The sequence below is a fragment of the Cyclopterus lumpus genome, chromosome 10, assembly GCF_009769545.1.
Source record: "Cyclopterus lumpus isolate fCycLum1 chromosome 10, fCycLum1.pri, whole genome shotgun sequence".
Lineage (NCBI taxonomy): Eukaryota > Metazoa > Chordata > Actinopteri > Perciformes > Cyclopteridae > Cyclopterus > Cyclopterus lumpus.
The window spans coordinates 12,498,378-12,570,466 of record NC_046975.1 but is presented as its reverse complement, the minus strand read 5'-3'; the positions used below and the strand labels follow the sequence as shown (position 1 = coordinate 12,570,466).

The 72,089-nt window shown below is 40.5% G+C and overlaps 3 protein-coding genes across 7 annotated transcripts in view; 1 reads left to right on the top strand and 2 right to left on the bottom strand.

Annotated features, from left to right (window-relative positions):
* fgf18a (fibroblast growth factor 18a) overlaps positions 1-4,977 on the top strand; it is a 6,147-nt gene extending 1,170 nt beyond the window's left edge. The window contains exons 2-5 of the mRNA XM_034543566.1: positions 2,345-2,384; positions 2,556-2,736; positions 4,444-4,550; positions 4,705-4,977. Of these exons, the coding sequence (XP_034399457.1) occupies positions 2,345-2,384; positions 2,556-2,736; positions 4,444-4,550; positions 4,705-4,977 (601 nt within the window). The remainder of the gene's footprint in view (positions 1-2,344; positions 2,385-2,555; positions 2,737-4,443; positions 4,551-4,704) is intronic.
* An 8,311-nt stretch (positions 4,978-13,288) lies between these two features.
* Positions 13,289-30,254, bottom strand: fbxw11a (F-box and WD repeat domain containing 11a). Of its 2 annotated transcripts, XM_034543146.1 has the most exons (13): positions 30,110-30,254; positions 25,688-25,756; positions 25,291-25,510; positions 24,629-24,815; positions 24,344-24,434; positions 23,069-23,206; positions 19,193-19,311; positions 17,675-17,924; positions 17,305-17,423; positions 16,912-17,022; positions 16,743-16,821; positions 14,743-14,907; positions 13,289-14,570 (listed from the first exon to the last, which is right to left on the bottom strand). In XM_034543146.1, the coding sequence occupies exons 1-12, from the start codon at positions 30,146-30,148 to the stop codon at positions 14,746-14,748; spliced, it is 1,584 nt and encodes a 527-aa protein (XP_034399037.1). In that variant the 5' UTR covers positions 30,149-30,254; the 3' UTR covers positions 13,289-14,570; positions 14,743-14,745. The 2 variants fall into 2 exon arrangements, with proteins under 2 accessions (XP_034399037.1, XP_034399036.1); XM_034543145.1 differs by having other exon boundaries at positions 16,743-17,022.
* A 1,465-nt stretch (positions 30,255-31,719) lies between these two features.
* Positions 31,720-38,026, bottom strand: etf1a (eukaryotic translation termination factor 1a). Of its 4 annotated transcripts, none has more exons than XM_034543189.1 (11): positions 37,607-38,026; positions 37,399-37,509; positions 35,888-36,063; positions 35,240-35,379; positions 34,967-35,105; positions 34,620-34,810; positions 34,127-34,256; positions 33,833-34,006; positions 33,665-33,729; positions 33,428-33,575; positions 31,720-32,475 (listed from the first exon to the last, which is right to left on the bottom strand). In XM_034543189.1, exons 2-11 carry the CDS (start codon positions 37,482-37,484, stop codon positions 32,393-32,395), a joined length of 1,332 nt encoding a protein of 443 aa, XP_034399080.1. In that variant the 5' UTR covers positions 37,485-37,509; positions 37,607-38,026; the 3' UTR covers positions 31,720-32,392. The 4 variants fall into 4 exon arrangements, with proteins under 4 accessions (XP_034399080.1, XP_034399079.1, XP_034399081.1 ...); XM_034543188.1 differs by having other exon boundaries at positions 37,868-38,020; XM_034543190.1 differs by having other exon boundaries at positions 37,872-38,020.
* Positions 38,027-72,089: the final 34,063 nt, after the last annotated feature.

The window sequence follows — 72,089 nt, the reverse complement described above, 5'->3', positions numbered from 1 at the left end:
GTTATTGCTCGGCTCCCTGTCAAAGCGCTCTGCTTCTCTAACAATTGCTCCACCATAGGCTCTATTACTGCTGATACCACTCACATGCCTTCTAGCCTAACCACCATTCTTCACGAGGCCCACTGCTGAACATCTGAAACGCTTGCACTGTGCCGAAGCCCACTGCTCCAGTGTTGGCCTACCACGCTAACCGCTGCTACACACAGCTGAAACCACTGCTCTGAGCTGAGTCCCACCAGGCCAACCGCTCTCACTCCTCGGCACCGAGGCCTGCTAGTCTAACCGCAGTCTCCATATGGTAGATCTGCTGGGACGCAGGTTTATGATGTCAGACTCTTGCTTGTTTTGGCAGCCGGCCAAGGCGCACCGGGCTTTCCCTCTCTCCATACCTCCTTCTGTCTTTACTTTACCCGACTTTTACTCGGCACTCTCTTATTTTCTCATTTTCTCATCCCTCCCCCACCCCCCGGTTGATCCTGTCTCCTTCTTTCCTCTCTCCTTCTCTTTCTCTCTGTGGCTGGCATAATATGGAGTGTCTGTGGTTTTTGTGGGAGTGGGGGAATCCAGTGCCGAGGCACTTTTCCTGCAGTGTCCTCGGCAGCAGTGCAGCCGTGGTGTTTTAACAGCTGAGAGCCCTCACAATGCACAGGCGCTCAGGTTTTTTGGGCTGCGCAGGCAAAATGTGAGGGCCGACATGCTGCATTGCCCAGGTTATCTGCATTTATTATAACAACTCAGGGGCCAACACACCGGCTATGGGAAAGACATGTTGAGGAGGAGGAGGGAAGAGAGAGGAAGCATATGTATGTGTGTTAGTCAGGAGGCTGTGACATGTGTTAAGATGTGCATGAGTTCAACCCCCCTCTTCTTTCTTTCCAATTATTTATCTTTTTGTCTACTTCTCACGCCAGGCCACACTCTGTGGTTACCCTTCTGTCTCTCATTTTGATGTTTTTTCTCTTTCTTCCTACAAAATGTAACCATAGTCTTATTCACTCTCTCCTTCTCACATCTGTGCATCTTCTTTCTGATTTTATCGCTCTCCTCTCTTATTATCTGTCAGCCTTCTCTTGCTTCATCTCCCCTCTATTTATTCTGACATCACCTTCCTTCTCCCTATCCCTTTGTGTATCTCTCAGTTTATCTCTCTCTCTTCTCTATCTCCCTCTCTCAGCAGTGTGTATGTCTTTGCTTTGGCCCAGCTGTCAGCTGCCTGTTCCTCCTGTACGCACACATACACCCTGCGCACATCTGCACATCTGTGTGCATGCCCATGACAGTGTGGAGGAGTCCCCGTGCTAACCCCAAACATAAAGGAAGATTGGAGGCAGGGAATGATAGGAGAAAGGTATATGAACAGAAAGACCGGGAGGGAGAGATAAAGTAGAAAAGAGATAGGGAGGACGACAAGTCAGAGAATAAGAGAGAGAGAGAGAAGATGAGGTGGGCAAAGACAAAATTCATAGAATTGCTTTTCAGCCCACACACTTGGTTCTGAACTTCATCGCCACTAATTCAGACCAGTTCAAGGACTGCCAGAGTAGATTTTGCGCAACACAATCACTCCCTTACTAATAAACATGATGCATCCAAGGTCAAGGTCTAAAATTCAATTAAGCCTTGTGATGAAGTGAGAATTGTTTTATTGTCACTGGAAGCAGCTGTTTTCATCATAAATGTCTCTGAAGATTCAGATCAGAAGGATGAGCAAGTAATAAGAAATAATACTGAAAAGCTGCTTCATGCTACATCATCACGATTATTCCCAACCAAGTGATTCCCCAATAAATAACCTTTCCACACGTTGTGGTAGCTCGTGTCACTTATTCATAGCAATTCATAGCACACTCTGCTGCTCTCCAAAGCCACATCAGCGCTTAGCATACACCTGTAGTCCAGCCCAGCTGTCGACATACACAGAGAAGCAAAGTGAGCCAGCCACAGTCCCTTAGATGTCCAAATCCAAATAATGTTCTAGTTGTCTCGGTATGTTTGCCATTTATCCACGGTCCAACCAGGTCATTTGGAGGCCAGATTTCGTTGTGGGGAAAGTCAGAACGGGTCAGAAAGTGGGTTTGGACTGAAGGCTAGTAGCGTAACAATAAACACTGCTCTGGGTGGGTCTGTCTGTCGATCCCTGGACATCTGCCTGCTGTCTGTATGTCATGTCTCTGTGCCAGCCACACACCAAGCAATATGAGTAATAACCCAATAAGGAAAAGAGATGTTGAACAGAAAGAATAGCACAGATCAAAGAGATGGAAATGATGGTGTCACACATAAGTCTTCCAATATCCAATGTTGCTTAGATATTTCTAAATTCATCTGTTTCCACTTTTTCCAGATGTATCCAGATGTTGCTGGTGATGTGCGATCCATTACAGGTAAGTGTCTGAATGCTTGACAAAGAATGTTCCGACATTACATAGGAAAATGTGTATATTGATACTACGTGCAGTTTTATTAAGCCTTTCTGTATATGTAAACATATGTCAATCTCTGTGTGTGTATTTGTGTGTGTGTGTGTGTGTGTGTGTGTGTGTGTGTGTTCTCAGCAGGTACTTGGTGTGGATGGGGTCAACTTCAGCGTGCATGTGGAGAACCAAACACAGGTGCGAGACACCATGAGTCGACGACACCACCGGGTCTACCAGCTCTACAGCCGCACCAGTGGCAAACACGTCCAGGTACTGGGACGCAGAATCAGCGCTCGAGGAGAAGATGGAGACAAATTTGGTAAGACACACACACGCACACACACACAAACACACACACACACACACAGGCACTTTGCTACGTGTGAGTCAGTGTATACATAGTTAGATGCTTCCCTGCACACACATGCACAGACTCACACAGACTAACGGCAGCAAGTACAAAGACTAGAAGGTTGACCAAGTGCATGCATGAACGGATACAGAATGCAACTGTGCCGGCACACTCACAAAGCACACACACACATGCCTCCCCAGGCTTTGGCAGAGGGGCAGTGGAGCTTGTCTTGGGAGTACAAAGACCTCATCGACTGGCTGCTGACTCAATGATTCACTAGAAGAGAGAGAGAGAGCGAGAGAGAGAGAGGGAGAGAGAGAGAGAACAAGTGTGAGTTAGCGGGAAAAGCCTGGCAGGTAGAGTGTTAGAAACTCATCTCCTTCATCGATCCCTGCATTGATTTCTCATCCTCCCTGTAGTCTCCTCTGGATTTAAAACAGCAGGCTTCCTCTCCGTCCCTCCCTCCATCCTCGAACACTCCCTCTGTCCATCCCCCACTCCCTCCTCCTTTCAACCTTTCTCCATCTGTAATGATGTCTAACCCATTCTTAAACCACACACAATCAATGGGCAGAAGAAAACCAAGCCGTGAAGCTGGAGTTCATATTTCTACATGTGCTCAAATGGTCGCTCTTATTGCACATTCTATCGATTCACAAACATGTCACGCCACTTCAAGCCATGGATGGGACCATAGAAATAAAAGCATGTCTGCTTGTAGACAAATACCACCCCTAAGCTGAACAATCCACCCAAAACTAACCAACTATGGCAATGAGGCATTACACGGAGGAACCAGGGGCAGAGAGAGAAGAAATAAAGCATAGAAGAGGCGGGTGCATGAAGGTATAAACATGAAGTGAAAGAGCAGAAGGGAGACGAGAGGAGAGTTGGGGGAAGAGAGCGGAAGAGGGCAAGAGGGAGGGAGGTATTGATTTCCCTTGACCCCTTTGTTGACTAAGGTCATGTAGGAACCATTTTAGGGATTTATTTTTAAACATGCACAAGCCCTCTCTGAAGACGTGTTGTTGGTGAAGCGGTATTGCCTGGAAGGATGAACATACATGCACCTGCACACACACAAATACACAGAGGTGCACACACACACGCCCTCACCTTAAAACAACGGTATCTCAGACACTCAGTGTGTTCTCCCGCGCTTCTTGGCCCACCACGCTCTGTCTACTTTTGACTGTTATCTTTTTTACGAGGCCCATTTGTGGTCAGCAGGCTCACATCCATGTGTGTGACTCGGCTTATCTGACAACCATCTGTCCAGCCAGGGACATTTACATTGGCCTGTGATTTATCAGCACATTTAATAGCAACCATGAATCCTAAAACTGGGATTTATTGTGATTGCCTTATCTGATTTAAAAAACCCAAATCTGATTTAATGGTGGCTGATAATCTGTGCCACACTTAGTGTGACACTATTTGCCGTGGGCTCGTTCGTGATGACTTGAATGTTGTTCACTGCAATGGAATGAGCTCACACGACATGAAACTAAGTGAGCTCTTAATCTGCGTTAGCTTTATTTTTTTTCCTCTAATATTTGTGTGGTGCAACCCAATAAACCTCTGACATCCCTGCAAACACAACATTCTGTATTTTTCTGCATTGCCTGCGGCTCTAATGTCTGTCTGTCCCTCTGTCTGTCCCTTCACAAGCCCAGCTCGTAGTGGAGGCTGATACCTTTGGTAGCCAGGTGAGAATCCGGGGCAAAGAAACCAATTTCTACCTGTGCATGAACCGCCGCGGAAAGCTGGTCGGAAAGGTGAGACTTCTTTATTTCAGAAACATGTTTATCAAAAATCTAAATATCTTAAAGTGTCCTGACCAGGCTCTCTTTGTTTCTCCCAATGTGTGTGTGTGTGCGTGTGTGTGTGCGTGTGCGTGTGTGGGTACCTGTGGTTTCTCTGCTCTCTCAGAAGGCCAGTAACCGAAGCGATGACTGCGTTTTTGTGGAAAAGGTTCTGGAAAACCACTACACAGCGCTGATGTCAGCGCGCTACACGGGCTGGTATGTGGGCTTCACTAAAAGAGGTCGTCCTCGCCGTGGTCCCCACACACTCCCGAACCAGCAGGACGTACACTTCATGAAGCGCTTCCCGCCTGGTGAGCAGCCCGACCTCACCACCCCCTTTCGCTTCACCACCGTCAGCAAGCGGGGCAAGCGGGTGCGTGCTACCGGGCCCCGCTAGTAGTGGCTAACACGAGCACCCACTGTCTTTTCATCCAGAGCCTTGACCTGAGCCTGCCAATAGCTAACCCAGTCATCTCCTCTGTCACACACGACTGAACACCTCTCTTTGTTGGGACAAACATTGACCAGAAACTTGATGAATCATTCATGGGGTTTAGCTTTACACCTACTAATTTGCCACTACAGCCCACTAGTTAGTGATCATTCCTCTTAGTTTTAGTTCCCTTACTGGGCCAACTGGACCATTACTGGTCCATCGCTGGAAGCTTCATGGACCTGCTTAGCTTCCATTCATAGGCCAGAAAAACTGACAGGGAAGCTGAAGGGCAGTCAGAGTCCCAGGCTCTACAAAGGCCTTTATTCCAATTCCACAAAACCCACAAGGTCTTCATGTCTCCTGTTCTGGACCAGCTGGACAATGTCATGTATGGGATTACAACTGGACCATGCAGAGATAGAACAAGGGTGGGAAGGACTGGCTGAACAAGAGAGTGGGTGCTTAGCCTCCGGATAAAGGGAAAACAGGAAGGACAGGACAGGAAAACGGCAGAGTGGACAAAGGGATAGAGTGATCTTCACAGATCAAATGGACCAATAATGGACCGCTGACATGTGACGCACTTATTTGTTTCACTGCTAAATTGGTGTGAACCTGTGAGACTGCTGACAAAAGGATGAACGAGGGAATGATCGAGTGAGTGACTTACTGAATAAACGCATGTTTGTAAGACCGAGAAGACAAGGAAATGTTTGTAAGATTGTGTGTGTTTGTTTGTGTGTGTGTGTGAGTGAGTGAGTGCACCATCAACCATGAGTGAAGCTGGATCACGAGGGACTCTGGAAAGGGACCATCCAGTCCCTGCATGAATCCGTGACAACTCACCGCAGGGACTGAAGCTTTAGGAACTGGAATGTATAAAAACCAAGCTGCACCAAAAACAGCTAGCCAATCACAGCAAACCAAACCAACAACCGACCAAAGACAACTGGAGACCTTCTTCATGACTCCTCCCCCCACTCCCCCAGGGACACTACACCCTCAGCTTATAGGTGCAGAGGATGACAAGTGCAGGGGCGAGCATTGCGGGGAGGGTGCCTTGTCTATTAGCATTGCTATAGAAACGACCCAGGGGATGATGCTCCTGTGCGATACCGTGGATACAGAATGCTGCTACCAGGACATTCAGTGGAACAAACCAAAGTCTCAAGCATACACACAGGAGAAAAAATATTAAAGGGAACAATTTATTGAAAGTTATATATATTATATATATAAAAGAAGACAGAAACCCTAAATAAGCAATCTTACTATGATGGTTATTATAATTATTACGATAAAATTATTTCATTTATTTATTTCAGCTCTGTGTGCAGCAGTCTTTCTCGACTCAGTAAACAGAAAAATGTCCTGTGTCTCACAGCTTCTTTAAACTGCTTCTTAACATGCTTTCTTTTCTGTCAAAGAATATTTTGTAGAAAGAGATTCAAGTGTGCCGAGCCTCCAGATGTGGCTGTCTTTAAAGCCCAATAAGTTGATCGACAAAAATGATTTGGCATTTATTTTGTAATAATTGTCATGTATTAAGCAACAATTACCAACATTTGCTTGTTCCAGCTACTGTAATATGAGGGTGTGGTTGTTTTCTCTGTATATCACTCTAAATTGAATATCTTTGGGTTTTAAACTGTTGGTTGAACAAAACAAGCCAAGACATTTTCCTGGGCTCAAAGAAATAGTGATTTCAGCAAAGTGATGAGATATACCATGATACAGTATAGATGTGTCACTCATCTCAGATTGTGCCATACATTTTATACCAAGATATCTATCCCTTTAATATATCTGGTTGTATTATATTATTGTTGGCAATATTGCAATGAATCAGTGTGCAGGACTAATGTGTTGAATTTACAATGCTAGAATTGCATCTGATATATTGTATCAACATTGCCCACTCTTAATGCGATTTCTTCACTATTGGCATTGTCTTGGGAGTACAAAGACGAAGATTAATTGTAAGAAAAGACAGTTCTTTGGAAAACTACATAATGACTAATATTATCCGAGCAAGTTTCATGGGCCAATAGCAGACTGTCACTGCAAAACTTTGAAATTCTGCATTTCCCACAACAATCAAAAAGTTATTCGATGACAAATCGGCAGATTTCTAATCGAGACGTGGGGCAAGAACAGAAAGGTTGAAGAACAGTTCTGTAGTTCATATGGTTATTTGTCAGTATAGGTTGAAATCACTGAAGCTCAAAACTAAGACATTACATTGCTTTCAAAAATACAAATCTAAGATGGACCTGCCTCACTCGGGAGCACTGACTGTTCAAAATCCACTGTGACCTCCACCTTATAAAGTTTTGCCATAATCATACAACATGAAGGATCAGACAGAACAGTGGAAGGGAACATGCAGTAGTGAGTAAGACTTCCTTTGCTCTCCTCTATCCTGCTCTTATCCCCCCATGCCTCCCCTTCCTTCCCTATCCGAGCAGGAGGTCATTGAAGAGATGTTGCTGCCAAATGACCCAATCATGGCGGTAGACACAAACAGCTGACTCAGGGGGAAAAAGGGTTGTTCCAGAGGAATCCTATTGCAAGGCAGCAGGAATCTGTGCTGGAGGGGGTGGTATACGGGGGAGATGGGGTCGGAGGGAAACAGGGGGGGGGGGGGGGGGGGGGGGGGGGTAAAGAAGAGCGAGTAGGGGGTGGTGGGGTGAGTTGTTCATTTCTGGAACATTGCTCTAGTTCCACTCGGGAATGATGGAAATATTCCGCGTAGCCAAACCCAGAGTGGAAGGTGTATGGTAATCATGTCGGGGAAGGAATGCCAAATATGTGCGTGAGAAAGGAGCTGTGACCTGAGAGCTGCAGGAATTATGGGCCAAAATCCCACAGACCCAGAGGAAGGACACACACCCATATCCAACTCATACACACATCATATACTAATGGTGCTCCACCAAGCACCAATCCATCCCACATAACTTATTCCCAGAATTTTAAACATTCTGCTATACTAAACTAAACCCAGAAATGTTGGAAACCGAGTCCCCTTCCTCTACTAGTCGAGAGAATACACACGGTGCAGTGACCATACGGACGCATTATAGAGCTCAATTACACTCGCCAGATCTTTGCTGTACAGGTACGACTTTAAGCATCTGAAATGCACATTCCTCCTTCACAGTTACAGTATTTACAAACTGAGTATGTGATCTACTGTAACAGGTTGTTTAGACTCTAAACTTGGCTACCAACCAGTCAGAGCCCAAGTCTCCAAAACAGATTACGCTGTCGGATGATTGCTAAGTTTATACTCCCACCTGGTGGCCATCCTTGATACTCTGTCATCCCACAACAGTTGAACCAACATTTGTTGATCGTTAAATTACTTAATGTCCAAATAGTAAAAAAAAAAAAAAGGTAACAATTATAAACATATTGGAAAGTCTTACTGACAGATACCTAGAAGCAAATACATGTGTGACTTATATACAATGTGGTTTCAAATTAAAGAAAGTTGCTTTTAATATTGTGACGTTTATCTTGATGCAAATTTGCCTTCAGTTATTTTATTTTGTACAACTTTTGACTATTGAAAACCCGAGGAATTCTACATACCGTCAATTACTTGTACTCGCTTTGTTAAAGTAAAAAAGTTCTAACTTAACTTGACCCGATGAAGGTCTGGGGACTGATACATTGTTAATAAAGTGAGTATACATTATTGGTAGTGCGCAGGATTCTTTGGTCAAATGTGTACAAAGTAAAATTGAATAAACTAAAGGCCAAAGTGTATCAATTAAGTTGGTTTCACAATGTTGACGAGAACCTTTGTTTAATTTGTACATATATATTTTTATCTTTTTTATAAAACTAGTGCAGTGGCTGCTTAGGATTGACTTGACCCCCAGAAGTGCTGCATTCAGAGTTGTTGAGAACTCCTCATTGCCCGTTGACTCCAAGGAAGTGAAGAGGAATTTGGTTGTCTCCTTGCCTGTACTGCAGACGGATGGATTCTCGCAATGCCACAAGATCTCAGAAGGATTGCATATCATACAAAATTCCATCTTATGAGGCTTCAAGTAATACGTACATGTCCTGCAAACCCGTACTGGACCAATCAGCGTATTCTGAAGAGCAACTTGCAGCTACAGGTGTGTGTTAGGTGTGTTCGAGAGGACATGGAGAGGCGACTGGTCCTTCTAAAAAACAATGGCCTAAAGAGGTTAGTGTAGATGCTGCAATAGCATCAGTTATATCAGAGTTGGAGCATATTTCTTCATTTATAGAAGAGCAAAGAACACCACTGAAACTTTTTCTCAATGGAAAAGTCTTCACCTGACTGCAGCAAGATCTTGATTGACACATGGTTCATCCAATCACTCTTTTCTTTTTTACCATTTCCTAACAGTTTTAAATGACTTTTTCTAAGAGGGCTCTGTGTAACACTAAGTAAATTGGCTACCCCGCTGCTGCACAGAGCATTATCGCTTGTTTATTCAAAGTGTATTATTATTATTAAACATGGTGCAAATCCAAATTGCAATGAGTTAACGGGCCAAAATGTGAAGTCCATTATTATAGTACCACAATCTTACCAAATTGCCCCAACTTGGACATGTCCTTGGTTAATGCAAAGTGTATTGGATACACAATTATTGGGATATGTGAAGGACACAATTACAATCCCACCTACATACAGATAGACTATACTATGATTTTTTGAATAACATTTTCTGACATACTTTGACGATTTTTTTGTCTTCGCCAGGTGAATTATGTGATCGCTCGTGTGTATGTGTGTGCGTGTATGTGTGCGTGTGTGTGTGTGTGCGTGTGTGTGTGTATGTGTGTGTGTAAACCCGTTTGCTCACTTTCTGTGTTTTGGACGGTGTGTTTGACTAACAGCTAATTGAATAGTCAACACACCGATATGTACTTCTCGGTCGCTGCTCTGTGGCTGTAGACACGGTGGGGGAAAACATTTTGCTCAATGTATTGTTTTGGACGGAGTGTTTGTCTACCAGCTAACTGAAGCACCAACACACACAGTGTTGCGCACGTCACCACCACTCAGCCACGGCACAGGCACACAGGTTGGTGAGTTTCAAGACCTTTTTATGAGATACGACACTATTACAAGGCATTGACGTGATCTTTTTCACTTTTTGTCATAGTATACGATTTTCTTTTTTTTATGAATAACTATCCTATGACTTTTTCATTACAAACTATAGAAATATATACAATATATTATATTGTTACATACACAGAAAATACGATAAAACAATAAATGTCATATACCATCACTATTTAATTATTTTTGTATGACATACTATAACTTTGACATTCTACATACTCTTTTGACATTTTTATGACACCATTTTAATGACATTTTATTAATATACAATTACTTTTTTAAGATGTTTTTTCTACTGAAATGTTACTTTTAATTACATTTGTATGACACTATATACTATTTATTTTTTATGAAATACAATATGAAAACTCAATTTCTTTTATGACATTATAATGACATATTATACTGTTATTTTTATTCATTTAGTTTACTATGAGATGTTAAGGACTTCTTAAACTTTTATATTTTATGACTTTTTAGTACATACTATATCATGTCTTTTTCAACTATGTAATGTTCAATTACATTTTATGAGTACTTAACAATATTATATACTAGACATAATGTACTATTAGGTTTTTTTATAATTTAATATGACTACTTTATGACATACTATACTATTACCGTACATTATATTACAATTGTATAACATGCTATATTATGACTAATACTTTTATGAGAGCTTGATGACATACAACCCTTTTATTTTTGAGGCATACACTATGACACTTTAAATTACATTTTAATAAAAAAAATATTCAATATATTTTGAATGACATACTTTACTGACTTTTATAAAATGTATTGACATTGTGTATTATGAAAATACTATACTTTTCTAACTGACTTTTTTAATGACATTTAATCATATAATGTTGACACACTATCATAGGTTCTTTTTTACAACACACTATACTGTGAGCTTATGATCTTATGTTTTTTAAACACACTAAAATATAACGTAATTATGTAAAGCTGTGACTTTATTCATTACATTATATCCAATTACTTTTTAATTAAAACATTATTTATTTTTAAGACATTTAAAACAAGTATGACATTTACCATGATCTTTTATTATATTGAGTGGCATTTTATTGACATAGAATTACTGACTTGTTATCACTTTTAATAAAAAAAGTCATATTATACTGTCTATTTACAATCTATTTCTATTATTACAACATACTATATTGTTACTTTTTATGACGTCTTAGTACATGCCTTTCAAAACGTTTTAATTATACTATAGTATGATTATTTTAATGACATACTATCTCATTACTTTGAATGTTTTAACAGCCTTCTATACTTATTTATTTCTCATTATTTTTCTTGATGTACCCGTCTATTTTTTCCATGACATATTTTACTATTATGATATTTCTTGGACAATTGTTACAACCCGGCTCAAAGCCTACAACGTGAATGGGAGACCAGATGAGTGTAAACACATATATTTAAAGAATACATAAACTAAACTAAACAAACATGTAGAGTCAGTAATGTCAGCATGTGTGGATGTATAAAAATGTCTGAAACAAACTCAACTAAACAGCCGCCGTGTTACTACCCGAGAAGAGCCAGAGTCAGTGTTCAGGTGGAGAGACTTTGGAGCTGCAACCCACCGGGCTCAGGTGTGGCTCATCATCCTGAAAGACAGAAAAGAGACCGCAAGCAGGACACAGACCCCGAGTGGAAGGGAGGGGTCCTAACACAATATACACTAGGACTTTTATTTAAAAAACTATACTATACCACTACATTAAGTCAGTAACAAGGTCAGCCTACTAAGAATATATCCAGGATTGAAGGACTTATTCCTAATCATGTCTCTTCAACAGAGTGGACCACTGTCACAGTGCACACGTCTCCCAAAAAATGTAATTAGACAGCTGAAGCCGATTCCGAAGGCTGCTGCTCGAGTCCTCACCAAGAACAAGGAAGGAGATCACGTCACTCATTTCTGAGCTCTTTTCACCAGCTTCCTGAGCGGTTTAGGGCCAGAATACATTTGTGATCTTCCGCTCCGTTATGAACCATCCAGACCTCTCAGATTATCTGGGACAGGTCTGCTTTCTTTCCCCAGAGTCAAACGTAAACATGGAGAAGCAACACTCGGTTTTTATGCACCATTCATCTGGAACAAACTCCCAGAAAACTGCAGGTCAGCTGTAACCCTCCCTTCTTTTAAATACATTTATTAAATAGTTTCTTACACTGCACTATTTAATTGTATTTCATACCCATGTTAATCTATTTTTGCTTGTTTTAATTTTCTATTCTCTTGGCTCTTAAATGATAGTTTATAAAATGGTATTAACATTAATGCATTTTTCTCTTTTTGAAATATGCTATATAAATAAACTTGTATTGCCTTTTATAAAACCTTTTTAATGAGATACTATGGTATGCCTTTTTAAGAAATCTTTTCAACACATACTATACAATGATTTTGTATGACATACTATAATATGTAATTTTGTTACGTACTATACCTGTCTTGTTATGACTTTTAAAAGACATATTGAAATGTTTGTCATACCATAGGAACTTTGTATGATTTGTTTGTGACATATTTTAACTATATCTATGACATTACATGTCATACAACACTGACTTTTCTATGACATTACATTCTGATTTCTAATATACAATAACTTTTTCGACATGGCTCTTTTGGACATACTATTCCAGAACAGTTTTTCCAACAAAGTACACAACATTTTAACAACTTTTTTCAACGTGCTATTCGATGATTCTTTTCATGGCGTATTTGACAAACGACGACGACCCTTTCATTACTTTTTCCGACATGCTATACTATGAATCTTTAATGACCCTTTCAGACATAACCTGTTGAGATTGTTGAGTTGGCCAACTGAGAAAACTCAGGAAGACCACAAGTTGCTGTAATCTCCAGAAATATCTCATAGCTAGAACTTGAAGTGTTTTGAGAAAAGTCAGGAAATCCAAACATTACAAATACATTCTTTGTCAGTGGACACAGCCACTGTTTCCCTTATGTTTGTCAGAAGTACAAAAGGAACAAACTTAAGGCCTACCGAGTGTATTATCTACATGTTAGATACCAATACAAACCCACCCACACATGCACACATGCACACAGACAAGGACAGACAATCAGACTCATTCATGTTACAGTTGGCTCAACACTCCACCACTGTCAAGTACTTTATTCACAATAAGGTCATTTTCTTCTTTAAAAAATCATTTTTAATATACAACACAATTTTTGACAAGACAACTCCGTTTACAGCTAAATTTGAGCTCTTGAGTTCCAGCTTCTCTCATAACCAAAGCAAGCACGTAGATGATGGGGAGAGAAAGATGGAGTGAAAGGGACAGATGAACATCGGTCGAAGTTAGAAGAAAGAATGAGGAAAAGGCAGTAAGAGAGAGAGAGAGAGAGAGAGAGAGAGAGAGAGAGAGAGAGAGAGAGAAAGAGGGGGAAATAGAAAGAGGACTACGCTTAGTATGATTTTTGTACTAAGAACCAAAATACGCAAATAAAATGAGAAAATAACAGTAATAAAAAACAGTAAGAAAGTAAGAGTTAAAGAGAAAAAAAGCAAAGGTCTACCAGGATGCTGTATCCAAGGCAACCTCACATGCATGTCTGTCTGTTTGACGCTTCTGCTCGTTCTGCCGTTTCACAAGTCCACATACACAAACACACACACTCACAAACTTGAGTGTGTGCGCCCCCATACTCCAAGCGAGTGTGCATCTCTGGGGGTCAGGGCTGGGGGGAAGGGGCTGGGGAGAGAGACAGGGAGGAGTGTGAGGGAGTGAGAGGGAGCAGGGAAGTCATCCGGACTCATTTCTCCCTCGTTCACTCCCTCCATCTCCAATCCTTCCCTCCTTTCCTAGAGCTGAGTAAAGAGTCTCTGTCTCCCGCATCACAGCTCCAGTCATCCTCTGTCCAACTGTGCCACTGTATGCGTGTTTAAGTTTGTGTAAAATATATATATATATATTTTACACATACATACACCCACATACATATATATGGAGCAAAAGCTGCTTTAAGTTTGTATCAAGGGGACAAAAAGGGAGCTTGTGACTTATATAAGGTCTAAGTTAATACTGTCATTAGTGTACTTTACAAAACATAAATTAGTAGTACAAGGTGAACTTCTTTGGAGAGTTGAGTTGGTTCTGTAGTAGGGAATCCTTACCGGTGTTGACCGGTGTGTGTGTGTGTGCATGTCACAGTACTGGCAGGCAATGGGAACAAGCTCAAGGCCCGTCTGAACAGACGAGGAGGTGGATGTGGCGGCAGCAGGGGGGGAGGTGGACAGAGAGATGACGAGGAGGAAGGAGAAGAGATGGGCTCTTTTCCATGACGGACGCACCGATCAGCCAATCAGCCCAGGGCTCCTCCGAGAACGGGTGCGGTGGATGGCGCCACCTGAAGGGTAGTACAGAGTCTACAATCACACCAGTGTCTGCTCAGCAGGCGTCAACATACTGGCTAAATATGATTCTCTAACTATGCACACATACACATCCTCATTTGTGATGCAGGGAGGATTTTAACAAGGGTCTAATCAGCTAAGTGTTAATGGGTGTGGTCTTTGTACCTGCTATCTAGAAATGTAAGTGTAGGTGCGGGAGGGAGACCGTCCCTCTGACTGGCCATTGGTCGAGACGTTCAGGAAGTCCCAGATCAGAATGGTGTCGTCGTGAGAACTGCTGATGATCTGAAACTCATCAAACTGGAGACGAAACACGCGGCCAGAGTGCTCCTGAAAACACATTACAACATTATGTTACACTAACATAATGTTATGTTATACTATTGATACAAGCAGACCACAGACTCAAAACACCTGTTAACATGACGTTAATCATGCCACAGAGGAAACATAGTCGCAGGTTAACCTACGAGTGTATACATACATTTGAGAGTGTTAGATTTGGTATTAGAACATAACTGTTCAGTGTGTTTAAAGCAGAAATAAATCCTTTAAGGTTGGAAATGCAGATTGATATGAAAGGACATTCTGAAGCCATAATAGCAGCCATCAGATGCCATTTATGGATACGTTTTGAATATGCCGTCTACTCCATTTAGCTCAATGAGGGTAGACAAAATATTGGAAGCTCATCTCTGTATAATGAATTATAATTAAAAAACAAGACCATTGATAATAAACTTAAATCCACAACTCCCTACACAGTTTAATGCAGGGCTATTGTATTGGAAATAATCTGTTTTAGCCAATTGTCCCTAAAATACACCAATGGAGTTGTCTGCTCTTGAATGATTCTCAAAAAAGTTAATCAATAGCATACCTCACTATGACTTTATAATAAATAAATAAATAAATAAAGGTTTTAGGATATATTAAACTATGGCTTTGACATGGCATAATAAGTTTTCTGGTCATGGCCTAAAATACTATGACTTTTTTATTATTATTATTACATGTCATTTAGGTGACGCTTTTATCCAAAGCGACTTACAATCATGTTACATTCATACACTGTAGAACAGCTACAGGGAACAATTCAGGGTTAAGTGTCTTGCTCAAGGACACATCGACTAGCGCAGGGATTGAACCACCAACCCCTTGATTGAAAGACGGACCTACTAACCCACAATCTTTTATTTTTTATTGAAATACTACACTGACTTATGTCATTATGTGCTGTGCTTACACCATGTTAATGAGATGTACTATTTGTTTGATATACGATAACATGTTTTTCATAAAATACTACTGCCTTTTTGATGAGCTTTTCTATGATATACTGTTACTGTGAATTACATAGTACACAATGCTTTTTTATGACACTATACCATTACTTTTTTTATGGAATTATATACAACCACTTTGACTTTAATGACACACTGACTTTACAGCATACTGTGCTGTGAGTTTTTTTTCACTAACTATGCCTTTATTTATCTCATACTATACTTCGATGTTTCAATTATATACTTAACTTCGTTTCTTTATGGCATGCTATACTACAATGTTTAAATGACATACTATAACATTACTTTTTTTGGCAAACTATAATAATTTAAAATGACTACTCTATGACATTCTATGCTATGATGTTTTTATTACTTTTATATGGTATACGATTACTTTCTTTGACTTGTTAATGCTATATTGTACTATGACTTTATGTTATACTATTCTATGATTTTCATGACTTTTTAAATGGCATACCATATTACTTTTTATATTGCATGCTGCTTTACTTTGGGATTGTTACGGCATTCTATACTATGAGTTTGTTATGACACCCAATCCTTGTATTCACCTTTTCATGACTGGCATATTCATCACTTCTTTTGACAAACTATATTTTGACATACTATACCAACTCTTTACGGTAAAAAAATAAGAAAAAAACACTCAGACAATTGTATGGTTGTATTTGGCAGGTACAAGGACAAAATACGTTGTTTTTTAAAAACTGAAACGTTACAAATATTATGTTGATGCATTTTCAGTCATCGATTACATGGAATAATTGTAGCAGCCCTTAAGAAACTGCAGTTTAAGACAATTGTGCATGAATTCCGTCAGCCATGTTGCCACAGGCTAACTCATAAAGTACTCACCACTAGAGTGCGCAGACATAATGTGCTGGCTGGGGCTCTTGGGTCCAGGGCTGCCTGCAGGTCCCACACCTTGATCTTGCTGCAGAGAGAAATACGAGTCGACACCATCAGAAACAAAATGTGTCTCCATGTACAAAGCTGTGTGTGTGTGTGTGTGTGAGAAACTGACCCGTCATAGGCACCACTGACAATCCTTTTATTGTCAAAGCGAATGCAACGCACCAGCTCTTCGTGACCTTCCAGCACTCGCAAACATGCCCCACACTCTATGTCCCATAACCTAGAGAAAGAGAAGCCTTTAGACACACAAGGCAAAATAATGTTCCTACACTGTAGAAATATTTGAAACAATGACATTGGAGTACATGATTTTCTTTGCTTAAATTTAATCTTAGAAATTAGGAATTTCGACCAACCGGTCTTACTTGCATAAAAAATAAATTGTCAATCATATTAATACATTTAGATCATTGTCACATAAACAGTTTTGTTTGAAGCTTAACAATGGACATGTTAAATATAAATACTACACACACTCATACTACTCATCTCACACACATACCGGATTGTGTTGTCAGATGAGCCGCTGACCACCAGACGATCTCTGTACTGTAGACAGGCAATGCCCCTCTTGTGACCATTTAGTGTGCGCACAAACTCACAGGTGCTGGTGCTCCATACCTACAACAAGGGGCAACATAGGAGGCATTGTGAAATAATGGACTGGATTTATGCAGATGAGTATATTTGACCAAACAACCACTTTGAAACCACTTGGCAGGTTTCAAACAACATTTTTAGTTTGAAAGGATCTTAGTTGAACGGATTAAACTGTAAGGTTTATCATAGAAAACTCTAAACATAAAAAATGCCCTGCAGCAACCATCAGAAAAAAATGTTACTCTAAAAACCACCCCCTCAGCTCTCGTTACCTTTATGGTACGGTCCCCTGAGGCGGACACAATGTATTTGTCATCAAAATCGACCACATTGACAGCAGCCCGGTGTCCCACAAGGACACGACGTAGGCTGATGTCAGTAGGAGAGGCCATGTCCCAGACAGCAATTGAGCGGTCCTTGGAGCATGTGACCATCAGTCCATTGGCGAAGCGTAGATGAAGAACTGCCTCGTTGTGGTGGATCAGTGTGTTCAGAACCTCACCTGTGGTCACCTCCCACACCCTACAGAGGATGAGGTGTAGAAGGAGAAGGATGGAGGAAGAGGAAACAGAAGTATGGAGAATTGACGATGAATTGAATGATGGGGGGGGGGCGATGTGACGGCGAGAATAAAAGAAAAGGCATGAAGGAAAAATGAGCATGTGGATTGAGAGAGGTGTGAGAAAAATGGAAGAAATAACAAAAGGGGAGAATAAAGTGGAAAATGATAGGAGGAAGGTGTAGTAGGAAAGACGAAATGGATGAGAACAGAGTGGCCAATATGAAAGAAAAGAAGGTTAAAGATAGAGTGGAAAAAAGAAATGCAATGGGAAAGGAAACAATGGAGACAGGATTATGTTTATTAGTTTTACAATGAAGAGTAACAAGAGTTCACACATACTGTCTGAACTGCACCACAGCATAACATTGTTTACAAGAGCACAAAGATTTTAATATATCTAATTTCTGAAATTTCCTCTCAATGTGCACGAGACTTTTTAACTTAAACATCTTGAAAATCTTCTTCCGGGGGTACACCCACCAGTCTCACAAACTCTTGTGAGAAACATTGTTACTATTACTTCTTTAAAGAAATTTTATGGCATACTAAATCTGTCCCTTTGTTCAATTGTATTTAATAGAATATGGGCTCTGGAGCCAGATGTTTACTGTTCCAGTGCAATTAGCAACTCGAGAAGCAAGAATGAGTTGAGACAACATGCATATGAATGCAGGAATCAGTTTATAGAGATTAATCTTATCTCATCTAACCTGATCTCCACTGTGAAGTGTTCTTTTCGGTTAGATAACCGGTGTTGCAAAAACACATTTGTGTTTCATGTTCTAGTTTGAAAATAAACACCTTCGCCACTAATATTGATGTTAATTTATTACTTTACTAATATTACCAGTGGATAATAAATACAATAGAAAATATGTATTAGTTTTGACTTATAACTTGATTATTATATCGTTTTTATAATAATACATGAGATTTATAAATCTAATTCATATAAATGCCTGTCTACTTTTTGTGTCCTTATATTGCCTAAGTTAAGAATGGATGAACAGTTTGTTTCTGCTGAAAATAAGTTGGATACTATAGATAAACTGATCAGTCATAGTTGTGCAGTAATCCCCGTAAACCGTCCTAACCGTCAGCCCAATTAACAGAGTAACAGTGGTACTTCAGTGATTTGAATATTTTTTTACTCTTGCCAACACTATTCCCCGGTCCTGTTCCAATATACAGCGTGTTCCCTCTGGAACTAACTATACGTGTGCTGTACCTGACAGTTGAGTCAGAGGACCCGGTGACGATGACCCTCTCATCATACTGAAGACACAACACTGATCCTGTGTGACCGGTCAGTATCTTCAGACACTCCAGAGACTGCTTATCCCAGATCTATCATGAGAAAGGACAGGAGTAGGAAGAGAAGGGAGAAAGACGAGTGATGCGGAGGGAGATAGAGGAGGAGACAGAAAAAGAGGAAAAATTAGTGATTGCGAAAAGGTTGCAGATTTGGGTCATGCTAAGAATGGCCCATTCTCACAGCAGTGTTCATGCCTAATTTCCCCACTGCCGAGTGTGTACACTCCGAGCCAATCAGCTCGCGCCTGGGTGTGCGTCAGCCTCCAGGACAATAAGACGATAAATGCTCTTCACCTCCCTCTCTCCTCCTCCTCCTCCTCCTCCTCCTCCGTCAGGCCAGACAGAAAAGTGGAACACACAACTGGTTTGGAGCTGAGCCCTTTTATCCTGTAATTCACTTGTGTTATGTCTCATTGTCTGCTGGTTTAGCTCAGCACCATAGACAATAAGCCATACCGAGTCAGAGGAGAAGATTGAATTCATAAATACACAAAACCAGGTAGGGGCACACGCACGCAGTGGTTGTTTTAAGACTTTTTTTGTCCACGATGTTAAAGGACAGAGTTTTACAAATCTGTGATTCTAATTTAATACACTTTTTGTCAAATTCAGCAAATACCTCTTCCTGGCCCGCTAGCCGTCAGGAGGACAATGCAACAACCCACTATGCTACCAGTCTCCATTGAGGGGGTCAATGTGGAGGTGGTAGGCACATACAAGTACCTTGGGGTAATTCTGGACAATAAACTGGACTGGTCTGCCAACACGGACGCAATCTACAAGAAAGGGCAGAGCCGGCTGTACTTTCTGAGGAGGCTGCGGTCATTCAATGTCTGCAGCAAACTCCTCGGGATGTTTTACCAGTCTGTCGTCGCCAGCGTCCTCTTCTACACGGTGGTGTGCTGGGGAGGAAGCACTAAGAAGAAGGATGCAGGGCGACTGGATAGGCTGGTGAAGAAAGCTGGCTCTGCGGTTGGTGCTGAACTGGAGTGCATCACTTCAGTCGCCGACAAAAGGACCCTCACCAAACTGCTCACCATCATGGACAATGAAAGCCATCCACTCTACGGTACCATCACTCGACAGAAGAGTCTGATCAGCTGGAGACTGCGCTCGCTGCCATGCAGAACTGATAGACTGTGTAAATCATTCATCCCCAGAGCCATACAACTGTACAATAAATACAATCTGTCAATCAAAGGTACCTCACTAGAAAGTTCACTAGGAACAATGTTTACTGGCTATGTTAGCCTTTTGCACAGCCCCAACTTACTTACTTACTCACTGTTTACACTGACACTTTTTCACTGACTATGTTGGCCCTCTGCACAACGACCCTCCCCCCCTGCCCACCTCTTCCTCCTCCACCCCCAGCCTGGACTCCTAGTAATGTGTGTTTTAATTGTTTTTTTTGGACAATCTTTTTAAAAAGTTTAATAGTGTGTATGTGTATATTTGTTTGTGTGTTGTTTGGAGCTACTTGGATCCTAAATTTCCCTTAGGGGATCAATAAAGTACTTATCTATCTATCTATCTATCTATCTACAATGTATTGTGTTCATACACAGCCGGGCTCTGTAAACAAAGTGAATTTAACCAAACTAATAGTCATGACGTATATATAAAAAAAAATGAACGCATCAGTTCAAATCAATAATTAATGGACTTTGCAGTTGCCGCTTACAGAGTTTAAACTTGTGGTATTTTTATTTTTTTCACAAATCATGAAATCTGGCAATAATGTTGATCAAAGCCGAGGTTGAGACTACTCTGCCCTTAAAAAGGATTGACTTAGTTGTGGACCAAATTTTGTAAGGAGGTTATCGTCATCGTTGGTATCTTGTGTGGGAGGAATGTGGAAAGATGCAGTTGCCAATGAAGCAATAACATGTTAAAATCATGATTATGGAGATCCGTCTGTATCCGTTCCGCGCCACATGGTCCATATTAATGTGTCTGCGCTAGGGTTGTCACGATACCAAAATTATAACTTTGATCTGATACCTGCCATAAATATCATGATACCCGATACTTACGATACCAGAATTCGATACAATACCACACCACATTTATCTATAATAGTAATAAATAAAACATCTGTATGGTTCCCTTTTGTACCAGCTTGTTCCTCCCCAGCTTTTTGAACACTTAACAAATGGCATTAATATTAATATTAGCCTACAGCAAGATATTAATGAAAACTAAATGGTCCCATCATAGCATTGATTATACACGGACTGTCCGTATCTGACCAGAAGACTACATAGTTCCTTCCATAAGTATGAGCAATTCTAGAGTTACCTAATTTTACAGATGTGTGTTGACCCCTTGGTATGTGTGGCTTTGAAACAAGTTTTGCAGACGGGTCTGTGTATGTGTCAGTGGGCTTTCCTTCACTGCCTGCAATGTAGCCAAAGTACTTCCACATTTCACTTCTGACATCTTTTTTTCTAAAAAGCCAAGGACGGTCGGCAAAAGCTCCGGCACTTGATGCCATGTCTCCCCTGCGTGTGTGAGCCCTGGGCAGCCCCGCCCCCTTGCAGTCAATGCCTGCAGGCAGCATGACAGGGAGCGGAACAGAGAGCGCGCTCTGAACGCGCGCTATTTATGGTACCTTTTTAGTATCGATACACCGTGCAACATTAGTATGCGCATACTTGCTCAGCTAAGGTTGTACCCTTGCAGAGAAGAGAGTTGTCTTCAATGTTGGACAAATATTAGAAAAAGTAATTGATGACCAAACACAGTAAGGGCCTGTGTCTATTAGTTTTTTTCCCCTTAATTTTTTAATCTCCAAAAGATTGTTACGGCTGTCAGATTGAGCTCATCCACAAAGTATGAAGCAACCATCCTCAGGTTGGTGCTCATGGTGAACAATTTCAAATAAATAGATAGCAACCCAAATAAATAGATAAGATACTTTTTTTTAAAAAGCAACGGGACAATGCTGGTCTATCACACAAACTTTCGGCAAAAGTTTAAACATTTCAACTTTGGCGAAAAATTCGCACGACGCCGAGTTGTGAAAGCCAATCAGTGTTGACATGCTCCGCCCGTCATCACCGACGTCGTGTCGTTGGTGAATCTAACTGGCTGCTGCTGCTACTCTCGTAGCGCTGGAAGCGGCAGTCATTCAGACGGAGTCGGTGAAAGTTACTGAGCTGTGTGAGCCTACGGGTGATGATATGAACCCAAACATGAGGGCGTTTGATGTTACGTTTGTATAAAGCAGAAATGGTGGATATTTCTTCCATGGTGGATGGCGGAAATGATAACCGTTTCCACGGAGTAAAGTCACAGAGATAAACCACGCCCCCTCTCCCCCGGAATGAAGCGAATAAACCACAAATAGTCGAGCGAGTAAACTCACGTGAGTAAAGCGTTGGAAATATTCGCAACGCTTCTGGTGTGAACGCAGCATAAGAGTAGTGAAATGTTATCAAGATATTGTGATAGAAACATAAAGCGATTTCGGCCAGAAAAAGACCCTCTATGGACACAGGCCCGAAGAATTGCATTGATTGCAATCAGGTAAGCTGGCTCATTAACATATGCATTAATTAGAGTCAGTGTATATGATGGAAAAGTGCATTAGAACGTACCAAATACCACAACATTTTGGCTTTGTTGTGGTAAACCTCGTGGAAAACCCTGCCTGCTGCTCTGTTGTACAAAAAGGGTGCTATCATTGGATGGACAGAAGAGTCAATGTGTGGCACAGTGAGAACAATAAAATGGGTAATGTCATAATCCTGTGGATTTCAGATTGTCCTCGATGTTCAATACACACCTTGATGGAATTGTCCCTAAGGCCACTGATGATCTTGTCATCGTCGTACTGGAGACAGTAAACCCCTTTACTATTTTCTGAGCGACACTGAATCCTCTGCAAGTTGTGTCTGCCACATCGCCAATTTGCCTCAATAGTCTGGAGAAAAAATTAGAAAGACAAAAAAAAGGCAACCATTAGAGAGAAAGAGAAGCTCTATAGTTGAGAAGGCAGAGAAGATGGAGACAAATACACAACGTGTTCAAACCATGAAATTGGCCATGAGATTATTGTGATTAGAACACCAACACCAAGAAAAGTAACTCAATGCTATTAAATAGCTGTAATCAATCTTTTTTTTCACGGCCAAAAAAAAAGAAACATAACATGTTAGTTTAAAATGAGTCCAAATTAATCAATCCATGATTTATAGTTGAGAAACTATACTTTGAAATAGAACCTCTGAAGTCCGGGGAAAGTCAAATATGGGATTTGTTTCTAAGCAACTATCACTCCAGTGTTCTAATGGTACATTGTGTTCTTAGAAGACTAATGGATGATTAGAATACCCTTGAAAACCATTGTGCAATTATGTTAGCACAGCTGAAAACAGTTATGCTAGTGAGAGAAGCTATACAACTGCTGCAAATGGAGCATTCTTTGATGAAAGCAAAATTTGAAGAACAAAATTAATATTTCAAATAAAAATCATTATTGCTAACCATGTCAATGTCATTTTTGGAGGTTGTAAAAAATGTAATGGAGCCTTGTAGACGAGCTGCTATATTCAAACAACGAGATTTGTATCGGCGGCAAAGAAATATAACATAAGTTATATTTGCTCCCATTTTTCTTTTGAGGCGATCAAATCCGTGATCCGATCCTTGAGATTTATGATCCATTGCACCACTACTGCCTCCAGTTTGCGAGCTAGCAGTGGTGTAATGGCCATCTGGTGGCTAAGAACACATTTTTCTGTGGTGCGACAAACTCAGACCACACACATTTTGTTTCCCCCTGACTTTAGGCTTGTTTCAAGCAATACAGTTTATTTAAAATATTTGAACATATCTTTAATATCACAATACAAATTATATCCGTAGTTAAGGTGGTACCGAATAGTTCAAAGGCTCATTATGTTGACATTATTCTTATGAATAATTGTAATAAAGCCTTTAAAGTCTCCCCTTTTCAGCAGTGGGGCACGCGACTGTATTAACGGGCCGGTTTAGCCGCAACACATATAAAATAGGATGATGTACTTTCAAAGATTCATCTGAAAGCTTTATCTCTTACCTCTATGTCTTGGATGATCTTGGGATAAAGGGAGTGATAGTAGGAGTTGGGTGGGACTTCTGACGTGCGGTTCTTGAACAAATATTTCTCCCTAGGGTAAGAGAAAAGAAATGACAACTGCCTTGTTAACGCTGGGATTTTTTCATCTACAACACACACTCAATACAAAACTTCTCTTCCTTTCCTTTATCCTAAATTAAATACCGCAGGATTGCAAAGCCTGTGTGTGTGTGTGTGTGTGTGTGTGTGTGTGTGTGTGTAGAAGGGTCTACTGTCCATTCTCACCACTGGTGTCTCTCAGACAGGCCTTTCCAAAGCGGGTCAGTGCGGACCATGCGTTCGATGAGCTTCTTCCACAACATACCCTCAGAGATGACCCTCTGCCACTCCTTACACACCAGCTCTGCCGAGCACAGCGAGCGTGCATCCAGGAAAGACAGGATGTTCTCCGCTATGTGATCCAAGCCTTGGGCTTAAGGGGGGAAGAAAAGAGGCTGAGCGAGTATTTGCTGCAAAATTATTTATTTATACCAGTATTTCATCTGGTCGGTTCAGCCGAAACTTGGGGTTCATTATTTTCAAATGTAATCTGTGTTTATTGGTATTCAATTCAAAGGTTTGCCAAAAAACAAATAAAGAAAATCAACAATACAAAAACTTGGTTGGAAATTTTAGGAATGTCATCTGGAGTGCAAACTTTCTGTAGTTTCAGCTTTTTTGTTGTTGTGTTCATTAGGAGGCCTAATTTACTACAATTATTGTCCTCATGCAGCAGGACGTAAATGAAAAATTTTAAATAATCTTCTCTTTTGATAAATTTAGGGCATTCGTCAAGGAAAGCTATACATTTTTTTTAATGATGACTCTTATATGTGCCTAACTGTACACTGCATTCAAGGAAGATGGAGCTCCCACTGGAGTGGTTGCTACTAAATCTATATATGTACCTGGCAGCGCAGTGATGAAGTCCCTCTGCAGCATGGGTTTGAGGTAGGAGTTGATATGGCCGTGCTGGTAGTGGCACATACGGGAGATCAGGCGCTCGACAAACTCCACTTGGTCGGCCTCCGACCACTGGTCAAAAAGGGCGATGCAGTGTTCCTTCTCCTTCTCGTAGTTCCCCTCTGACGGGCGCTTGCGGGACCCCACAACAGGACCATTAGTAAGCTGCAAATGTAAAAAAAATACGGTTTGAGTTTGAATCCAGTAAAATAAAAACAATATCGGTACAATTGGTTTTACTTTCAGATGGTGTAAATATGAATATGCTGAGCGGCAGACCTTCACTTTTCACCAAGCTGTGGTCATGGGAACACATAAAAACAGATCCGCACACACACACACCTTGAGAACTGTGTTCTTCTTTGGCGATAGATCGTCAACGAGGTTCTGTGACTCCATCCCTGAAGTGTTCTGTAGAAAAAGGACAAAACAAAGACAAAGTGTGGGTTAGTTTTATCCTCTTTACATCTGTGTTAAGGCACTGTAAGAGCCAGGGAAGCGGTGTGGACAGCGCTGGACACAAGAGTGCCACAAACACAGCCAAGGAAGGGTGTGCACGCACAAACAACCGTGCATATACACACACACATATGAAGTGAAAAACTAAGCACTGCAACAAAATGAAATATATTTGCTTGCTTGTCTGTGATGTGGGCTAAGTAGTCTGGACAGGAAATTAAACTGCAGCATCTTTGGTATGTCACTGGCAGCAGCTCAGGCATGACAGTAATGCAACTAAAATCAGATAGTCGTCTTATAGCATATACACAAGATAGAAAAAAACAAAACAAAAAGGGGGAGGTAACCGGATCTCGCCCATTTCTAGCATCACTTAGGTCCCTTACAAGTGCATTACAAAGTAGCTAGAGACTTAACACAATAACAGCAGCATCATGGCAAACATCACTTATTGACAGTAATAGAGTGAGATGCTGACCATTTAACCTGACTCTTAAGACTTAATACATAATAACTTGTGAATAAATGACAAAGAGCAGGTTCTTCATAGCATACACACTTCTCTGCGAGTCATGGATAATAAGGCAGCAAATTCAACCAACAAGGAGACCTGCTATGATCTCGGGGGGCTTCATGTGTATTGTTTTTGTTGCGACTGCAGATACACCGGATGTTAAGAGGCCACCTTGAACCAACATGACTGCACAATATTTCCTCAAACGAACATATTCATATTGAAGTACAAAGACAAAGGATACACTGCAAACCCTCCAGAAATGAGCAGGAAGAGCACGTCTATATATGAAACACATCAGAATGGGACGGATACATAATTGCTAATATTTGCAGGTGCACTCTTAAGTTAAAAAAATAAATGTATATATATATATATATATATATATATATATATATATATATATATATATATCCTTTGCATATTAGGGGAAATGGGACATGTCCCTGGGAGAGGGTCAAGGCTCTCCAAGACATATCTGTGTAGGTGATGACTGAGCTTAGGTCAAAGTCTTTGAAAACAGGTAAAAAGCGAAACTAGAGGCATGTGTATTTATTTTACTAGTCTGTGCTTCTTTGGAAACCCAAGGGATGCCATGAATCTGGGGCCCATCTTAAAAACAGGAATACTATTTACCTGATTATTCTTTCAAAAGTAACACCCCAAACTATTATACGTTTTTATCAGTGTAGTTATCGATTTAACTTTGTGCTTCTGCTACTTGGAAAACCAACAGAGAACATCAGTGGTTGGCCCTAACAACCACACAAACGGTCAAGTACCAAGACCAAGGCAGACAGGACAAGAAGCCAGAATGGGCTTGCTGGTGTTTATGATCATGCAGAGCAGAAGAAGAGAAGGAAGGAGAAAAAAAACAGACAGACCAGGTTTGGCCAGGCAGGCAGGCAAGCAAGCATGTAGCCTCTCAGAGCTTGAAGGAAGACCCCCCCACCCCCCCCACCCCCACCTCGGCCCTCACATCTCCAGGTAGAAGGCGAGAAAATGCTACTCCTCATTGTGGGGTTATTCTCTGGTACCCACAGAGTCCATTCTCCACTCACATCAGATTACTTTGGTAATAGTCTACTTGTCAAACTGATTGTAAAAGTTTTTCATTCCATGGCACAATCACCGTTTAAGCATTCTGGGTCCTAATTTAGATGCAATAACTGATTTGACATGATTATAAAGGAATTAAATTACAGTCTATAAAGCTAGAAATACTGTGTCAAGCAGAGAGAGTTTTAGGACACACCAGAGAAGAACCTGAGAGTAGTGTGCTTCAAACAGAGAGGAAAGGACAACGGATGGTGAGGAGGTAGGAGGGTGAGTGGGCGCCGTCTGCACCAAGGTGGTATGAGGAGTCATGTGGAGTGGGCAAAGAAAAGTGAAGGGTGAGTAGATGGCAAGGAAGGAAGGGTAGGGAGAGGAGGAGGAGGAGCAGCAGAATTAAGAGGAGAGAGGCAGAACCTGGTAGTGAGCCCGGGTGGAGGGGATGCTCTGCAGGCACCTGAGTGCACACAAACTCTCAGCCACCGAGGAGCAGCCCAGCCAGAGAGAGCGAGGCACAGAGCACTGTGTGAAAGAGAGAGGAAGGGAGGAGGAGAACGTAGTGGACAGGGTGAGGGAGGGAGAGAAAGGGAAGAGCAAGAGACCAGAGATGGGAAGAAAAGGAAAAGAGGGAAGTTGATGAGGGAAGTTGGGAGGAGGAAACCAAAGGAGATGAGTGAATGGATGGATCAATGAATATGTTTATGGATGGAAGTGGTGAGGAATTTGGTGAGGAACAGAACAAGTGGAGTGCGGGAAAGTGTTGGGAAAAATAATTAAATAAATAAAGGTTTGTTTTGAAATTGAGAGGAGGTAGGTGTGTAACCATCAAAAGGTGAGGAGAGAAGAGGGGAGGAGGTGGGGGATAGTAAGGGGAAAAACCAGTATTAGAGCTACACACACATTGGCACAGTGAGGGCAGGAACACACACTCCTTCACACACAATATAGACTGATAAACATACACACAGGAGCATTATTAGACATGAACTGGGTGGGGGGGTAGAGGAGAGGGAGGGGCAATGGGAGTAATTGTCAATATTGTCACTCTTGTTTTGACAGAAAGCCCACCCACTGTTCTGCCATCCCCACTCTCATGAGTGGTAAGTGAATAACACTGGGACAAAAAAATAAAATTAGATACAAAAAATAAATACAGACACAACCAGACACAATTCAAAAAGTGTTGTAGCCCTGAAAGATTATAATCCCGACACCCTTCACAAATGGATATTTCCTTCACATGGAGGCAAAAGAGAGGTGATGTATGATCTCATTATTTATGTAGGCTACATGCAGTCTTGTCAGATATATTACTTTTATATCAACACTAGTAATATATTTCCCTATTCTGTGACAGAAAGCCTGAAAACAGAAATGTACTCAAGAGCCTGCTTTAAGAATGTATTTGAACTTTAGATGCAACAAGATCACTATAAGAAGATGTGGAAAGCAACGTATCTATTACATTGTATCATTTTATTTCTTGTCTGTCGGTCTTCTGTCGCCATTACTAAATTGACTCTTTTCTGGAATTTCATTTCGCTCAACGATAGTTATTCCGGGTCTATAAACGTCTGGAGTAATTGTGGATAGGACCCTTTCACAAACATAGGGACAAACTGCTTACTCGAGACATCTGTTCCATGTAATCTAAACTAATATATTATCGTTACTTTCTAGGCCTAACTTGCCATGTCAATAGCAAACATGGCAATTGATTCGCTTGTTAAATAAACGGTGCAGTATTTCATATATGGAGTACGAGTGCCGGAGGAATGCGAGACGACCCGGGTGTAAATTCATTGACAATACACTTGTGTGCCTTATCTTAATTGGAGTCTTCCTCGAGACCACTTTGACCCCTGTATTGTTAATGTTGGCTCTTACTAAGCTAACGTTAGCCTAGCGGGCTATCTCATCAAGAAAGCTAATCATTTCACAAGAAAACGATGCTACTTGTTGGCCAAATCTGACAAGTCTATCTAGGAAAGCGACATTATGGTGACAGCTCGTGCTCCTGGTGTCCAAAAGGGCTTCTGCCACCCTGCCGGACTGACTGTTTTTGTATGGTAATGCATGTCAAGTACACCAAGCACTTTTAGCACGCTAGCTGTTCAGCTAATTGCTACCTCGCTAATCGTGGTATGAAAAAGCAATACACTTCCTTCTACGCACTTTGAAAATATAAACAGAGAACCAGCGCGTAATAACGATTTTAGCAACACCGCGTTGTATTAATAAACACATCTGACTGATCCACACGACTATGAATGTGTAGGGTCCCTTAACGTAAACTATATACTATAACATACCCGTAAATGTACGTGGTTCATCGCCTTGTAGCCTGTTAGCTGGATGGCTAAGTCTCACACAGGGCCCAGTTAAAGTGGCGCAGCGTCACCGCAGTGAACGAGTCCCCGAGAACCCTCCGACGGCCGAACACAGCCTTTCGATGTCCCCGCTGTAAACCAGTTGTATCCCGGAAAACACACGTTGTACCAGACGTGGAAGTAAAACGTCTTGGGTATTAATCTGGTCCAATACGCGGAAAATGTATCGATGATTTCAGGCCCTCCCTCTGTTTTCTGGTCCCCTCTCCTTTCTCCTCCACCTCTCCCGACAAGCCGCTGGTTTCGTTCCTGCCGTCGAGTCGAGCCTCGGCGCTTCTCCACCCTCAGCTATAAGAGTGATACTGAACACTTCGGATGTCCAGGATGCCGTAACGAAAATGATCTTACCATCAATTCCAACGTTTTGTCCTCCATCTCCGGCTCCATGTTGACGATCCCCCCCGAAACTCGCTCTGAAAATGGAAACCCAGCCCTGCGTCGGCGGCCCGCAAATGCAGAGACGTCATTCACTTCGCTCAACCACACAGCTTTGGTGGGGCAGTGTCAAAAGGGTGGGTGGGGGAATGGTAACGCCCATGCAATGAAAAAACGCGCTGATTGGACAGATTTTGTCAAAAGGGGAGTGATTTGATAGCTTTACTTTTTATTGATTGGCTTACCGTGCTACCAAGGCTTCCCCGGTGACTCCCCCAAACAAAAGGGCAAATGGATGAAGATGCTGTTGCCATCCTGAAGTGGAATACACTAAGGCAAAATCAATCATCCGCATAGCTTTGCTATAAGATACTGCAGGATGTTAGCTATTTTAATGTTGTCATTACAGGAAATGGTCATTTAAATCCAGCTCCATAAAACAGTAACATAAGTGATGCAAGGATTCACGGTTATGTTTCCCTATAGCCGTTTGATAACATGGACAAATACAATTTTGATAAGAGGTTTGGGTTGTTTCAGTACATTTTCATCTAATAGCATACATAGGTTACTAAATCCACACTGGAGTGAATAAGGAGTGGGATAAAAGGGACGATTGTTACACCAAAGGCCTCCTGCACAAAGTGGGTCACAGACAAAACAGGATTATTTTGAGTAATATAGGGAACTTGGTGTTCACGGCATGATTTCAGACATTAATCAACAAAGTAAGCCACCCACAACTTCAGTTTCGGTCATCCTTTAGCATATAGTTCACACTAAAGAAACATGGCTGGTCAATTAAGTGTTAATGTTAGAATATTCAAATTTCATTCTCAGAACTGGTATTGTATCTTCACAGGGCATGTTTTAAGGCTGTGATGTGCAGGAACATTTGTTTCCTTCCTTAACAATCAGTGGCTACTATAATAATTCATCAACTCAAGCCCCTTAGTACGGTTTTACTTCGGTAGTCATCTTTTACGAGAGAATTAATGAGTTTTTGGTGTATTCAAGGAAGCCACTTTTTAACAGCTTCTCGAGTAGTTCTGTCTTCAACATTTTCCAGCATAATGAATAAAAATCCATCCTCATCTTATTAACCCAATAGAGGAAAGCAAATACCAAACCTAATTTTCTAGATGACCAACATATCACATTTAAAATTGAACCAAAGAATGCATTTCTTCACTTCTTCTGATCATAAGAGGTGTCACAGATTCATTTACAAAAGCAATCAAACATTTCACAGCTGGAATTGTGTGATTGGGACTCAGGTTGTTGAAAACTTGAGGTTAATTTCAAACACATCACCTTATATTAAGGTATAAAATAATGAATATCAAGACAATGAGATCCAATCGAGATCTGATACTTTTGCTTTCTAAAATTAATTAGTAAAATAAATCAAACCTCAATATAAGGAGGTGAAACATGATGAAAAAAATCCCCTAAAAAGCAGTCATGTATAGTTATCACTCACGCAGGACTATAAAAACAAATTCATTTAAAAAGTCAGAAAAGAAAAGTTCTGCCTTCCCAAGAAGAGGACAGACTTAGCACAAGATTGAGACCACAGCAGATGAGGAGGTAGCAATGGTTTTCAGCAGTTCAAATTTAATACTTTGTCCCCCTTTCTCTACAGAAACCCAGGTAAAAAAAATCCCCCACTCTCATAAAATACAACAGCAGCAGTTACCAGTAAAAAAATGAAATGCAAAAAAGGAAAAAAAAAGAAAAAAAAAAGAGAAAGCATTGAAGGGAGAAGAGAGAGGGTAGGGACATGAGGCAAGAAAGGAAAATATATTTTCTATATATATGAGAAGTGAGTCCAAAGTTCATCTTCAGACCAGGTTAGGGGCAGCGAGGAATCTGGGAACTTGCTGTTGTGTTCATTCAAAATGGAGGGGAGGAGAAAAAAAAAAAATGAACAAAATGAGTCGAGTCCAATCCAACTAGGGGAAGGAACCAGCACTCTAAGGCAGGGATTTATTCAGGGAGGGCTTTTTCCCCTCTCTGGATGAAAGAAAATCTCACTCCTCTTCAGCCTGTGTGATGCATTTTGTTGTGTGTACAGATGAAATGTATGCGCAAGTTTGTGTATGCAACAGGTAAATTGGAAGGTGTGTCTTGTCATATATGGTCAACACGGTTGCACCCCTCACTTGCTGCAAGAGAGGTGGCATTTTTCTTCCCTCATTTCTTCATTCATTCCTTTGATTTTCTTTTTTTCTCCAAATATCAGTCCCCGACTACCTAGTAGTCATCCAAATCAAAGAACTCATCGTCCTCTCCTTGGTACTCCATGCCCTGGAAATCCACCCTGTACCGCAAGATACCTGAGGACCACACACATGACAAAAGGTAATATGATGAGTGCCCAGTTTGTCATCTTTGATTAGATTGTGACAGCATTAAAGGAATAATTTGTATTAGGATGAGCTAAGCCCTCTTAGCTATTTGGACGAGAGAATTTAGGAAATCTTAGTACTACCAGTAAGTACTACTAACAAAACTATTTTTAGGTTTAAGAGGAAATGTAAAAGAAAATTAAAGAAAAGGTACTGTCGTTAAACTAATTTGACTTTACCACCCAAGCTCTACATTTTAGACACAATTTTACTCCGGTTCACAAAAACTGCATAATTTATGAAGAAAATAAATAAATGACTAAAAGAAAAAGATAACATTTCAAATTTTTTTATGGTTTACAACAACTTCAGAGCAGCTGAAATCCTTTTTGGGAAGATGGTAAAAAAAAAAAAGAATTGTCTCGAGCCTTGTATGATCCACCAACAAAAGGGATCAGGGATCTCAAAAAGTTATATTTGCTAAAATTTCTTTTTTGTGCCTATCCAATCTGAGTTTTATGATCCGTTAAACCACTAATTTGTGAACACACGCACATTTACTTTTCACAGAAGGCGACGTGGCATCTTTTAAACCAGATTAGTCCTGGCCATAACCTACTATGTATATGTTAGAGTTGAGTTCATGGAGCTAAGCCAATAATTATTATTAGCCTGTGAAATTCTTGCAATCATATGGCCCTGGCTATCAATGTCTTGGTTGTGGCTGATTTCAGCATAAAATGAACTTTGGTAGAGCAGCTTAAGCGGTTATGTGGCCGATTATAGGTCGGTTTTCCAAGTTACAAAAGAAAGCACATCTTCTTAGTAAGTCACCGAAAATATACCAACTGAACTACACATATCCTCCATTCATTCTAAAAATTATGTACAAAGTCTCCAATTCCACTGTCATAAAGCCTATTGTAAACAGTGTGCTCACCCCCAATGCCTCCAAAGCCCTTGACGAACTGGGACCCTTCCTGGCTCTTGTCTGTGACTATCTCCAGCGTAGCTCCAAATTTCTTGTAGTTGTTAGCAAACCACTCCAGCAGAGGCATGCTCTCGAGTAGCTCATGTTCTTGTCCCGTCTAGAAACACAATCAAGAGTCAGGAACGCATTATGGGTAAAGTGTCTAACTTAATTCACAATAATCTGTAATGTCTTTAAAGAGCTCACCTCCTTGTCTGTGAAGTGAGACTTGTCTTTCTCCTGCTCTGGTGTCAAGTACAAAGTCTTCTCATCTGAAAGCCAAAGGAGACATGAAGATCATAGCATTGCAGCATAATATTTCTTTTCAAAATATTCCCTTTTCTCATCAATGGTAGATATTTGTGGTTTTTGTACCGTTCTCTAATCCGTTGCTCTCTGCCCCATGTACACGTAAAATGTAACGCATGGTGTCTAAGTTTTCGTAGACTATGAGGATCTCCACTGCTCCCATCTCCAGGGCTTTGAGTGTGTCCTCCACACCAAAACAGTACTTCCCCGTGTCCTGGCTGATCTCATCGAAGTACCGTCCTATAGAGAGTGACAACCATTAAAAACATCTCTACCCCAACAAAAGCTCTTGCTTTTTAAAAATATGTCACGGGAGACACCTAATAACTGTTGTTCCAATGCGTCAGTAGGACGACTCACCTATAAGCTTCTTCTCCTGGATGAACTTGACATTAGAGAGGACCTCTGCCGAGAGCTCAATGGCCTGGTTGAAACCATTCTCTCCTCCATAGGAGATGTCCACCAGCTTTAAAACCTTGGCCTGTAACCTCTGTAGAACAGACACACACACACACACACACACACACACACACACACAGGTTAAACACACTATAGAGTAATCCACACAAAAAGCATAACATGATATAATGAGAAGCACACTTAATGTGACTGCTTTTCATGTAACAATTTAAATATAAGTTTAAGATAGTCGTCTTAACTTAAGATCTTGATTCAATTTTATATTCATCTTGTTTGTACATGTTGTGCATTTGTACCGTTTCAGTGAACTGAGATTCTAAATTGTTTAACAGTCTAGTTTTTGAATCGTTTTAGATTCACATCAATTCATTATTGATACATTGCATAGTAAAATCCTAATTAGTATAGTTTATAAAATGATAAAAACACTTACAGGGTCGAACATGTCCGACTGGCTGAGCTCGGTCTTGAAGTCAGCAGAGCCAGCCAAGACCATTCCTGCCACATTAACTTTGTCGTTGGATACAAAGAGCTGGACCGCTGTCTCTGCCACCTTTCTCACATAGTTGTGTCTCTTTTCCATTCTGAGACGAGCAAAACGTAGAGCAGACTGTCCTCCTCTCCCTGAAAGAAAGATGGAGAATAAGTGACACAATCTTTACAGGCAAAATTAAGAGTCACAAACTACTACTGACTAATATGTAATATAGTGTCCATTAATCCCAGCTGTCTAGTTAAAAAATATTAAAAGTTCAGTGTTTGAGTATTGTAGGTCAGTACCGTGCTTCTTGGGTAGGTCCACAGTGAACTTGTGCAGCACCTCTCTGGTGTTGCCCTGCAGTGTGCCAAACAGTGCCCCACTACCATCGATCACAATAAAGCCAAATTTACTGTCATCGGAGAGCAGGGCTGTCAATGCCTGTGTTAGGGGAAAGTTTGGGAAAAACTGGATGATGAGAATGTGCAAGAACACAAGTGTAATTTAAATACTGAGAGATAACGTTGTCTAAAATAAATGATGTGCAAACACAAAAACCAAGGGAAAGCTCTTACCTCTGTGTGGAACTTGTTGTCGCAGAGGTAAAGGGAGGTGTTAATTGGCTTAAAAGGCTCAAAGTCAATATTTACTTTCTTCTCCTTGCCTTCGTCTGTCACAATGGTGCCACAATAGACAACCAAACCATTGGGTGGCACTGGCAAGACAAAGTTCAGAGAACAGATGAGACATATATATAAAAATATAATTTTTCGTATAGATTAATTAACAATGCAGTTTCTAGAGGGCAAGCTAGCATTGTCAAGCTTTCTCAGACATGTCACTGATAAGCCCCACAACATACTGTGACAAAATGTCAAAAGTGTTTTCCCTGGAATGTTTTTTTCTTATGTGATTTATGCACTGAACCAATAGGTAATGCACACCCTTCTCTCATGCTACCAGCAACCTATTTTACAACTAAATGCTATACTCATCACATCTCATTCTAGAAACATTGTACTTTCATTTACTAGGTGGTCAGAAGCTACATGGAGGTGCATAATACACATGACAAAATGCTAAAGATATTGGACGATTACATTTATACAATTTACAGGATTTTCAATGTCCTGACAGTAGTTAATTCTGTACAGCTGCCCCTGAAAAAGTAACTCACATGCAACTCAGCAGGATTTTATTTGGGTTTTTATTGGAACACATACCCTTGTTGTAGAGTTTTAGTCTTTGTTGTACAGAGGTGATGGCCCCGAGTACAGAGAGTCTGTTGACTCTGCTCTTAATGTTGGAAGCTGTGCCAAACTCATCAGCCAGCATCTTGGCCACTCTAGATATCTGGTCCTTGGGAGGGATGATTAGTGAGATCATACTGGTGCCATTCCTAGAAAGAGAGCAAGGATTTAATGTTAGTGCTTACATTACCACTTAGACGGGAACATGCGTACACACAGACGTACAGGATGCAATGTCTGACAACTCACTATAAAACACAATTTATTTACCAGGGAAAGGTTAATAGCATACCACAACTATGTAATTCATATTATGTTACAATGACACTGCTTATAGAAAGTATGGATAACACTGATCGTGTCAATTGAAATGATTCGGAACTAGAACTTGAATCTGTTTTATCACCTTCATGTTAACAGTGTCTCGCTCTCATTTCATTTTGTAAACACACAACCTTCCCTTGCAAAATATCACCTTGAAAAGGTCTGAAAGGTTGAGGGACAAACAGGATGGGCTTTCAGTTACACAGAATAGAATATCTGCCCTTGAAGCCGAGGACTATCAGTCCCACTACTCCACGCTTGAACGCACGCTCTCCTTTCACTGCCAGTCAAAAGACAAAGCTTACCAGTACAGGCTGACACTGCATACACAGGCAGGTAGCAGCAGCTGGATGAATGTGGGGCAAACGGTCAACTGTGTGTGACATGGCAGGCGGTGGAGCACAGGAAAGCAGATTCTGCACAACACTAGACAGAAAGCTGTGGCAGAGCAAGTGACCAGTATGTGTAGCAACACCCACAGTTAGATGTCGTGTTTGAATATTCAAGAAGGCCACAACGTCCAGAACTGGCAAGCAACTAGTCGGATTCTTTACAACTGACTCTTTGGTAGCCCGCCTGCCATGAGGTACCCAACATATGGGACTCTTTTGGGAATTAAGAAGCACCGTCATATAATTAACGTGTACAAAAGGCCACGCTGACGCCATTTGGAGTTGTGGACGAGCATATCGAAAAAATGTAAGTGCAACAGTAAGATAGCCGGCCCTCATCTCTCATCAACGTGCTTTCTCGTCAGAAGACACCCATGGCGGCCTCTTACCAGAGATGACGTCTGTTAGCAGGGCTCGTTAGCAACACAGCCACAATGACCGTTACTCGTTTTAAACGCGTTGAGTGAGTCATGGCAACATTCTCTGCAATGTCACACTTGACACATAGACACATTTATTCCTCCATTTAACGCAACGTGTCCAGCCTCCAGGAGGGCTAAATGCGACAGCAGTTAGGGGTTTAGCATTTAGCCAGCTAACAGCAGAAGCTATGATAAGCTAAGCTAGATATGCTATGCTAAGCTACCCCTCCCAAATTCGGCCCCACTCGTCCGATCTCCAGCTGTTGCGGCGGTCAACATTCACACCGTCACCGCGCACAGTCTGCCCCGTGGCTGCATTGGCTAAGGGCTGAATCAAATCCCTTACCCACGGGCAGCTTCCAAACTTTTGATCAGCTTCTTGATTTTCCATATCTCCACGTTCCTGTCTGCCGCGCTGGGGTCGTCCGCCATCTTTCTGCTGTAATCGCTTCAGCACCTGAAAAGAAAAAGAAAAACATATGCGTCTAGTGAAGAGATTCACCGATAGTCACTAGGCGGACATAATATTTGACCTAACCAGCAGGACTCAGTACCTCTCCAACCTAGAGGCGCGGTGTCCGTTAAGGCACCTGACCAGTACTGGCAACCGGGCTCACCGCGAGTAAAAGACTCTAACCGGGCTGTTCCTCTCACTACAGCGCGCGGAGAATGAGGGGCCTACTTCTGCCAGGCCCTAGCGTCCACCCTGTTCTTATCTAAGACGACCTACTTTCCCCTGTTCTCCTGGAAACCAACGGTCTGCTTTTCCGACGTTGCGTGTTTATCCGCAAAAAAAAAAGAAGCAGGTACGGTACCTGCCTCGGACAACGCCGCTCCGCTATCTGTCCGCTGCGCTACGTCGAGTCGGTGGCCCGAGGAGTGACGTTGCCTTCCCGACCGGTATTTTGCTCCTCCACACGCTGCGCGTGGTGCTAACGACGGGGCTCACATGTGGGAGGTGGTTTGAATTGTGGCGTTCACTTCCTGGAAACCACATAGAAACCAATAACAGCTCTTGGCTAGTACATCAATCATAAAGCTGAAACAAGGATTGGACGAAAGATAATACACGTCATTGAAGCTGGGTGGGCTGTGGATCATGGGGTGTGTAGTTGGTGTGATGTAACGCAAAGACTTCTGTTGAATTAACAGGTTGTACAAAACTGGCATATATATTTTGTTCACCTACTTCCATTAGAGTTCGTACTTTCAGCTAAATTCTTCATGGTGCCTTTATAGCCGACGTATTACATTGTCATCCGCTTACTCATTATGTGAGAGCTTTCCACATATTTAGTGTGATGAGGGACATCTGCTGGCCACTTTAAAAACGTGTGTCTTTTGTTCTTTCTTACGCAATACATTTGAGAATTGAATTGTCTGAAAACAATGTTGAGGATTATTATGATCTTTAGCTTTTACCCGTCAGAAAAATACAGAAGCAAACATTCTGTAACAAACACTATTTATTTATCTTGCTCAGGTCCTTATGTTTATAATGTCACCTTATTTCTCACAATCGTGCTGCTTACTTGAGTTTTGACAAACCAACACTCATCCCAACGCTCACTAGCCTTAAAACTGTCAAATGGGAGAAACCCAGCAGTGGGTAAATGAAGGAGTTTCCAGCTGTTTTATGACAATTGAAGTAAAACAAAAACATTACAGCGGGAGTCACGTTTTGATATTATTAGTCATTAGGTCTTATGTTCTTCTCAAAACTGAAACCCTACCTACCTACTATACACTATTTTGTGATGCAACAGCGGTCTTGAATGTTACATATATGTGCATTTTCTTTTCTATATCTATGTCAGCAGGGGTAGGCCATTCTAAGTGTTGCGGAAATGTGGCTTCCAAACTGCTAAGGGTGCTCTTTCAAACCAGAGAAAGTTCAGCTGTCCAATTAGTGTGACTGGCGGTGTAGAAGACTTAAAAGAAAACATAAATATAGCAGGGTGTTTCAAGCTAGGCCACTCAGTAATGCAATTACATGCTGTTGCTGAGGTTGATGATGTAGTTGCAAATTATTTGGGATGTTAGGTGAGCTCTGTGGTAGTCTGAGATTGTAGTGTGAGTGCTGTGTAATATAATGTAGTTCTTATCAAGGGTTAAAGGTCACTCTGTAACACAGGCATTAATTACTGAGCCTGTATATATGGTGGGTCATATTCAGTAAAAATATATCAGTTTGTCCTTTTTGCTCTTAATGTTGTGTGTACAATTACATTTGGTACTTGTTACAGAAGAAACAAGATTTAAATTGTGAAAAATCATTACGAGTACAGATATTGAACTCATAAAATCACAAAAATAGAAGATATAACACAAATATTTTCAACTAAAAGTTCTCTGTTCACTGTTACATCTATGTTAATATTTAACATGCATGCTATACATGTGTTGTGCTTGTCTGATCTGATTATTAGAAACATTAAAAAGCAAATGTGAATATTTAATTTTCTCGTGTGGAAATATGCAAGCACTCTGAAAATCAAAAGTGTATTGTATTTCTAGTGAATACGTTTGGATTGAGGTCTGATGTGTCACCTTTCCTGATATGTTCATGATGCATTTTCCAGTATTTTTAAGTAAGTTAAAGATAAATTTACCGAACATTTTTGCCAGAGCGTGGTGGCAGTGAGTGTCAGAATCAGAATTAAAAGTAAAATATAGTGACAAGACACTAAGTCTGACGTGTTTACCTCTTCAATAGAAGATCTACACAGAAGCAACCTGTATTTCTTTTTATATGGAGCAGTGGAAGAATACTATGACCTGTTCACATTTACACCATTAGATGGCAGCATTGATTTAAGGACAAATGAATGGCTTCTTCAGTATCTGTCTTGTTTTCATTAGTTGATGAAGGAGCATTGTATCCCCGCAGCTTCTGTATTTTGCATCGCTCATTGGGACTATCAGTTGTTGTGTATTTGTTGTATTAATTGTGGAATTCACTTTATTAGGTTGCCATATGCTGGATATTAGTCATTGTCTTTAGTGAATTGTGATTGTTTCTTTCAGAACATACATCTGTTTGTGCATGAAGCAACAAGCCCAAGAAGGATCTCTGTTGTATTACCCATCTCTGGTGAACTGGGGGAGTCGGAGTAGGTGGGTTGAGTGTCTGGATCTGACACTTGCAGGATAGCTTTATCATTAGTGAAAAAGTGATATAGCAGTTTATGCAACCGACTGCCTCCAAAATGGTCCAGCACCGCTATCAGCGCCAATACATCACCATCTGTCGACCATCAGAGCCGTAATGATCTGTCGTTTGGAAATGAATGGGGCTTGCTGTGCTATGGATGGGAGCTGTCCTGTGCCAGGGCCGCTATTCCTCATTTCACCTGGTCGTCACACATGAGCATTCAGATGAGCAGAGAAGGTTGACAGATTGTGGACTCCTCGGCATTCTGAAGAGCTAAATAAGAAGCTGGCAAGGAATCAGCACATGGGGTTGAATCAGTTTGAGAGATGTTTAGTTGTTGTCCACATTTGATTAAAATATACTTTTGTATTCTGTTTTAAATAGCTTTGAGAGAGCTTCAAGTATCCTAGAGGCCTACATTGAAACAACAATATTTCAAACCTATTTAGTGTTTTTGATTCAAAATAGAACAGCTAAACCAACAGTCTTGTTATCAAGTTATAACTTTTCTCATCATACCAACTTCATTATTTGCCTGTCAATTGAAACAGATTTGTTTTACATATGGTATGTCTAGTATCTACAAGTAATACATACAACAATACAACACAATAAATTCAAACATCTTGACATTACGTACACACTCAAAACTGTAACCTCTAAATCAAATTGTACTTTCATAACCTGTGAAGGTAATGATGTCATGGGAGTGACTAGTCGGCGTTATAAGAAAGCGCTTTGTATATGTGTTCTGTACATAGGTATTAACGTGCAAAGATTATGGAACGTTTGACCCAAAACAGATGCCAGCAGGTTGACAGGGCTCTACTTCCCCATCTGTGGCCATCTGCTTAAATAGCGTTGAGAGAGGGACGAGTGAAGATGTGACTCTCAGGGGTATTCAAGGACACAGCCATGCTCGTCATTACTAAGACATGTGAGGGGGGTAAAAAGAGAGAGGCTGCATCCAATCAGATACTTGCAGAAAATAAGCAGGTAGTTACATAATCAGAGATACAAAAACACATTGACATGGAAGTTATCTTGGCTGCATTTCAGAGAGGGCCAACATCCAACATAAAAGTTAATCAAAAGCGAATCACTAAAAATGAAACATGAAACAAATCAAAGCTCTGTGATACCTATTTCCCTGACTCTTGTACCCTTGTGGTCACTGACATGTTAAAGCCTTGATGCTTCCCCTCCCACCCTCAATGTGTGCAGGACAGCTCTTGACAAAGAAGGGGGAAACTTTGAACTCCTCCGAGGGAATTAGGCAGCACATCTTTTCTGCTGACTAGATAATCTGTGACTCACTATGCGTCTGTCTCTAAGGCTCTCTTTCTCTGTCCTACCCAAAAAAAGGATCATAATCGTCAGCACTTCAATAGCTTGCTTATGACTTCAACCACAATCTTCTTAGGACGTGCTTTAGGGTATGAGGATGTACAACTGTTGATGTCTGCCAGCCATTTGCTGCACCGGTTCCAGCAGTACAAGTGCAAATATATGGGATTGTAGCAGCAGGGGCGTTTGGGTGTATTTTTTCTTTTCTTTGTGCAAATCTCAGAGTTGACATTCTTGTCACATCCCAGTCTGAATTACTTCTCTCCACAGAGGCAGAGGGAGATTTACAGATCTGCGTCCTAATATTAAGTGGATTAATCAGGAATGGAGATTCAAGGTTGTCATAAATATAAATGAGGTCTTTTGAGGCATCCGGTGAGACACGCTTCATGTCCACAGTGTAGACTATTAGGAGTTTATCAGCGCAGTGGATTAAGACCAATAACCTCAATTTAGAGGCCGAGACACACAGTCAATCGTAATGATGCATTGGAAAGGGGTTAAACCCAAAGGTAATATGGACCAGCAGGCCTGCCTTCACCACTCACTGACTTAAGGCATCATCCAATTGTCTTTCACGCCTCATGAAGCAAGAAGTTCAGTATATTTTGCAGTTTAAGTTAGAGTTTAAAACAATTTGTTGCCACATTTCTTATTACTGCAATGCAGACGAGTACATATGAAAATGTGCTAGGTGTAAATGTTGAATGATAGTGCTGTGTTGCAGTCAGCACATCCAGTTGATAAAGCCACCCATCATTCCCCCAAGAAGAGATTACCAGATGCTCCCATCTTTCCCATCTTTCCCAGTGCCTGGTGGTATATCCTCTTTTCCAGCAATCTATATTGGAGAAACAGAGTAAATGTACAGATTAGATACACACATTTGTGGATACAAAAACTTTCCACATGCAGCTGTTCTGCAACATCTGTTCCAGAAAATGCCTGGCACACACTGTGGTTCTTCACTTTGTGGCTTCATTTTTTTCTGGGCACTTAAAAAAGATGGGAAAATAAAGAGAATAATTTTAGTTGCGCTAAATTATAAAAAATGGACATGTGCTGCTGCTGTTTTCAGATGAATCTATCCTATTTATTGTGGTGGTATCTCTGGGAACCAGAGATGCTGAGGTCTTGGTTGTCACTCCCCAGGAAAAGTTTTCATACCAATGAGTCCAGTACATGTAATCCATGCCATCACTCATGCAGCACAGCTCTAAACCAGTCTGAAATCATTATATTGGAGTCCCCACCATGACAACCTCACAGATAGACTGATAGAGAAAGGACAGTGGGATGAAAAGGGGAGAAATATGGTTGAAATTGATTTTCTTTGAGCTGCATTAATCAAATTGAATACAGAAAGGGCATTATCAGCACAATGGATTTAATAACGCATATTAAATGAAGACAAAGGCGTGTCTGGCAAGGCACGCTTAGTGTAAGGGATGATGATGGGAATGATCAAAAGCCAATGCCATTCTGATGACATGCATACATCTCAGAGTGAAAATATAGAGATACTACTGTGGGTTGCATTTGTTTTAACTGCAGCTGCAGGAATGTGCTCATGTCAGTCAATGTATGCAACCTATGAGTGTGTGTGTACAAGTTTGCTCCGGTGTGTCAGTTGTACAGTGTGTGTCTGCTGCTGACACATTTAGACGTCTGGAGCTGAAATGAGGACACCAAACAGACAGCGAGGGACAAAGAGACTGATATTTCTTCAGACAAACATGGTGGAACTGTCACAGTAAAATCCAAACCTTTTCAGCTCATAAAATCACCATTTCATTAGAACTTCACACATTAACAGAGGAAAAAGCTTTTATAAATGTGTTCATGTAGAACTTTGTAAAAGACTTAAAACTGTCAAATGTTTTTTGTGTTTGTGTATCATTGTGAATCTGTGTGTTTAAAGGCCACAGCCCCCCACAGCCAATATAGCCAGGAAGGATCATTCTATTGCAGCAAAATTATTTGAGTTGTTTAACTGTATCTCAGTCTGTGTGGCCGTAATCATATTTTTGTAAATGTGTACTAATAAATCAGAAAATCTGTACTTAGATTTGCAAGTGTAAAACTGTAAACACGTACATAAATAAGTCTATTTCTTGCTCCAAGAGCTGGAAATACAGACATGTCGTCAGTAACAACTCTTTTTACACGTGACTCATAGCTCCACTTCTGCCATGGCAAAAAAATAGATAGGCGTAGGGCTAGTAGAGGTTGTTTTTTTGTAATTAGTCCATTGTGTGAGGAATTTATTACATTATTACATTTTATTCGCTTTATTTAAAATGTTATTAATGTTCTCATAATGTAATTATTGCATTATGTCAAACAATTGTATCACATGATGTGTTCGTGGTTTTCATACATTATGTGATGATTATTACTATGCTTTAATTACACATAGATGATTACATTATAAGTTGCTGCGTGCCTCTATTTGCAAAGACGACAGATAAACACTCTTTTTTTAATAATAATAATAATGCATTTAATTTATATAGCGCTTTTCATAATACTCAAAGACACTTCACATAATTAAAACATCCTAAAAGCTAAAAATAAATAAATAAGAATAGCTAAAATACAGGTAAAACAAATAAAACAAATAAATAGGGACTTTCTGAGTCGCTCGGACCCTGATAAGAAAACAAAAACAAAAACAAACAATCACACATTAAAAGCAGTTCTGAACAGGTGGGTTTTGATTTGCGATTTGAATAAGGAAAGATCAGTGCAGTCTCGGATGAGTTTGGGGAGAGAGTTCCAGAGGGAGGGGGCAGATATGGAGAAGGCTCTGTCACCCCACGTCCGGTGTTTGGTCCTATGTGGGATGGACAGGAGATCGGCATCAGAGGAGCGGAGCCGACGGGATGGAGTGTGGTGGTGGAGCAGGTCGGTGAGGTAGGAGGGGGCCTGATTATGGAGGGCTTTGTGAGTGAGGAGAAGGATTATGTATTGGATCCGTTGTGGAACGGGGAGCCAGTGAAGGCTCTGGAGAACAGGGGTGATGTGATCATGGGAACGGAGTGGGTGAGCAGGCGAGCAGCAGAGTTCTGGATGTATTGGAGTTTGTTTAGGATTTTGGAAGATGTGCCATAAAGAATACTATTGCAATAGTCAATTCTGGAGGTGATGAAGGCGTGGATTAAAGTTTCAGCAGCAGATGAGGAAAGTGATGGGCGGAGACGGGCAATGTTTTTTAGGTGGAAGAAGAAGGTTCTGGTGATTTGTTTGATGTGATGTTCAAATGAAAGGTTGCTGTCAAACATGACTCCGAGGTTGCGGATGTGTGGGGAGGGAGACAGAGTGGAGTTGTCAATGGTGAGGCAGAAGTTGTGACTGGTTTTGGTGAAAGATTTGGGGCCGATGATGATCATAACCGATTTATCACAGTTGAGTTTGAGAATATTGGTTTGCAGCCATGATTTAATGTCAGTGAGGCAGTTGGTCAGAGTGGAGTGAGTAGTAGTGGTAATGGCTTTTGTGGAGATGTAGAGCTGGACATCATCAGCGTAGCAGTGGAAGAGGAGACCGTGATGACGTATGATGTTTCCAAGAGGGAGCAGGTAGAGGATGAACAGAAGAGGACCAAGCACCGAACCCTGGGGGACGCCCTGAGACAGAGGAGCAGTGGAGGAGGTGCAGTTGTTGATGCTGATGAATTGTTGTCTTTTTATTTCCCTTTTGATCAGTGTAAATACTGTTGTTGTTTTTTTAGACACCCAATTCGGTGGCAGAGTTTATCTAGATCTTAGCCAGAGCATGAACTGAGGGAAAAAAAGATGGTGTTTAATTGGATTATTTTTTGTATTTATAAATGATAGATGTTCTGTAAAGACATCCACTTTGAGCTTTGGAGAAAAAGAAGAAGGCCATATCACTGTGATAGCAGCAAAGAAATGCCACGGTAAATGCCATGATAAATTGCCCACACATGCCACATAACCGATACTTATTACCAATATTTAGAACATGTACATTTTAGAACAACTGTTGGAACTGAAATATTTTTTTGCTGCCTCTTTATCGACACCATAAAGCAGCATCCACTCATCATCTAAATGTAAGATTACATTTGTGTAGCCATTAAAAGGACGGAGGTCCTCGGGTGGTTAAGAGCTACCAAACATAACCAGTTTCTTCCTCCCTTTTCAGGTCTTAATCGTTCTCGATGGCTCCTTCTGTGATGACTCCTTCTCTTGATAAAAAAGGGAATGACATAATCCCAGCTGCCTAAATCCCCTGATTTGTCCCCCATGCTCCTCATCTGCAAAAAGACAAACAATAACACCTGAACATAAGAAAAGAGGTGGACAAATTGTAGTTTTTTTTATGTTTGAGCTCAAATATGAAAATTAAGACAACACTCTTAACTAAATTAGACCTTGAATGAGGGTAATTAATTTGCTTGTTTCTTATGAAGTGAATACAATTAGTACGCCTCTCTGACACGATGGCAACTCAAATTCAATATCATAATGCCTTTAGCCTATTATGTATTCAATTACATCATAATATAAAGGATACATGCTGTTTTGTTTAGTTAGGAGCCACCTCTTTACTTTTAGTAAAATATTGAATATGCTTTACGGTCTGAATTGTTACTGAAAATTAGCACAAACAAAAGATTCCCCCAGTGGATAAATATAGTTTTATTTAACATTGAATCATATGGCTGCTCGTAATGTGAATCCGCACACGGCAGCCTTATGTAATTTCAGGCCATAATTTAGCTTACCTGGCACCCGCCACAATTTAAAGCTTACTACTCCCGGCACACACACGCAGATTGAAACCTAGATACACAGCATGAGATTGTTGAGCACCAAAGTAAATGTGTGCCTATCTAATAATCTATTAAGCCAAAGAGACCCAGGTTTGGCTGAGAGGGCAAAAAGTGAGTCAACACTGGACTCGCATTGGGCTGGTGAGAAGTAGGATAACTCACATTGAACAGTGAAGAATCAAACGTGTGTCGGTGCACGTATCCTCAACCTGTGTCCAAAGGCATCATACCCAGCAGCACCTCAACTACTAAAGTGACCCGTGGGCCTCTTGTTTTCGAGTCGGGACCATATTTTTCTTGCTTTAGTAAGAAACGTTTTACATTACAAAATACAGATTCATCAGCAAACACACGAAACACATTTTTATTTAGAGCTACATCTCTTTACTTTTCTGCCTTTTCCACCTCATTTACCTCTACCTTTCGGCAATCAGAGCATTAATTTGGATGACCGACATTTCAAATAAAAAAATATATATATCCATACTTATTTGTTCTGTTTCATTCCTGCCATCCTCGCTGCCTCCCTTCTCTTTCCATGTTGTACCTCTTTCTATTGTCTTCATCATTCTTTCTGCATCAGGCTGTATATATGAGGCTGTACATCCACTCACATGTTCATTACTTTCTTTCCAACTCCTGGACTCCAGCTCAGTCACTGAGTTACAATTCAAGCCATGTATAGCAACAGCAGTAACAGATAACATTATGAATATATAGTTAATACACACATACGCAGATGCTTTAAAAATAAATAATGTAAAACATTTTAAACAGATTTTCATATATTTGGTTTCATTATTTGAACAACAATAATTGTACAAAACATTGAAACTTTTCCTACTTTTCTAAAATACAACAATGCAAATTATGCTTCAACAAGAAGTGGATCCAATCAGAATTAATACAATGATAACTAACCCTGCAGTTATTCACTGCCTGCCACTAAGCCTTTTATCTTAACATAGAATTTAAGTTGAAACACTAATTTTCTCCTCACTCAAAAACAAAGGGACATGTCTTTATCACTTTAATGTTCCCTTTCACTATTTTTCCATTGTCTGCCCATAACAGTCTTTGGTGTTTGGACACAAACTTAATTTGTTTAACTTTGACACTCCTAAATATTCTCCTGTTGCTGTGACTTCTCCATCTCTGCCTCTCCACTCTCTTTACTCTTTGCACTGTGGCCCTCGATGAGTCTCGAAGGAACCCTCTTTTCGGTTTCACTTGGTGTGACCCAAATTGTTTTGGACAGGAACGGCACTGCTGCCTTTGATGGAAGTCCTTTTGCTGGGCAGTGAGTCAGAAAACCGGAGCAGAAAACATTTGCACTCCGGGAGGCACAAATACAAAGGGACAAGATACACAGAGACAACATGTCCTGTTAACTGTTTCTTTCAGCACCACAACGGGGTCAGGCTGCCTTAAAGATGTCAGAGTCTGACACACGACTGACATCAAAGTTGTTCCTCAGGGAATACATGGGGAGCACTTGTACATTCAGATCACATAGGGGCTCCGTGGTTAAGAGAGACTTTCAATAGACGGCGGCCCAGTGAGGGGAAGCATTCACCAAGCCGAAGTCATCTTGAATGAGACGCTGTGTGCCAAATGGCCCGAGGGGACCAGACTGTGGCTGATCTCGCACTATTCGAGATGAAAGAGCAAAAATAGGTTTCTGTTCACAGATCCATGAATATATTAAGATTACTTAAGAGATTAAAGTACACAAATGGATCAGAGACAGAGTAACACTCTACTGCATCTAGTGGAACTTATCAAAGAGTGGACAACAGAGCCTGATAAATGTCAGATGAAAAACAATATTTTAACCACAATTTGTTTTCTAACATTAAACACATAGCAGAGACAGACATTCTATTGTTTATATAAAGAATTGACAAAACAGTTCCCTTGTTGAAAAATGAACTTGTATGCTCTGGTAAACAAAATATAAATCCAATACAGCCTTGGAAATTGTGAAGGTTATACCGAATTGGCCTCCCTGTGTTGGATCATTCACATTCACATTCATAGATGTACAATACATTTGTTGTATTTTTCTTTTCCTGACCAGGAAAAGGTCACTTATTACTTAAGGTTGCAAACAGTTTGAATAGGATATGGTTAAATATGTTTTCCTTGGTAAAGGCGTGGGTCAAAGTAAGGGTTTGGCATGCTGGCAGTAAAGCAGATGACAAACACCCTAGATGAGAGATATTTCATAAAACAGGAGAAGAGAGAAATGGTGAGGTGAGTAATTCATCTTTGTCACGATGGGTAGGTTATTCATCCGCTCTTTTTGCAGAAGTGGCACCATCAAATATAAGAATGTAGCAGAGAAAGGGAGAAGGGAGGATGACAAGGAGATAGATAGAGCGAGAGAGAGGGGGAAAAATGGGGAATGTGAGATTTAAACAATCCTAAGGACAGAGAGAAGTGGTTGCTGATTCCAACTGTGTATTGATTCTGTTCCTCACAAAATCCTGGATTCAATTCTTGTAATATTTTTTTATTATATTATGAAAAAGAAAACCAAAATATACTGAGAGCAACAACAACAACAAAAGCTTTGGTAAACAGTCAAGCAGGAAGGTGGTGTGTACTTCATCAAACACACACTATTGATCTGAGCCACAAGTCAGATATCAAACACAGAATCTTGGCTGGGAATTACCCTCCTTACTTTCTTATTTTCTCTCTTCCCACCATCTCTCTTGCACCCTCACTCCTCTGTCTTTCATGCAGTATTTGTTAACTTATATCAATAGGGAATGGCAACAAACACAACAAAGGAAACACAATAACCATATTTGTTGATTGTCTATTTGTTGTCTAATGTTGTTGCTTGTTGTTGCTTGTTATGTCCTATGTTGCACCACTCACCACGCTAAGTTCCTTGTAGGTGTACTTGGCTATTAAAAGTTTCTGATTCTGATTCTAACTCACACATACTATGCATGCACAGACAGACAATCATATATTTGTTTTGGAAATAACTTTGGAAATGGTTGACTCACATGCATTCAGTGGAGGCTAAACTAACTGCAATTGAATACCAATAAATAAAGAAACCACCCAAACAGTCTTGGGTGTAATTACCCATACCAAAATGGTCAAAAGCAAAATATAAATTAGAGATGACTTATGCTAGTACTGCCAATAAGTATGAGCCCATCAGGGATTTCTTTGGTTTATTACTGTACCACTAATGCCACTAAAACTATTCCAGACTCAGTCAACCACTCAAAAGAACACGCCCCATAAAGGACAACAGTGTCCAAGAACTTGAATAGGTGCATATGCACATACATACATATAGGTAGCACTGTAGCACTGTCCTTAAACCATCACGTTTGTCACAGTGAAGGTGACGTGGACAGAGAAGGACAATGAAAGCAGTAAACAGCACGGAAGTGAAACCAAGGAATGAAGATCAAGAAGCTTTAATAAAATATCCACTTTTTTGTGGTAGAACATAAACATAAAGATTTTTTAAATAGCATTTCTGACAAAATGTTACGGTGATGACGTGAGAAAAATTGAATTAGACTAATTGAAAACAGTTTAAGACTGGCAGGAAGAATAAAACTTACTTTTGAACACACCGGACCCATAGCATAGCCTACATTTCCCATGAGCCCCAGGGAGAAACACTGGGGGAATCTGGATAACAACCAACACCACCATGATGGGACTAGATGCAGTCACCAATACAGTTCTTCAAATATACATATAATAAATTGTGCAATTGTGTGTCTGCAAATGTTATTGAACTAAAGTCTTAGTCTCTCAGGATGTTGGTGGAAATAAATGCTGTTTTTGAACATTCTGTGCTTTCTTAGTTTAAACCTGCACTTGGTATTTATTGACCACTAGGTGGCAGAAATAACACAACAACAATACAGCTTAAAATAGCTTTAAAAGCACAACCCATTAATAAGTCATCGTCTACCTCTTTCAAACTATGTCTGTTTCCACTCTATCCGTGATGTTTGATACAAAGCACAGTAACTGTCCATGGTGGAGTCAGCATGTCTTACTTTAAAGGTACGTTTCAATGGTACAAACAAGAATAAAGTTAAGAGCTGACATGGAGTTGAAACCTTTTACCTGCCATGTGTTTTCAGTGTGACACCTGGCATAAAACATAAAGAGAAAAAAAGTGATAGAGTAAGAATAATGACGACTTCTTTTGGAACATCAATGTCATTTTCCACCACAGCAATCTCCATGGTGATGTTATCCTTGTGACATCGAGGCACAGCTGGCTGGCATTCAAGGCGACAGAGATCAAAGCAGCTCATTGACTCTGAACATTATATCATTTCACACTAGGCTAACAGCACAACCCACTTTCAGGTGTCGTCGCTGGACGTTTTAGTTTTAGGCAGAGACAGTGGTAGTAAAGCAGAAGCAAGAGGAGGAGTAAAAAGAGACGTGGCTGTTTCAATGCACAACACCTGAGTGAGTGGAACAGTGACCATAGAGGAACATGGACAAGAGAGGAAGCCAAGGCATGACACTGGATATTAGGACAGTGGTGTAAAATGTGGAAGGGAGACATTTCCACCTCCACCATTACGTTTGCGTTGATTTACAAAGAAAATAAAGGGAGTCGCTGCCATAATGTGAGTGTTATGGCAATATTTGTGTTTCTTTTCTTCTTTTTTTTTTACTTCTGTTAGTACATTAAGCCACTATGTACATATCATTAGCATGTAGGAACATAAGAACAGAGCAGCCGTGTCTCCATTAGGGGCCTAATGGGTTGTGTTTTAGCCACAACTGTGTCTGATGTGAACCCGATCACACACTGTACTGCTGTTAACATGACAGGTTATTACTGTTAATCACACTATTAAATCTGCCAGGGACATGGAATCAGATTTCCTGATCCTGTCAGAATCATCAGCTAATCTCATTCTTTCCACCTTTTCTGGGTCTCTGAATCTTAACCTGGTTGAATAAATAAGATAATATGCATCATCAAGTAAAATCTTGTAAACATACTATATTTCTGCATCACTCAAGCTACTTTTTTATTTTTGTATTTCTGGTCACCAATATGTATTGGGTTTCACACAGGGAATCTAGAAAATAAATGACTATTACAGAACAAAGGTGGACAAAATGAAAAGAAAAACATGACAGAAGGAAAATGAGAACCACACACATACAATAAGGTTGTCAAATATGATAGGGACAATCAAACAAACCGATCCATTGCGAAGGAACATTTCCATTTTCCGTTTCCATTTTCCGTGTGACAAACTGTCTCGGTTGTAGGTCAAAACTTCACGCAAGCAAAACACGTCACACTTTCTAGAGTGAGGGAAAGTGACATGACAACCTTTCTCCTCATGGCTTGGTTTATTAATTTGTTCAATCTATCAGTGCTCGAGGGAGCCTGTCTGACTTCCTGCCACGTCAAAATGACATTTTCACCGTGAGGAAACAGGGATGAGAGGACAAGAGAGAGTATGCACAAACACATACATGCACAATCACATCGACAAAAACCAACAGTTCAAAACATTAAATGAGATTCAGTGAAATTCTCAATGCAAATTTCTTATGCCGCAGATTGAGTAATGTCTGCAGACATATGGTGAATAAAGTAAGCTAGGACAAGACAAATAATCAGTAAAGGACGACTGAGAGGAGAAATGACCGCATGACTGAACCACCATCCAGTGGGGACAGAAGAAAGATTAAGTGACACTGATAAGAAGAGAAGAGGTACAGGGGAGGTCAGGGGAGTAGGCATGAAAGAAGTGTCTCGGAAAATGATGAAACGATAACTGAGAGAGAGGACAGTTTGACCTGGAACTCAATTAATGCGGGATCAGGATCACTTCACCACACTGAGCCACATCACACTTCCTGCAATTCCTTATTCTCCTTCTTCACTCATCTCTTTGTTCCTTCCATTAACTCTTCTTTTCTTTTTTTCTTAAACAGTTAAAACAGTTTCATTAAAACAAATTACAATGTAATGACATTGTTACATTGGTTTTGGCATTGGGGAATACGGAACCACAGTTTTACAAATATAAAAGCTGCACAATAAAAGTGAAAATGATGCAAGTGTTAAATGAGTATGATGACTCTTTGCCAAATGCTTTTTGTTAAAATAAATAGATTGCACTGACATGCCATTCAAAGTGGCGGCATGTCAGTGATACTGGTTTAAACAGTGTTGTATATGTGAGTGTGGATTACCCCCCTGTAAAATGCTTTGGATTGGCAATAGAGTGCTGCAGGAATAAGTACTAAAACCTAGAAACCAGTTAGTATTTTTGCACTTCTCATTGCCTCGCCTCAAAGTCAATGTTTTTTTGTTTAGATGCCTGAAATAAGGTCTGGGGTTAACACAAGCTTCAAGGTGCACAATCTGAGATTGGGAGCATTTTTGTTGGCCTCTCCACACCTCTAAACATAGCCGAGGCTCATAGCTAACGGTGCTAATAGTCCGAAGTGCAAATGGTGGCAAAAGGTTAACCCGTCAGTCAGTTGCTGACAAGAAGCTAAATGAGACTACAGAGGTTGTCAGGGACATAAAACCACATCATGCAGCACAGGGAAACTCTTCTTCTCACTAGTGCGCCTTTACAGCCTTGGTGTGTTCGTACTCGCTCTCAGATCAGGCCAGGACATTATTTGTAATCAAAGAGGTAAGTGCGCAAAATCAAATTACAAGTTGGGATCTCCGTGGTGGTGACGTTGAAGTCATGCAACCCTGCTGTAGTTTGTTGATCGGGTAACATTATACCGAATTATAAAGTATAATATATTCTTCAGTAGAAAATGTGCAGTGTAGCGCTGTCTCATTAAAAGGGAAAAATGCCATTGACCTAAATTTATCAAAACTTCTTCATAGACTACAGTTTGTGTAAATTCGGTAAAAGGTCACTATGGACAATATCAATATGGGTTGCACATGCATCTCCCCTATGATATACTTAAAGCCTTTATTAGTGTGAGTTATGATACAGGGCTTAAAGAAGTTAACTGTCACCAATTGTGCGTCCATTAACTTACAATTTGCTTGTAATTGTTTAGTGGTATAGACTTCTACTATACCTTTGTGCTGGCAAATATGTTTGTACGTGTTACATCTAAAAGTTGTGTTTGCATGATGTATCTTTGGGAGTTGCAGGTCCATTAATATAGGGGGAGGGAATGGACATTTATGATTTATAAAAACTAATTACTCATGGCCAATTAACTGCAGTGGTGGGGGTAATTACATCTGTGATTTATTGTCTCCAAAAAAACAAAAAAAACAACGACATTACATTTTAGGCCCTGTTGAAGATATGGTGGCCATTAGAAAGATCATCAGAATAACTTCATCTGACAGCGGTCAGATTGGAGGATTGTATATAACCTTCACATATGTTACAGGTATATTGTTCACATAAAAAAGAGAGGGATGGACAGAAGAGATTTTAGTAAGAGTTAAACTACACGGTAACACAACAAAGAAATCCAAAATGCATCAAGTGCACTTCATGGGAGTTTTTTGTTCAGCTCCACAAAACCGCAGCTCAAACAAAAATACCAGCAATGCAATAAATGTTATTTCTTACATTCTTTTTCTGCCTTATTTCTGTGCCTCAGTTGCTTTCTGCGCGATTATGTATTTCTCCTGACGTTAAGGAGCTCACAAGCAGTGCGCTGTGATTCAATCATGCATGTTTTATATATTAGATTTTTTTCTTTCTCGGTAGCAGGCTGAATTTAAAGCCTTCATCATATTCATAATGGTTTTATGTAGACAATGGAAGCAGGAGTAGGAGCAGGCAGTGGCACAGTCATCAGAATGCAAGGTGAAGCATTGCACATGGGAGAAGCTTGCCTTCAGGGCTTTCTGCCAGAAATCTCCATAGGAAACAAATCTATTTGGTTAGGTTAGGAAAATGGATGTATAACCGATAATTTTAAACTATGATTCAATCTTCCTTTTTTTATTTGCAGCAACACTCCCACTTGGGCTTCTGGCAGAAAATAACAGTGCAGCACAAGCTTAAAAATCTAATTACTAGAAAGGTTAAGTGTTCAACACCTTGCCTGGAAAGTGAAGCCATGTCTAAAAGGGGAGTTTTGATGAAAGACTCGTCCTGGGTCCTGGACGGACACCAGCACTGATTGGATAATAAAGATAGTCGAAGTGCAGCACAACAGGCCACTTTGCCAACAAGCCCTCAGAGGGAAGAAGGTGGCCTCTAATTGATCGCTACAGAGCTGGACTTGGGTCAAAGGGATGCTTCCTTTACACTGTGTGTATTTTATTGAGTTTTTTTAATCTAATGAGAAGCAGCTTTAGTTAGTTTGGTTTTAGACCTTCACAGTGAGGATATATTTGTGGTTTTAAGTGACCGTGTTACATTACATTTCCAGGCATTAGCCTTGAGGTAAATAAACAAATATTGCAAAGGACATACGGGTCGATAGGTTTGTGGTTGGCTTATTGCTCTACAGTTTGCCCAGCTCTTAACAGCAAATACACTAGTTTAAAATTGAATAAACAAGGCAATTAAAAATTATACAATAATGAGTGACTGTTGTTTAGAAAATATGTATCTCTTTCAGACTTTAATAATTCAATAATTAATTAAAAACTAATTAAAAATGTATTTTCTCTCTTTTATGAGGGAGGCTACAGAGAAAAACAAGAGATGCCGAGAGAATGAAAACAGAAAGACTTTGTGAACAGTCTGTTTGGCCTGTGAGAGGCAATGTTATAACCGCTCAGCATGATGGAGGAATTAAAGCACAGAGAGCGCCTCTGGGAAGATAAAGTGATAGAACAAATTCAACATCTATGAGTGAATCGAACATGGCAACCTGTGTTTGTTCCTGTGGCCATCAAAAACCATTGTCAAATATTCACTTGGATGGAATTGAGGATTGCAAGACAGAAAGGCTATTTTCAATTTAATTAGAGAACGAGGCAGAGTACGACAATGTGGGTTTTCCTATCAGCTACTATGTATTTTGTAGTGCTTTGTTTATTGCTGATGATGTGCAGATAAAACGTGAAGACCTCTCAACCTAATGCGAAAGAATCTCGACGTTACTAGATGAGTTTTACAGTGTGGACATTCATGCGCAAGCAAGAGTTGTCCTATTTATTTTTATATTTGCCTTCACACTTGATTCACCTGTCTTTGCAATATGTATTAATAGCAGGGACAAAGAGCATAATCAGCTTTTACACATGGATGCCATATTATTGGTGTCAAGCATCTCACAAATGCGGTTCTAGCAATATGTTCTCTAATCAACAGTTTCTTTCAGACACCAAGCTACAAAATAAACTGGACTAAATCTAAAGCAATGACTTAGTCGGGATCAGCTGGCTGTTTAAACAGATTCCTTCAGGTGTGGTATTAATCTCATAACACACTGAGAAATAACAGCCAACCTACATACACAATCATTCCTTGCATTCAGAGCCCATTACATGATTGAAGGGAATTGAATATATATCCCTATATATTATTTTAACCTATTAAAAAATGTAACCACCAAAGTCATCAATATGACCCACAGAATCTGCTGCCACTTACCCTCCGGCCACCAAGAGAACAATCTTTGATCTCTTTTTAATTGCACATTGCTGTACTTTGCCAAGGAGAACACGGGGCTCTCTTAGTAGATCACACTCACATCACCGGACTGTTTCACTCTAACAGCGAAAATAAAAGGACATCCAACACTATAAAGTCTGCTTTGGGTTTTGAGGGAAGAGATGTCTCATCCCCTTCCAGATCTCCAGTCATACTTAAATACAAACAATTTGACATACAACGGTCAAGAAGAAAAAAATGAAAGCAAATTATTACTTTTGGCACACACTCTAGTGAAATAAGTAAATTGAGCAGGCACAGTCTAATCACATGACTTTAACATCAATTTAAAAACGCTATCTTTGTAATAACAAATGGGTTCATCAAATTAACTGAAATAATGATCCTATTTGCAGTAATGCAGCTACGTGCATGATTAAGAGTACATAACTCATCAGATCAATAATTAAGTGCATATTCATTTCACATTGCACAGCACTGAGATCAAAGTAATACACCACTGAAAGGAGAGTGCAGGCATATGACTACAACATCCGGCATGTATTTCAACCACACAGCGTCAGAGCGAAGGACACAAGACCATCTGCACCCTGTATCTGTGAACAAATGTGAAGCCAAGCAGGCACTTCTATTTAACAGGAGGCCTGTCAAGGTTGTATGAAAGTGGTGGTTGGATTGGCCATTTGAAAGATGGATACAAAAAATGAGCTGAACTTGTGATTATGTGTGGTATGTGAGCAAAAGACGGATGCTTACGTCAGGGTTATCCTTTTATGCATTTCAGTATGTTTGTATGAGTTTTGTCATGCATGGATGTGAGTAGGATTCCAGCTGTGATATCAGCTAAACTCCAATTCCCAAAGAGACACAACCGACTCTCAGATGGATGAGGCTGAAGTGCTACTTTTATGTTCAATGACCATGAAAAATAATTGATAGAATACAAACTACTGATTAAATTATGGAGATTGCTCATCTGTGTGTTCCTTGCAAAAATGTGAAATATCTGTATGTTACCTATAGATGCTGGTCAGGCTTTGTCCTTTGTCCTTGTCGTAACCGTAATTCAAATTTCATGTTCATGTTCATATCTATATCTAATATCTAATATCTTTATATATATATAGATATATATCATGTTTATATATCCTGCTTATGTGAACACTACTTTCTAGTACGTTTATATCCAATCCGTCGTGTTGAAATCTGAAATCACACATTATTCCGCTGGTGTTTGGTTTCAGTGTAAAAACAAAGCCGGCCTAATACTGGATCTTGTTTACTGGAGTATTGAGGAATCTCGATGTGAAAATGGGCATCAGCTTTCTGCAGGGATGACCCTCCCGCCTCCTCGATTTTTTGACTAAGATTACATTTCTCAATTAGTCTTTTTTTACTTTGTGGAGAAACTATTTTACCGAACTGTCGATTAAAGCATCTTATCGATAGAGAACAAACTTGGATGAGTGTTAGTCGACTTAGAATTTAATTGTCTGGCTGCAATAATCTGCACTGTGTCCTTGACTAACATAATGCTAAACAGCAGAAACACAATGCCGATGGTTCAAAAGATTGATTCTTTGGCACTGATATGCCTTTTTAATTTTTTTATTTAACACAGCTAGAGACCATGCTTCAACTCAGCCCTCTGTTAATTAAAGCATAACAGTGTGACCAGAAAGCCATTCTGGCTGCAGGATCTATATTTCCTCCAGAGATAGTGCAGGGCTGTAGGGCTGGAACTCACTAGTAACATAACGGACTGAAATCTCTGAGTTTATCAGTACGAGTAGCATTTCTTCTTTCGGCAGTGCAGCAATGTTTTCTTACACCTTCTCTCACATGTCACTGCCATAAGCAAATGCAGGGCATCCTCTTAGTTTGATAATAATTTAATTGACTTTATCTTCCTTGAGCAGTCTCTTCACTCAATTCACAATGCCTTATGGCCTCTTTTTTTTCATCCCATCATTGTTACATTGTTTCAATAAAGTTCACATCACTGATTATTTGTTTGACAGGGTAATGTACGATGGCCCTGAGGTTCAAAACACAACAACATTTCACATACAATACACCAGCAAAAGAGAAAATACCTCGATGTTACTACCTCGATGTTAAGGTGAGACTCAAACCTGAAAAAGAGTGTGATGCCTGAAAAAAAAGTTACAAACTGTCAAGACATTGCAAAAGTGGGATATATTTGTCCTTGCTTCATTTGATATTTCTGACTGTTAGGTCTGGTTTAGAGTGTGAGGCTGAAATCGATTGAGTCAGACAGTCAGTACAACAATGTGCAGCACAGTTTTTAAACTCTGTGAAAATTCATGTACAAATCAAGCATCATCATTTGTCCTCGACATGGACTAATGCCAAATAATTTCATGTGCAATTGGATTGTTACAGACAATACCACAGTGGTCTTTCTGCCATCAGGCAGAGTATCGATGAATTAAGAAAAAGCATGAACCACATTGAGCATATCTTACAAAGTCGGGGGGGGGGGGGGGCGTTTTGGAAGTCGACTATTTGGAGTGCCAACTCTGAGTGGACTCTAAAAGTCCTGATTCGGGGACAGACGTCGACTGCAGCCAGACATTGTGTACTGTGTGCCAGTTTGACTCTCTTGTGCTCCTCTGGAATGGCTGTGATAAAGGGGCACTGCCTGCTGTTTGTGAGCCTCCCTTTGACTGCCTTCACCAGATAATGCATTTCAATCACAACCTCACAAATCTGTTGGGCATACCGATAGACAACACCCCAACATTAAATGTGCCTCGCTGAGAGCTTAACTCATCTGCTCCCAGGGATTCTTCCTTCCCTCTTTTCTCTCTGTCTGTTTACTCAAACTTAAAGGGCTTTTCAGGGCAAGTCTCCAGCCATTACAGAAGGGACTGAGCAGAAAATAATGCAGATGAAAACAAATAAAAAGAAAACACACATGACTGAGCAAACGTAGAGGACATCATAAGCTGGAAACTGGAATCCATTCAACACGGGACCTCGTATCGGACAGAAAGTTGTACAGAATAAGGGACTTTTTATGTGTCTTTTTTCTCTTAGCAGTGAGTATACAGGCTGGTTTTAGAATGAGGCTGTTTTCCCCGCCCACGTAAATGGGAAATGATGTAAATGTCAGCACACGGCTGACATTTTAATGACTACAAGGCAGCTACTTCAACCTGAGATTGCTCAGTCAGTCACACCTCGGGGGCAGAGACCAAGGGCAATCACACGTGTGTTTGATTGTAAGCATGTGTGTGTGTGAGGGCGTGTGTGTGTGTGTGTGTGTGTATGTGTGTGTGTGTGTGTGTGTAAGACATGTGCATACATAAGTATGTTACACTTAATGTTTGTATATGTAATGTTCGTAATGTTTATCTCAGTTAATCCAAGTTATTTTTGACTTTTGGTCCCACCACTCAAAACAACACATCCTCTGCCATATGACCTTCCTTGTTTGGCTCAGTGACAGCGTCGACCCAGGTACTAATCTAGAAACAGTCTTCAAGATCAATCTTGTGATAACCTCCAAGGTTTGGAGACCTTATCTGACACCAGTTTGTCACACAAGCAGTACCAACTCCCATCGAACGCTCTCTCGCTCTCCCCCTCCGTACACACACATAAAGAGCTCCCTTGTGCCTAAGTGTAAAGTATAACATTCATTAACAGTCTGTCACAACCAAAGATTCACAACAACCAGCTGTAGTTTGCGAGAAGCACCCTCAGCTGAATGTCAAATCAGATCTGCTGGCCAATAGACCATTACCATGGCAACACGATGACATTTAGCGGCGGCATAATGAAGTATCCTGTACAACAGAGACTGTATACAAATACAGTTGAACATTTCAAATATTCTGCGAAGCAACTGTTTTGTGATTTTGAGACATCACATTTCATCCTTGGGGAGAAGGATGTCAGTGAGTTTAACCAGATTATCTCAGCCTTTGGTCCCCAACCTGGTGTCACAGGGGTTGGGAAAAGAGGACATTAAGCTCATTGTTGTCAGACTTCTTTGCTTTTCTTTCTCTGAATTACTAGAATTGGAACAGGAACATGTGTCCCAGCAGTGAGTATAATTAAGAATCGTAATATATATGAATCTGAACTACACAAAAACACTGTCATTTGCTTATGACTTATACCTGCAGGTGAGCTCAAATCATTTAATTTGGACAAGCCAAAAAGCCCACTGATCCATACCACTTAATGTATTAAAACCAACACTAAATGTGCCTGAAACATTAGTAAAAATCCTTCATTGCATGGGGAAAACAAGTGTGCTCTTATTCACAAGGTGTCATGTTTGGGGGTGAGAACATCTTCTTTGCTGGTGCCAGCCTACCTTGAAGATACAAGGTGTGGTACAAACAAGGAGACCCTGTGACAGTGGAACCAGACACAGGAACATTTGGGCATATGGAGAGTAGCAAACATGCTAAAAGCCTAACACAAATGGAAAGGGCTTGAAAGGGTTTTTGTGAATCATTATTAATTCTCAGCACTAACATTGTTTAGACTGAAACTATGACAAATACAAGTTAAACGTCTGTTCTGATAATTATCACTTAAAATGGTCACAGCTGTCCTATTGGGGGTTTGTTGATCAGATGGTGTGCCTCTTCACAGGCAGGAAGATAAACACATCCGGTTATGTCGCAAACACACTGTAAATATAAAAGATCTCTGAGCTATGTTTTTTATTGCAACTAAGAAAAAGGGATCTGCAAATATTGGGCCAAGAACTTAATACATTTAAATTGTGTTTGGGCTTCAATTCAAACGGGAAAAGAGAAAGTGGGCAGATGGTTACAGCACGTGTTTGCTCTAATGGAGATTCAAAGCAGCGCATAAGAGGCTGATGAAAGGAAAAACTGTTGAGATAATAATGAGAAAGTCACTTTGTTCAAGTATGTGTGAAATACATGCAAATAATTATGAGCAAAATCCCAGAGCTCTTTGGTATCTTGATTTATTGTCATCCATCTTGTGGAAAATAATTTAAGATTCATCTAGGGGACTGCATAAAAAACGGAAGTTTCTCAAAGAAAAAAAGAGAAGACGAATGTGTGAGATAACAAGCATGACAGGAGAGAGAGAGATGAATACACCTGAATAATAATCAGAAAGGGCAGGGATACTAGGTAAGAGAGAGGTAGAGAGAAAAAAAGAGAATCCAAGTATATGCATTTTGTTTGTTATGATCTATTTTCTATATTTCTCATCATTTCCAAAAGATAAAAATCAATAAAGCAACATATTTAAAATATTATTTGAATAACCTTAGATAAGCAGCAGGAGCCATCATCACATGCTCATTGGAGTCTGTAAACACTTCACGATGAACCACGCTAAGGACATCAGTTTGTGCTTCTAATGTCCTGGTTTGATTCATCGTCTGCTTTGTGACTATTGACAATAACATGTTGGAACAAAGCTGAGGCAGAAAACGAATCGGATGTGCAAACAAGAACAAGAACTTGTTTAGTTAAACAAACTGACTGTGACAGAAAGTTCCTGTTTCAACAGGAGCCGCGTAGATTCAACATTAGGGGAAGATTTAGCCAAGATTATAATGAAATGATACAACAAAAAAAACCAAGAACAGTAAAACTCTGACATGTAAATGGAACAAATATCCTGGTGAGATTGTTCAGATGTTATGGAAGATTACAATTTAATTTAAAGCACGATCTAAACTACTGTTAGTTTTATTTTGCCACCTACGGCTAATACAACACTGACATATCAACATATACATCTGACATATGAAATGCTTTCACACATTTACACATCCAGCAGATACAGAGCAACATTATCATTCATTTGGAGCTGTTTCTCCAGTCCAATAATCCCTCCCCTCTAAGCTCTGCTTTGATCTCTACCAACTCCTGAGGGAAATATCTGCCTCGTATGAATATGTAACTGCTAAAACTCCATGCTTTCACCAGTTAGAGGCTAACCTCTCATATTCTTTACTCTCACTGAACTGCTTTGATGGGAGAGACTCTTTAAGATCTGCCGTACATCAACTATAGAGAGGCATTGTGGGAAGGGGCTAAAGGGTCTATCCAATATGTCACAAATTGTCCTCTTTACTTAATTATTTATCTTCTGTAGCTCTTTTCATTTGCCACTTTCCCGACTTCAGCATGAACTGTAAAGTTGAACAATGACACATTCCTTCAGCTGCTGAGTCTTACAAAGGAGCTCAAAAGACTTTCCCTTATGACCTTCTACACATTCCAGTACTTTCTCCTCACAGACTCATATCCATGATCCTCAAATCTCTGGCTCTGCTCTTTTCTTTATTTCTGCGATTTTTAGAGGAACTACTAATTTAAAAATAATATGAATGACGTATACCCATATATGGGTATACATAATTCAAATTATTATTGAATAATATATAGGCCTTGATGCTAGTCACTAGGCCCTTTGTCAGACAGTATGTTTCTCAGTTGAGAAACACTCTCTTCCCCTCTATAACTCAGATACTCTATGGAAATACACCTGATTTGGCCTTCATGTGCTCACTTTGTCCCATTATTGAACAGTCGTTTCTTTTCCAGCCCAAGTAACCCGAAAGCATACAGGACAAAGACAGAGGGGTCTTACCTCGGTCTACGGACTTGGAGGAGTTAAGCTCTTAAAGTAGTCATCCTAAGAAAAAAACACAGTGGGACGCAATTGAATGTACACAAAGTACAAAGTAAGACAGAGATAATGTGTGTTGGCTTTCCTAACTAGATTTACGCCTTCCATTTTTATGTTCGATATGACAACTGGGCTCCTGAGCATGTCAGAGAAATGACAAGATTAGTGTAGCTCCTTTGTCACCCTCCAATTTCTTAGCTGTCCATTCCCTCTCTGTTAAGAAAATGCAAACATTTAAGGAGTCATTGTTGCCATTTGTAGGTCTTTACTAACACCAGTGCTAAATAGAAACTAAAATAGAAAAGTAATTTTGAGCATGATAGTGATATTGCCAATGATGTTTAAAAGTAGTAAAAATGAATATTGCACATAGATTAAGGAAAATAATAGTGCAAATCATGTGGTTATTTTTGTTGTTAGTGTCCGATGATTTAATTGCCCTTGAGTTATATAGTTTGATGGCCACTGGTAGAAAAGACTTCCTGTAGCGATCTGTGGTGTCAGTCTACGGCTGAGGTGCTCTGAGGTAATCTTTAGTTTAGTATGTAGGGGATGAGAGGCATTGTTCATAATAAGGAGTAATTTCTTCAACATCCCTTCTCTCTGACACCTCCACCACGGACTCCAGTTCCACTCCCAGGATAGAATCAGCTTTCCTGATGAGCTTTCTCATCAATCTATGACGTCTCATGAGTCTATTGGACTTGCACCAGCACACTACAGCGTAGCAGATGACGCTGGCCACCACTGAGTGGTAAAACAGCTGCAGCATGCTTCCGCAGACACTGAATTATCTGAGTCTCCTGAGAAAATATGACTTTTCTTGTACAGAGCCTCTGTGTTTTTAGTCCATCTTATTGTTCATGTGGATGCCCAGGTAGATCTAATCCTCAACAACGTCCACCGCTGTTCCCCTGACGGTGACTGGTTTGGGAGGCGTCCTCTGTCTCCAAAAATCGCCCACAAGTCTTTTTGATGTTGAGTTGCATGTGATTCAATTCACACCACCCTCCTGCTCTCGGCCTCCTGTTCCCTACTGATTCAGCCAACAAATCATCCAAAAACGTCTGCAGGTGGCAGGACTGTGAGCAGTATCCGAAGTCTGAAGTGTAACAGGTGTGAATAGGGAGGGAGACAGGACAGTTCACTGAGGTGCCCCCATGCGCCTCACTAATTACTTTGACATGTTGCTCTGCAGCCTTTTAAACTGTGGCCGACCTGTGAGGTAGTTGGTGATCCAGGCCACTAAAGGAGCAACCACATTCATGTCTAGTAGCTTAGTCCTAAGCAGGGTAGGTCTTACGGTGTTAAAAGTACTGGAAAAACCAAAGAACATGACACACAGTGTTGCCTGCCTCTTCCAGGTGAGTATGTTTTTTTACAATGACAAGAAACATCCTTACCGTACCTTATAAAGTCTTTCACTCCAATGAGGGGCTGGTAGGCCAACTGCAGAGGGTCCAGTGATGCTTGAATGATGAATGCAGGTGCTTCAGGACCAGACTCTCCAGTGACTTCTTGACATGTGAAGTCAGAACCACTGGTCTGTCGTCACTGAGGGTGTTTGGTTGCTGTTTCTTGGGGACAAGAAACAGATGTGCTACAAGATCATGCACAGCTGAGCAGCACATCCTTTGAGCACTCGGGCTGAGGCCGTCAGCCCTGCCTGGGCGGAGTCTACTGAATGCACTGTATGCACAGGCATGCACACTGAAGAGTACACATGACTGCTCAAACAAGAACACCACTTCCGCTGCATAGAGTGTATCTCACATGGCATAATAATTGTGTTTGCCTGACTGAGATGGCTTTTGATTAAACACACACACACACACACACTCATGTTGCAGCATGCAGCGATGTTGTGCTGCTCTCATCTGTAATCAGCTTGGCTTATCAAGACCAGAAGTTCAACAGGAATTTAGAGACAGACTAGTGATTTGTTCACCTTATTATCTCCCCTCCCCAGACCGCTGATCTGTCCCATTGAGATGAGACAAATCACAGAGAATTAACCTCCAATTACACTCTGCAAGCAGGCAAGTCTCTCTTCATCTGTCATCCTCAATTAGCCCAACAAGCAAATGTTTGAAGTTGAATACTGAATAGAGGGTTGTACTCTGAAACTGGTTCCCCCTCTCTACCCACCTACACAGCAACCCTCTGATGTAGCTTCCAATGCGTTTTTTCCTCTAAGGGCACAACGTTGGCGTTAATACAATCAAACTGGAGTATGATCAAAGTGTGTGTGTGTCAGCCGCGGTATATTAGTAATAAATCACAGTTGCAGATGGGAGTTTGGCAGACAGAAGTGTGGTGTGTGTGTGGATGTGCTGCTGAAAATAAAGTTTTGTTTCCACTAATTTACTTTTATTCTCACTCACACTCACACAGCTTCCTTCATAATTGTTTTGATCAAGCAATGTGAGAGCCAGCTCAAAAGACACTTTGAGACTCTTGTGTCAAAATTCAGAGCCAGTGCTTAGTTTTTTACAATGTTGCCGGGCAGATGCTTCAGGGGAGAAACTTCTTCATCACAGCTGGAGCCAAATCATTACCCACAGCAAAAAGCTCTCTGTCCCACTGAGAGATGACAAAACAGCTCTGTCAGCCCCCAGTTGTGCCTTTTCACAGCTCAGTACCGAAAGTGCTTCAACTCTGCAGGATGTTCTGGCTATTTATTTTTTTTTTAACCAACAGTGTGTCCTTGCCTCCCAACCTCTCGATCTTAAGGCTTTGTTTTGTCTGTCTCTTACCTTAAATATCCTCACTCTCCTTCCTCAAGCACTGTTTCACTAGCCCAACATTTAACGTGCACATTTACACTGCCAGCAATGCAAATAGCACCCCCTGAACACACATAAAGCACAAGAGAGGAACTGAATCATCGGTTCACCCCGAAGCTAGTTCAAAATTCGAGGGTTAGACACATACATAAACTCACAGACACAGGCAGGTCTAGTGACAGCCTCTACTCTCCAAGTGGCACGTTAAGAGTCATGTTTAAGAGGAGAGTAAGACGATAATGGCCCTTTCCCATTTGCTCAATATTATACACTTCAGTCACACCACGCTGAGCTGTGATCATAGACCACTGTGCAGATAGCCGAGCTGACCTCTGATTCCTGCTCATGAACTCGGGAGGATCCTTAAGGACGCATGTCCCTGATATTTAAACAGAGGTTTAAACTTAGACAAGTCTAAATTTAAGAAAACACTCGAAAATGGGCCAAATAGACAACCCATAATGTATTGCCTGTCGATGAAAATGGAGGCATAAAATGGTCAAATGTAGCACCAAATCTTTGTAACAAATGGTATTAACCTAGAATATGCTGCAACAACGTATGAGACGTGAGCAAGGGAATAGAATCATATACAACCATCACAATGTCCTAAGGCCTTTACACCTTCACAGTTTGTCTGATTAATTAATTAATTCATATTACACCTCTAAGAATAGTACAATCCCATGATCATATATTATATGCTTTTTATGACTAGAGACCTCTTCCCTGAGGAAGTTCAACATAATATTACAACATTCATGCATTATGTATATTTATAATACTTAATGCACCAAGTTATGGATGACCAACTACTGAAACTCGTTTGTGCTGTGAATTTAAATCAACAATATTTCTCCCACTCTGCAGTACATTATAATAATTCCACTTTGAGAGAAACTCGACAATGTCAAGGTCTTACAGAAAAGTGCTGCGTGAAGTGTAACTATAACTATAAGTGATTTTATGTACCAATGCCTCCATTAAATGCAGAATCAAGAGGGAGGAAGGCCACACAGATGGAACAAAGGTCAGCCAAAAAACATACTGTATGTCTATCAAATGAATAGCACCCCCTTGCTACTCAGTCTGAACTCTTAAGTCAACCCAGAGATTCTTTAATGGGTATCTGGGTGTGAGGGTGGAAGTGGTGTCACTGCCCTGCTGTACGCACACACACACACACACACACACACACACACACACACACACACACACACACACACACACACACACACACGCATGAACGACGTACACAGACACACGCATGAACGACGTACACAGACACACACACACTATGGCTGCAGAAACCACGTAGCCTTATTTGATGTGACATGTAATTCCAGACACATCCAGGGCAAATTATACAGGCTGAAAGGGAGAGTATCATAGAGGCAGAGTATAGAAAGAAATGAGAAACATGTCTCCTGTCCGCCCCTCGTCTATTTCTCTGTCTCAGATATGTCTTCAGTGGAACAGTAACACAAAGCTTTGAGCATGACACACCATATCCATTAAGCTGCTCTTTAAAAGTGAGCTACTGTGCGTGTATTATCATCTGCATGTTCTCCCGAGTTGTACAATATTACAAGTTAATTTTGTGAGCCGCCTCCAAACAAATAGACTTAGTTTTAGATGTATATTCCATGTGATGCTGCCTTTTCTTTTGGTTGAAGGACTCACAGGAGAGATATCAAAATAGCTATGGTAAAAATTGATGCAACCAAGAGTCAAATATCCAGTATGTAAATATCAAATTTATAAACCAGACTTACAATCAAAAAAATCAAAATCTATATAATTAAAATAACTCTAATGACATGACTAGGGTTATTCTCTTTAAAAGCTGCCTTCGGAGCGACAGGCAACGGTACTCGATGGAGTTCCCTCGACTATGAAACTGAATGCAGCTGCAGTACTATTGTTTGAGATGTTGGTACAGCTTTCTCAACTACTCCATGTTACAATCAGCTCTCTTATTATTCTGCCTTAGTCTGAGGGATGACCTTTCTTTTCCAAGAACCTCATTAATATTTAAGTATGCTCATTTCAAAAGCATTAACTTAGCCTTCCCTGACTTTGGCCTAGTGTCACTCAAACTCTTTAAAGTGATTATAAGACTATAAAACTGTCATTTTGTGATGATATCATCTTTTTATCGCAACTATCTGTTTCCTCTTTCACGACTAATAAATAACCGAGTTATGCACGTGTATTTCATCCCTCTCCCTTCAAAGCCTGGACCGGGAGGTGTGAGACAGATTTAAAATGCCATCAAAATGAATGATGCATTTGCTATCTCGTGTTACATTAAAGTAGAAGGAGAGCTAGATTGTGGCAAAGACAAAAATGGCACAAGACTTAGCGCTGAGTCACACACTTGCAGTCTTTGTTCTAATGGTTCTGGAAATTAATACATAAAGAATAAACTACAAATGTGGACAGAAATGATGTCAATTAACAAGAGTTTAGCAACACATTCATATCCTCGTGTCATCTGTCTTGTCAGGCCATGTGGAAAAGATGTACATACAAAAGATGTGAAACAGGGTTTAATCACTGAGTTACACAAGCTCAAATAAAATGAATTAGATTACTGAATACGCTTGACTGCTCTGTAAATAATGGTATTTAAAGCAATTTGCCAACTTTTCAAAACTAAGAAAGAAAGTTAGTATGAAGCCTGTGCCGAGTGTTTTTACAGCGACAGGGCTTCAATCACTGAGTTGTGCCACTGATATGTATAAGCCAGATGGCGTCGCTGACATCCTTCCTGCGGTTCTGCAGGTAACATGTATCCGTTCATTCTGGCAACAGCTGCTGCATCAGCATGACAGGGTGTTCAGGGATATCGTCAGGAATAATTTCAGTCCTCTGTATCCATTAGGTGATGGACCGGTGTGAGCCATTAAGTAGTAGCTCATTCGCTGCCGTCATGCCAGTCATTAGGCAGATTTGATTTGGAGATGTGACTGCATGGATCTGGTCCGACAGATGACTGATCTGCACAGCTGCCGGCACAAAACCAGAAACCAAGCCTGTAGACGCTGATTAGTTTGAGGCTCTATGGATGGTATTTATGTAGTATTTTATAAATATAGAGAATGTGTTGCGTATCATGTATTACAAATACATCAAAGGAGGAATAGACGGAATTCAGAGCAGAGCTTTGCTGACATAGATTCAAGATTTTTATTTTCCATTTGTGCCTGGACCAACAGTCCAGACACATTGGAACTCTTATGCAAGGCTCTCCGAGTCAGAAATAACATTATATTATAAGAAAGAAAAGAAAAATACAAGATATAAAAGAGAACACTGTACAGAAGTGGTGATGTATACAGAGGGGTGGTACTATGTACAAGGACAAGAGAGGTGCTAATATGTACAGTTTGGGGTACAGTTTTCAATTAGACAGTTTTAAATTATATAGTTTTAAGTAATAAAATGGCACATATTGCACATAAGTGTAGTGAGGTAGTGTTGGGTTCTCAGACATATTTCAGTGGTTTTGTGTTGCCATCAGTCTGACTGTGGCCGTGAAGAAGCTGTTGAAGAAGCGTGTTCTATGGGTGATGATGCTGTCCGCTCTGCTGTGTCTCAGGTTGTACGAGCATTGTTTTTGTCTGAGCAGAGAGTGAGCTGGGTGGAGTGAGTCTCTGCTGATTCCCTCTGCTCTTTTCCGACAGTCCATGGAAGGAAGTGTTGTCCCTATGATCCTCTCCGCAGTCTTTACGACTCTTTGCAGAGCCTTCCTGCCTTCCTGTGTGGTATTCCCATACCAGACAGTGATGTGGTGAGGATGCTCTCTACCAGTCCTCTGTAGGCCTGGGTGAGAGGGCTGATGAAATACATGTTTGTGCACGTTCTTGCATGTTAGCGTGCTCCACAGGTTAGCTTATGCTCTCACAGCATAGATGTTGGTTAATGCCATCCAGACCAACAGCCCCCATGCAGCGGTTCGCTCTCAGGTAAACTAGCTGCAGCACATTTGCCGTAGTTTGCACTGTTAGTGAGGTTGAGAGCCGTTCAGAGGCAACTGAAATACTAACAATCTCATATCTTGCATCTTTGAAGTGTGCTTTGGGAACCAGCTGAGATATGATGTTGTTGTCCCGCTATGTGTTGGATGCTGCTATTTGACACCGTCTTGGTTAGGTCTGTAACATTGGTCAGGGTTCTAAGATACTCTATACATGTTTGTTTGTATCGGTTTGTGTCGTGTGTTTATGTCTTTGTGTCTTTGTTTCCGGGCTTGTAGCAAAACTATTGGGGGAGAAAAGACAGTGAAAGAGAAAATCTGGGTGACGCTGTGATGAAAGTTCAATGATTGGAGGCTTAAATTGCCTCAGAGCTAGATCATTATGATAACACACAAGCACACACCCTCTCTCCTTAGCTTAAGGAGGCCACTAGTGTGTCATTACAGTCAACTATGACTCCCACTAAGTAGGTTACTTACTCTGCAAGTACACAGTACAAATTAGGTCTCTGACAAGGGATGTTCATCATACTGTTGTGTTTGAATATAAGCACTGTAGTTAGAAAGTATTTACAGAGAAAGAGATATATTACTGGTGGAAAGAAATGCACTTGATAAAATCTACAAATCCAATTCCACAGCAACATTAGTTGTGCCACTGTGGCAAATGTGGTTTATTTAGTAGGAATCTACATGTGTGTGTGTGTGTGTGTGTGTGTGTGTGTGTGTGTGGGTGTGTGTGTGTGTGTGTGTGTGTGTGTGTGTGTGTGTGTGTGTGTGTGAGAGAGTGCTTTCACGGGTTGTTACACATTATTATTAGTATTATGTGCTGATGCATTCTAAGTCTCTGGTTATTAAAAGTTCCCACAGTACAAATGTGTGGGTATACTGTGAGTGATGATGTCCATATATTTGTGTTGATAATACAAGCAATAGAGGAGCTTTAAATCTACATCTGGAAACATGATTTAAAACCACAGTTTTTCCACATCTACGTATCGGTATATGAATCGTGCACAGCATCTAAAGTTGCACAAAACAAGTTGTGTACATTTTTTGCAAAGCCAAAGTTATGTATGTATTTCCTGTACTACAGTTGCCATTATCTGCACTACAACTGGGCAGTTTTTCTGTATTCCGTAGTTGTTGCTTTCTACATGAAGCAAGACACCAATTAACATAGAATTAGTAACACATTTACTATTTAGAAGATCTGCTTGAAACATTGTTTTGTCTATCCTAACCATTTCCTTCTTACAATCAAATAGAGGAGGGAAGAAATCTTCTCCTTTCTGCGCTGTACACAATGAAGAAACACAAGGTCACAGATCTTAAACTTGCCCAACTCAATGCTGCAGCATTTGTGAGGGAAAACATGCACTTGTTTTATTCATGATTTATGCAGCCTAGCCCAACTCCTTGCTTCACTCTTCCTTTTCCCCACACCTCCTCCCACTATTCTCGTCCTCCATTCCTCTTTCTCTCCACACTGTGTATATAGCAGGTCTGAGATGGTTCACATATATCCAATGGAGCGAAAGAATGAAATGGAGTCTGATGTGGCGGAAAGATACCTTTGTAAATTGAGCAACGGTAGGACGTACAGAATGAAGACGGTGAAAGGAAAAAGGAGAGTACAAAAAAGGACAGACAAGCAGAATAACCAAATAATGACGGAGAAATTATTGCTTAAAGGAAGAGATTTACCTCAAATTGTCCACAATTCACAAATCCTGTTGCGCTTTTGGAACATTGCCAAACGTTTTCTGTATTGATCAATACTTTGGTATTGATCAGCTCTTTTCTACTATCAGTATTTCTACTTCTACCTCTGGCCCACGTCACAATACGTTTTGTGTGGGTTTTGTTAAAATTGCTTCTGAGAAATGCAGAAAATGACTAACTGGAGGACAGAAGAGCAAGGTTGAGGGGCCGCATAGATATAAAGGTAAATACAGGTTATAGCTTACTGATCATAGGTGTTCATGTAAATCAGAGTATTAGGTTGTGTTGTACTATTGTGGCAATAGAATCATTTGACAATGCATTTAAAATAGTAAATGTAAACATGTATAGTTGTAAGACAAAAATTATCTAATTTTGTGCTTTCACTCACAGACTGTACATTTTCTAGGACATTCAAATACAAGGTAGTTCCACACCCCTGGTGTCCTATGGCACGAGATAGGTGTGAGGTCACCTTAAAGCTGGCCGGTGCAGTTAGAGTTATGAATAATATACAAGACAACATGCCTCTGAATTAGCAAGACACAATGAAACTACTGCTGCCTATGAGATGGTAGGAAGAATAGAGAGCAAGGGAAGAAAGAAGAGAGAGATGGGAAGGTGAGAGAGGGTAAACGGATACAGGGGAAGACAGATAACGAGAAAGGAATAAAGGAAGGAAAACAAGGGATGCGTTAATCAAAACATTAGAATGTTAAGTTACAGTTCTAGAATGTTAGGTTTGAATTCTAGAAAGTTATGTTGCAATTGTCGTAGTTTTAGAATATTCAATAACAACTTTAGAATGTTTAGTTACACTTCTAGATTGTTACGTTACAGTAGAATGTTGAGTTATAATTGTAATGTTAACATCGGGTTCTAGAATGTAATGGAACAGTTCTAAAATGTTGAGTTGCATTCAAGTTTGAGCCAGAGGCTTAGGGCTCCAGGTTGAAGTGAGTTTGAAGCTGCTGATG

Bases quoted from the DNA above. Each gene is read 5' to 3' on its own strand.
- fbxw11a (XM_034543145.1), bottom strand. From the start codon at position 30,148: ATGGAGCCGGAGATGGAGGACAAAACGTTGGAATTGATG. The intron at 25,757-30,109 runs GTAAGATCATTT...CTTTTTCTACAG, and splicing joins ACAAAACGTTGGAATTGATG to AACACTTCAGGGATGGAGTC. The intron at 17,424-17,674 runs GTAACGAGAGCT...CCCTTGTTGTAG, and splicing joins CAGGGGACCGTACCATAAAG to GTATGGAGCACCAGCACCTG.
- etf1a (XM_034543189.1), bottom strand. From the start codon at position 37,484: ATGGCGGACGACCCCAGCGCGGCAGACAGGAACGTGGAGATATGGAAA. The intron at 34,257-34,619 runs GTAAGTGTTTTT...TCTGTTCTACAG, and splicing joins AGTCGGACATGTTCGACCCT to AGGTTACAGGCCAAGGTTTT. The intron at 32,476-33,427 runs GTGAGCACACTG...TGTGGTCCTCAG, and splicing joins GGGCTTTGGAGGCATTGGGG to GTATCTTGCGGTACAGGGTG.